Source organism: Pelecanus crispus, chromosome 28, assembly GCF_030463565.1.
Source record: "Pelecanus crispus isolate bPelCri1 chromosome 28, bPelCri1.pri, whole genome shotgun sequence".
Lineage (NCBI taxonomy): Eukaryota > Metazoa > Chordata > Aves > Pelecaniformes > Pelecanidae > Pelecanus > Pelecanus crispus.
This window is the reverse complement of record NC_134670.1, coordinates 2225575-2296865: the sequence shown is the minus strand read 5'-3', so window position 1 is coordinate 2296865 and position 71291 is coordinate 2225575. Positions and strand designations below refer to the sequence as shown.

At 48.4% G+C, this 71291-nt stretch overlaps 2 protein-coding genes across 2 annotated transcripts; both read left to right on the top strand.

The window, feature by feature from the left end:
- The first annotated feature begins 28603 nt into the window (after nucleotides 1-28603).
- On the top strand, nucleotides 28604-40483 carry LOC104034920 (atypical kinase COQ8A, mitochondrial-like). Its single transcript, XM_075725273.1, is given in 5 exon segments — nucleotides 28604-29077; nucleotides 29429-29610; nucleotides 30313-30542; nucleotides 39517-39630; nucleotides 39633-40483. Coding segments are annotated over 5 exon segments (1851 nt in total).
- Nucleotides 40484-60045: 19562 nt separating this feature from the next.
- On the top strand, nucleotides 60046-65462 carry LOC142596206 (kelch-like protein 15). Its single transcript, XM_075725282.1, is given in 3 exon segments — nucleotides 60046-60372; nucleotides 60375-60752; nucleotides 64356-65462. Coding segments are annotated over 3 exon segments (1812 nt in total).
- The last annotated feature ends 5829 nt before the right edge of the window (nucleotides 65463-71291 follow it).

The window sequence follows — 71291 nt, the reverse complement described above, 5'->3', positions numbered from 1 at the left end:
TAGGATGAGAGGAAATGGGCTCAAGCTGCGCCAGGGGAGGTTTAGGTTGGAAATTAGGAAAAATTTCTTCACGGAAAGGGTGGTCAAGCATTGGAACAGGCTGCCCAGAGAGGTGGTGGAGTCCCCATCCCTGGAAGTGTTCAAAAAACAGGGAGAGGTGGCACCTGGGGGCATGGTTCAGTCTAGTCTACCCTTGATTGGCTTAGTGTGGACTTGGTAGTGTAGGTTAACAGTTGGACTGGATGCTCTTAAAGGTCTTTTCCAACCTAAACGATTCTAGGATTCTAGGATTCTATAAGGGTTGTGCTCCAGCCCCCCCCCCAGTTTCTGCACCACCCCTGGTGTCATTTGGGCTGGAATGTCCCTTCGGGAGGGTTGGGTCTGTCCCGGCTGTGCCCCCTCCCAGCTTCTCTGCCCCTGGCAGAGCAAGGGAAGGTGATAAAGGCCTTGATGGGTGCAAACACTACTGAGTGACTCCACCATCACGCCTCATCAACTCCCTTCTCATGCTCAATGCGAAACCCAGCGCCGTGCCAGCTCTGGGGCAAAACAATTAACTCTGTCCCAGCCGAAAGCAGGGCCCTGGGGTGGGGCCTGATGTGCTGCGGGCTCAGGCGATGGCCCCCTGTTCCTGCGGGGCTCCAGCTGTGGGTGGGGCTGGAGCAGCCCCGGGGGTGGGCTGATGGACCCCTATAAAAGGGGGGGCTGCCGGGGGAGGGGCTGGTATTGCTGGTGCTGCCTTGCCCCGGGGGCTGTGGAGGGGCTGGGGGGAGCACAGGGAGGAGCGGAGCGGTCGCTGGGCTGTGGCTGCAGGGAGAGAGAAGGTGAGCGGGGGCCGGGCGGGGGGGCAGGCGGGGCTGCAGGGCTGCAGCGCTGTGTCATAGAATGGTTTAGGTTGGAAAAGCCCTTTAAGATCACCCAGTCCAACCATTAACCTACACTACCAAGCCCACTCTAAAGCAATCAAGGGTAGACTGGACTGAACCCTGTCCCCAAGTGCCACCTCTCCCTGTTTTTTGAACACTTCCCGGGATGGGGACTCCACCACCTCTCTGGGCAGCCTGTTCCAACACTTGACCACCCTTTCCGTAAAGAAATTTTTCCTAATTTCCAACCTACCCCTCCGGCGCAGCTTGAGCACATTAATGTGTTGTGCCATGCCCGAGGCAGCGGCGAGGGGAGCCCGGGCGTGGGGGGGTCCGTGCCGTGCCGGAGCCGGACGGGGGGGGGCTCCTGGGGGGGCCGGTGGGCGGGGGGAACGGTGGCATCCCCGCAAGGGAGAAAGCGGGGCCGGCTTTGCTGGGGGAGGGCCGGGAGCAGCGGGGATGGGGTGGGAGTGAGCCCCTTCGCCAGGGGCAGGGGGGGGCTGTTCGCGCCCCCTGCGCCAGGCTCGGGCAAAAAGCGGGGCCGAGTGTGCCCGAGCCGTGGGGGCAGAGGCGGGCGTTTTCGGTGGTGTTCGTTTTCGGTGGTGTATTTTTTTAATTTTTTTTTATGTTATTATTAAGCCGCAGGGCCTGGGCTGGGTGTGGGCAGGCTATCCTTTTAGGTAGTATTTCAGCACATGCCTTTCCCTTGGGTTTGCAGGTGCCCCCAGCATGCTCCAAGGGGCGATGCTGCAGGCTGACAAGATGGCCGAGGAGTGCGCCTGTCGTGGCGTGTAACAGCAAAGCCTCGGGCGGCAGCTGGGCTGAAGGATTTCTCTGTTGGTTTTGCAGGTTCAATGGGGGCTGTTCAATGGGAACTGGAGGAGCATTTGAGGGGAGGTGGGGAGCAGAGAGGAAGAGCACGGGGCCGGTGATTTTTCTCACAAGCGGAAAGGTAATTTTGTGTCTCTTGGTATCCTAGGCACCTCAAGTGATCACTGCAACAGCGTGAGAGTCGGGAATTGGCATGGAGCACATGAGCGTGACCATCCCGGCATGTCCGAGGTGGGAGATGTTGTGGGAAGGTTCGTATTAGCTGAGGCAATGCTGACTGCTGGTGGTGTTGTCTGTGGCTGGGGTTTGGGTTTGGTAGGTGTCGTGGTTTAGTCCCAGCCAGCAACTCAGTACCACGCAGCCGCTCGCTCACTCCCCCTACCCTGATGGGATGGGGGAGAGAATCGGAGGAGTAAGAGTGAGAAACACTCCTGGGTTGAGATAAGAACAGTTTAATAATTGAAATAAAGTAAAATAATAATAATAACAATATAATAATAATAGTAATAATAATATACAAAGCAAGTGATGCACAATGCAATTGCTCACCATCTGACGACCGATACCCAGACAGTTCCCGAGCAGCGGTCGCTGCTCCCCGGCCAACCCCCCCAGTTTATATACTGAGCATGACGTCATATGGTATGGAATAGCCCTTTGGTCAGTTTGGATCAACTATTCTGGCTGTGCCCCCTCCCAGTTTCTTGTGCGCCTGGCAGAGCATGGGAAGCTGAAAAAGTCCTTGACTAGCATAAGCAGTACTCAGCAACAACTAAAAACATCAGCATGTTATCAACATTCTTCTCCTACTAAATCCAAAACACAGCACTATGCCTGCTGCTAGGAAGAAAATTAACTCTATCCCAGCCAAAACCAGGACAGTATCCACCCCTTATTCTATACCATCTACGTCATGCACAGGCCCTCCCCTTTCCAATGTGTTCCAATTAATCACCACCGCTTTCCCTATCTTGATATACACACAGATATCATTCCCTTCGTCTATGGCCCATCCCTCTAAAATGTCCATTGAGTTCATTTAGCCCATGACTTTGGGTTCCATCTGTCATCACAGTCTTTCAGAGCAGGAGAGGTGGTGTGCAGTGTTGGACTGTTGCATGCTGAAGTCAGTTCTCATTCCAACATGGTTTCATCAAAGTTCATTTTCATTAAGCTGGGCAATTCTTACTGCAATACCATTGATGTGGCATATAGCAATCATAATATACAGTATTATATACTTAATATTAACCTACTATATTATTATATTAACATGCAGTTAAGAGATAACATACAGTTAAGAGATAACATACAGTATTATAAAGCAATTAATATCATACAATTCAGTTCATTAGCTATTTTCACCCAAAATCAAATTCCCTTGAGGTACACATTGGACTTCCCCATCCTTTCGCATCACCCACCAAGTGCACCCAGGTCCTTGAGCAAAAGCAATCCCACGAATGGGTTTGCCTTTGCCAGAGGGGGAAGTAACCCAGACTGTCTTCCCCAGCATATTTTTCATGTGCACTACAGGAACTTTATCTCCTTCTACAGTACGTAAAAGTTTTGATTGGGCAGGGCCAGCTCGATTGGCAGATCCCCTGGTGTTGACTAACCAGGTGGCTTTTGCCAAATGCGTATCCCAATGTTTAAACGTCCCACCACCCATTGCTCTCAGGGTAGTCTTTAACAATCCATTGTATCGCTCAATTTTCCCGGAGGCTGGTGCATGGTAAGGGATGTGATACACCCACTCAATGCCGTGCTCTTTGGCCCAGGTGTCTATGAGGTTGTTTCGGAAATGAGTCCCGTTGTCTGACTCAATTCTTTCTGGGGTGCCATGTCGCCACAGGACTTGCTTTTCAAGGCCCAGGATGGTGTTCCGGGCGGTGGCATGGGGCACGGGATATGTTTCCAACCATCCAGTGGTTGCTTCCACCATGGTGAGCACATAGCGCTTGCCTTGGCGGGTCTGTGGGAGCGTGATGTAATCAATCTGCCAGGCCTCCCCATATTTATATTTCAGCCATCGTTCACTATACCCGAGGGGCTTGAACTGCTTGGCTTGCTTGATTGCAGCGCATGTTTCACACTCATGAATAACCTGTGCAATACTGTCCATAGTTAAGTCCACCCCTCGATCACGAGCCCATTTATACGTTGCATCCCTTCCTTGATGGCCTGAGGCGTCATGGGCCCACCGAGCTATAAATAATTCACCCTTATGTTGCCAGTCCAAATCCACCTGAGCTACTTCAATCTTAGCAGCCTGATCTACTTGCTGGTTGTTTTGATGTTCTTCAGTGGCCCGACTCTTAGGTACATGAGCATCTACATGACGAACTTTTACAACCAGGTTCTCTACCCGGGCAGCAATATCTTGCCACAATGCGGCAGCCCAGATTGGTTTGCCTCTGCGCTGCCAGTTGCTCTGCTTCCATTGCTGCAGCCACCCCCACAGGGCATTTGCCACCATCCATGAGTCAGTATAGCGATAAAGGACTGGCCACTTTTCTCTTTCAGCAATATCTAAAGCCAGCTGGATGGCTTTCACCTCTGCAAACTGACTCGACTCCCCTTCTCCTTCAGCAGTTTCTGCGACTTGTCGTATAGGACTCCATACAGCAGCTTTCCACCTCCGATGCTTTCCCACAAGACGACAGGACCCATCAGTGAACAGGGCATATTGCTTTTCATTTTCTGGCAATTTATTATACAGTGGGGCCTCTTCAGCACGTGTCACCTCCTCCTCTGGTGATATTCTAAGGTTTTTTCCTTCTGGCCAGTCCATGATCACTTCCAAGATTCCTGGGCGACTGGGGTTTCCTATTCGAGCCCGTTGTGTGATCAATGCAACCCACTTACTCCATGTAGCATCAGTTGCATGATGTGTAGAGGGGACCCTCCCTTTGAACATCCAGCCCAACACCAGCAGTCGGGGTGCCAGCAGGAGCTGTGCTTCAGTACCAACCACTTCTGAAGCAGCTCGAACCCCTTCATATGCTGCCAGTATCTCTTTCTCAGTTGGAGTATAGCGGGCTTCGGATCCTCTGTATCCCCGTCTCCAAAACCCTAGGGGTCGACCTCGAGTCTCCCCTGGTGCTTTCTGCCAGAGGCTCCAGGTAGGGCCATTCTCCCCGGCTGCAGTGTAGAGCACATTTTTAATATCCTGCCCTGCCCGGACTGGCCCAAGGGCTACTGCATGAACTATCTCACGTTTAATTTGTTCAAAGGCTTGTTGTTGCTCAGGGCCCCATTTGAATTCGTTCTTCTTCCGGGTCACTTGATAGAGAGGGCTTACGATCTGGCTGTAATTTGGAATATGCATTCTCCAAAACCCCACAACGCCTAAGAAAGCTTGTGTTTCCTTTTTACTAGTTGGTGGGGACATAGCTGTTATTTTGTTGATCACATCCATTGGGATCTGACGACGTCCATCTTGCCATTTTATTCCTAAAAACTGGATCTCTTGTGCAGGCCCCTTGACCTTACTCTGTTTTATGGCAAAACCAGCCTTCAGAAGGATTTGGACTATTTTCTTTCCCTTCTCAAAAACTTCTTCTGCTGTGTTGCCCCACACAATGATGTCATCAATGTACTGCAGATGTTCTGGAGCTTCACCCTGTTCCAGTGCTGTCTGGATCAGTCCATGGCAAGTGGTGGGGCTGTGCTTCCACCCCTGGGGCAGTCGGTTCCAGGTGTACTGAACACCCCTCCAGGTAAAAGCAAACTGGGGTCTGCACTCTGCTGCCAAAGGGATGGAGAAAAATGCATTAGCAATATCAATTGTGGCATACCACTTAGCTGCCTTTGACTCCAGTTCATATTGAAGTTCTAGCATGTCTGGCACGGCAGCACTCAGCGGCGGTGTAACTTCGTTCAGGCCACGATAGTCCACTGTTAGTCTCCGCTCCCCATTAGACTTTCGCACTGGCCATATGGGACTGTTAAAGGGTGAGCGAGTCTTGCTGATCACTCCCTGGCTCTCCAGTCGACGAATCAGGTTATGGATGGGAATCAGGGAGTCTCGGTTGGTGCGATATTGCCGCCTGTGCACAGTTGTGGTAGCAATCGGCACCTGTTGTTCCTCAACCTTCAGCAACCCTACAATCGAAGGGTCCTCTGAGAGACCGGGCAAGGTGGACAGCTGTTTAATTTCCTCTGTCTCCAAAGCAGCTATACCAAAAGCCCACCGGTACCCTTTTGGGTCCTTGAAATACCCTCTCCTGAGGTAGTCTATGCCAAGGATGCACGGAGCGTCTGGGCCAGTCACAATGGGGTGCTTTTGCCACTCATTCCCAGTTAGGCTCACTTCAGCTTCCAGTACAGTTAGCTGTTGGGATCCCCCTGTCACTCCAGAAATACAAATGGGTTCTGCCCCTCTATAGTTTGATGGCATTAGCGTGCACTGTGCACCAGTGTCCACTAGAGCCTTATACTCCTGTGGGTCTGACGTTCCAGGCCATCGAATCCACACAGTCCAGTAAACCCGGTTGTCCCTTTCCTCCACCTGGCTGGAGGCAGGGCCCCTCTAACACTGGTCACAGTATTCGCTGTTCACTTCCTGTAAATGTGAATCAAAAGTCCCCTGATCAAGGTCGGAAGTAAAATTAGCCCTCTTACTCTGTCTCGGGAACTGCTCACTGGAAACTGGAGCTGCAATTTTCCTGGGAGAACCGCCTTTTCTAATAGTTTTTCCTTGCAACTCACGCACCCGTGCCTCTAAGGTTGAGGTGGGTTTTCCATCCCACTTTCTCATGTCGTCTCCATAATCACGCAGGTAAAACCACAGGGTGCCCCGTGGTGTGTATCCTCTATATCCTCTCTCTTGAGCATAGGGACGTTGACTCCTAATGGCTGAGACACTGGTCCGTGCAGGTGGGGAGTAGGACAGATCCTCTCTGAGTTGTTGGAACTCTTGGCATATTTTTTCAGACAGTTTTTCCACAGCCGAGACACAGGCCCGTAGGGAGGAAGAGAGCTTTTCTTCGTAGTCCCGGAGTTGTCTAGCCACTTCATCCACCGTTGGTGCCTCGTCGTCTTTCCAGGCTAGTATTGCCAACGAGTTGGAATACGATGCTGGTGCGCTCCGTACCACCTTCCGCCACATGGATTGTGTGCACCTGACTTCATCTGGGTCTTTGGTTAACCGCTCATCATTCAGGTCACTGTAAATCACCTCCAGCACGCCTAATTCCCTCAGGTACTGGATACCTTTCTCTACGGTGGTCCATTTGCTTGGGCGGTATAAAACATCCTCCTTGAAGGGATACCTTTCCTTCACGCTTGACAGAAGTCGCCTCCAGAGGCTGAGCGGTTTTGCCCCTTTTCCAATTGCTTTGTCAATGCCCCCTTCCCTGGAAAGGGATCCCAGCTGCTTGGCTTCCCTACCCTCTAAATCCAGGCTACTGGCCCCGTTATCCCAGCATCGGAGCAGCCAGGTGATGATGTGCTCGCCTGGATGACGACCGAAATCTTTTCGCATATCTCGCAGCTCACTCAGGGATAGGGATCGGGTGGTCACCATCTCATTTATGGGTTCTTCCTCCTCTGGTTCTTGTGATGGCCCTGGTTCATCTTCATCCCTTACTAAACGAACTGATTTCCTCGTGTATTTTTTCTTCTGTATAGGGGCAACTGATACCGGCGCAGGTTGGTTCTCTGGTTTAGCCGCAGTGCCTGCCATTGGGGTTGGAGTGGCTGCAGTACCTGTGGTGGGTGTTGGAGTAGCCGCAGTGCCTGTGGTGGGTGTTGGAGTAGCTGCAGTGCTTGTGGCTGTGGTTGGAGTAGCCACAGTGCTCATGGCTGTGGTTGGAGTAGCCACAGTGCCTGTTGTTTTGTCATCAGATCCAGAGACCCTCTCTTTCCCTTGAGGGTACTGAATAGTGTTGAACAGGGCTCTATAAGCATGGGCCAGTCCCCAGCATGTTGCAATGAGTTGTGTCTCTTTGGAGTTGCCAGGGTGAGAACATACTTCTTCCAAATACTTTACTAGTTCTTCAGGATTCTGCACTTGTTCAGGGGTGAAGTTCCAAAACACTGGAGGTCCCCACTGCCCTAGGTATTTGTGCAAACGATCCCACACACCCTGCCACTCATAACTCTCCAGCCTTGGGGCAGATCTCTGGATGATATTCTTAAATTGCTTACTAACCTTTGTCAAAACCAAAACAATATTCCCAAGAAGTATCAATAGAAGTATCTTAACTGCCCAGGGATGTTCAAAATACTGAAAACTTTCTGTAATGAAGGAGGAAGCATTATAGAATAAGGTAATGAAGGTGCCATTCTGTAGTTCCTCCACAACAAACGTCTCCGAGGGAAAGGTATAATTGCTAACTCTCTCCATGAGGTGGTACCCGAAGTACAGTAATGACTTGTGTATAAAACCCAGATACAAAACCATGCTCAAGGTCAGGATTTTGATAAGGAACCTCCCAATCAAAACATCCTTAATCACTACAGAGCATAGCGCAATGCACAGACCAACACCAAGCTTTAATATGCACAGCCAAGAAAAGAACATGGTACAGATCAGATGAACTAATATCATGACCGGCAACTGTTAACAGATTCCTTAATACACTCTAGTTAATCTGTTCTTATCTCAAACCCTTCGTGCCCCACGTTGGGCGCAAAAAAGGACTGTCGTGGTTTAGTCCCAGCCAGCAACTCAGTACCACGCAGCCGCTCGCTCACTCCCCCTACCCTGATGGGATGGGGGAGAGAATCGGAGGAGTAAGAGTGAGAAACACTCCTGGGTTGAGATAAGAACAGTTTAATAATTGAAATAAAGTAAAATAATAATAATAACAATATAACAATAATAGTAATAATAATATACAAAGCAAGTGATGCACAATGCAATTGCTCACCACCCGACGACCGATACCCAGACAGTTCCCGAGCAGCGGTCGCTGCTCCCCGGCCAACCCCCCCAGTTTATATACTGAGCATGACGTCATATGGTATGGAATAGCCCTTTGGTCAGTTTGGATCAACTATTCTGGCTGTGCCCCCTCCCAGTTTCTTGTGCGCCTGGCAGAGCATGGGAAGCTGAAAAAGTCCTTGACTAGCATAAGCAGTACTCAGCAACAACTAAAAACATCAGCATGTTATCAACATTCTTCTCCTACTAAATCCAAAACACAGCACTATGCCTGCTGCTAGGAAGAAAATTAACTCTATCCCAGCCAAAACCAGGACAGTAGGTTTTGGGGTTTTCTTTTGCAGATGATGAAGAGGACCCTGGCGAGTGCAGGATGAGTCCTGTGAGCTGAGTGTGGCTTTTCTTCTCAAGGACGGCTTCAGAGTCCAGGCCCCCTGAAAGCTAAGTTGAAGACTGGGTGCTGGAGAAGGGTCTGTGGAGGGAGGAGGGCAAGAGTGGCAGCTGCAGGAAGGGGCTTTAAAGACAGTGTAGGGGAGGGGGCTGTCCAGGAAGGGAACCCTTTGGGCAGGTAAGGGGAGCAAGTTACACAATAGTGTGACACTACCAGCCCGTGGCAGGCAGGGCGGCTCCATCCTGTGTCTGTTGTGTTGTTTGGTTGGTTTGTCTTCTGCGTATCAGATTTCTCTTGGCTCTTGATGTCATGTTTGCTGTCAAGGAGCGTGGCGTGTGCCTCGGGCACCATCCCTAGGGTTTTGAATGTCTGGACTCATCGGCTCAGTGCCAGTTGGGTGCTTCTTGTCTTGCGTTACCAGCTTGCAGCGTGGATCGGTGTTCCATCTCAGAAGTTTCCGCATGGCCTTCTCTTGTAGTGTTGTTCCTTGCTTTGAGCGGCTCTGATCTCTAGCTGTCCCTTTTTGCGGACTGGGATTTCTTCCCTACGTCCTTACCTTCATAGGTCTTGAAGCCAGGCTTCTTGAGCGTTCATCTTCTCAGTTTTGCAAGAAACTTCTCGTCATGGGCTGTGAGTGAGGTTGTGTTTTCCTTCGGACTTGCTGTAGATCCTCCTCCCATCACGGTCCCGCAGGTCTTCTTGCCCAACGGTGTTTTCTGTCAGGGTGTCGTCGTTCTCGCTGAGAGTTTTCGCTCGCCTTTGAGGTGTATCGTTCACGCAGTTGCATGTGGTGTCTGTCTGCGTGTGTGTGCACACATTGGAGCTGCCCTGCCCCCGGGGGTGTGCAGCTCGGGTGATGTGGCATAGCGTTAGTAGTCTATAGTGCATGTGTTGATGTGCCTATTAAAGGGAATATGTGGTATTAAAGGGACTATCTGGTTGGTGGCTATCTAGCTACACTCCAGATGTTACTTAGTTGGTGGTAGCTTGGTTTTTTTATTTGAAGGTAGGCATATATATACGTGTGATTCGTATACAATCTCCTTATGCATATAAACCGTTGACCAAGTCTGAGACTAGGACTTGACCTAGCCGCACCTAGGCTCCTCTCTGACAAGCAGTTTAGAAAGCAAGGAGGTCTATTCTGAACCTCGTGACTCAACAGCAGGGTTTCCCTATGCCCTACATACAGTTTCTCTTTCCCTCCCATAGAATCCAATTCCCTTTCTATATTTTTCCTATGTGCTAGATATACCTGTATGCATATAACTACATTCTCCTTATCCATATAAAGTGTTGACCAAGTCTGAGACTAGGACTAGACCTAGCCGCACCTAGGCTCCTCTCTGAGAAGCAGTTTAGAAAGCAAGGGGGCCTATTCTGAACCTCGTGACTCAACGACAGGGGTTCCCTATCCCCTACATACAGTTTCTCTTTCTCTCCCATAGAATCCAATTTCCCTTCTATATTTTTCCTATGGACTAGATATACCTGTATGCATATATCTACATTCTCTGTACCACATAAGCCGTTGACCTCTTCTGAGACTAGGACTAGACCTAGCCGCACCTAGGCTCCTCTCTGAGAAGGAGTTCAGAAAGCAAGGGGCTCTATTCTGAACCTCGTGACTCAACGGCAGGGTTTCCCTATCCCCTACATACCGTTTCTCTCCCATAGAATCCAATTTCCTTTCTATATTTTTCGTATGGACTAGATATACCTATATGCATATATCTACATGGTCCTTAGCCATATAAACCATTGACCAAGTCTGAGACTAGGACTAGACCTAGCCGCACCTAGGCTCCTCTCTGAGAAGCAGTTTAGAAAGCAAGGGGGTCTATTCTGAACCTCGTGACTCAACGGCAGGGTTTCCCTATCCCCTACATACAGTTTCTCTTTCTCTCTCATAGAATCCAATTCCCTTTCTATATTTTTCCTATGTGCTAGATATACCTGTATGCATGTCTATACATGATCCTTATCCATATAAACCGCTGACCAAGTCTGAGACTAGGACTTGACCTAGCCGCACCTAGGCTCCTCTCTGACAAGCAGTTTAGAAAGCAAGGAGGTCTATTCTGAACCTCGTGACTCAACAGCAGGGTTTCCCTATCCCCTACATATAGTTTCTCTCTCATAGAATCCAATTTCCTGTTTATATTTTTCCTATGGACTAGATATACCTATATGCATATATCTACATGGTCCTTAGCCATATAAATCGTTGACCTCTTCTGAGACTAGGACTTGACCTAGCCGCACCTAGGCTCCTCTCTGAGAAGCAGTTTAGAAAGCAAGGGGGTCTATTCTGAAACTCGTGACTCAACGGGAGGGCCCTCCTTATTCCCTGTATACGCAATCCCTTTGAGAATCAGTTTAACTCAGTGTGATTTAATTTTCGTTTATTTGTATATCTACGAAAAAGCTTGCAAACGTCCAGGGATTTCTGCCACGCCAAAGGTGCCGGCCCCCAAAGCTCTGGCCAGCCCTCGCCCTCCCCTGCCGCCGCTTCCACACCATCAGAGAGACTGGGTCTGCGCACTCGCCTTGCCTGCCTACGGCCCCGATGTCTCGTGCGTGCTCGGCCCCTGTTTTTGCCTGAGCCCGGCGTGGAGCTTGCGAACGTCCGGGGATTTCTCCCACGCCAAAGGGGCCAGCCCCCAAAGCTGGGGCCAGCCATCGGCCTCCACTGCCACTGCTTCCACGGCACCACAGAGAGTGGGGCTGCAGGCTGCAGGAAGAGGGAATGCCCTCTAAATCAGAATCGAAACCCCTTCCAGAAAGTGACTTCTCTGGTCGAGGAATTGCTTCCTTTAGGTCAAGATTCTGACTGCAGGGGACCAGGGGATGACTCGAAAGTACCCCCAACAGAACCCCTGGTTACCCTGAAGTTGGGGAATGATAAAATAAATTTCTTAGGTGACACGGGGACAACATACTCAGTGTTAAACACCTGCCAAGGTAAAATAAGTAAGCAAAGTATGCCTTATTATTGGGGCAACAGGAAAAAGGGAAGTAAGGCCTTTCTTTGAACCAATTAAGTGTGGAATTGGTAATGGAATTTTTACTCACAAATTCTTGTCTATTCCCGATTGCCCGATGCCTTCTTTGCTGGGACGAGACATACTTAGTAAATTGGATGCCCAGATTGTGTTTAAGGGGATAATAGACAAGGACAAATACCTGAAGAAAAAGCCTTGGGGGGGCGCAAGTTCTGTTCCAGGAAGAAATACCAGAGAACTCAGAACCCGAAACTGTTCTGGAAGAAGTACTGAATGCAGTAACCCCCTTGGTACGGGCTTCCGGGGTACAAGGACAATCCCATGCTGCAGAACCAGTGAACGTCACATGAAAGGCAGGGGCACGACCAGTAAGGCGAAAACAGTATCCTATAAAATTGGAAAGTAGAAAAGGTTTGGAACTTCTAACAGAGACATTTGTTAACCCATGGTTTATGCCAGGAATGTCAGTCGGAATATAATACCCCAGTTTTACCAGTGAAAAAGCCACATGCAGGTGAGTACGGGTTAGTAGAGGATTTGAGGGCAATGAATGAAATAGCACAAGATGTCCACCCGGTGGCAGCAAATCCATATACCTTACTGACTGCCATTAAAGAGACGGATCAGTGGTTCACAGTACTGGATTTAAAAGATGCCTTCTTTGGTACACCCTTGGAATTGGAGAGCCAAAAATTATTTGCCGTTGAGTGGGAAAACCCTAAAAGGGGTCAAAAAGGTCAATTATGCTGGACTGTTCTCCCTCAAGGGTTCAAGACTAGCCTGACAATCTTTGGGAATCAATTGGCTAAGGAATTGGAAAGCTGGCCGAAGGACAATAAAGGAGTGACTTGACTGCAATACATAGATGACATCCTTCTGGGAACTCAAACACGGGAGGAATCTGTACGATACACTATTGATCTTTTTGAACTTCTTAGGAACAATGGGAGACAGAGTGTTAAAACGGAAGGCACCAATTGCCCAACACACGGTCACCTGTGTGGGTTTTACCATTACCAAAGGACAACAGAGTTTGGGGACTGAGAGGGAAGCGGCGATTTGTCAGATACCAGAACCCAGATCAAAACGAGAACTGACGGCCTTTCTTGGAACGGCGGGGGGGGTGGGAGGAGTGGGGGGGGGGTGGTGTGGGGGGATTAGAGGGGGTGGAGGGAGAGGGGGGGTTTGTTGATTATGGATTATGAATTTTGGACTGACCGTTAAACCTTTCTATGAAGCAGCGAAAGGAACGGGAGAAATCCTGGAACGGACAGCCGAGTGCCGCAAAGCCTTCCGTCAAGTAAAATGAGATTTGATGTCAGCACCGGCCTTGGGACTTCCAAACTGGGAGAAGCCATTCGAGCTGTTTGTAGGTGAGAGGCAGCGTGTCACGTTGGGTGTTTTGGTTCAAAAAGCTGGATCCTGGAAACACCCTGTGGGATATTTTTCTAAACGACTGGATCGAGCGAGTAAGGGGCGGCCTTCCTGTCTACGAGCTGTTGCTGCGATGGTGCTACTTATTCAAGAGGCTAGGAAACTGACGTTGGGACAAGAGATAACAGTACAGGTACCGCATGCAGTTACGACCATTTTGGAACAAAAGGGGGGACACTGGCTGTCCCCTAGCCGGATGATAAAATATCAGGCCGTGCTGCTAGAACGAGACAATGTGGAGCTAAAAGGGACTACAACTCTGAATGCAGCCACCCTGATTCCGCTGCCTGGAGAAACAGAATTAGAACACGATTGCCTACAAACAGTCGAACGGGTCTATTCCAGCAGGGCGGACTTGAAAGATATCCCCTGGAACAGGCCAAACTAAATCTGTTCATAGATGGAAGCAGTCAAGCTATTGATGGAGTTTGGAGAGCAGGATCTGCTGTCGTGATTGGAGGAAAGGAAATACAAGCATTAGAAGCTAAAGCTCTCCCGGCTAATACATCAGCCCAGAAGGCGGAGCTAGTAACCCTAATAAGAGCACTAGAAGTTGCAGAGGGGAAGATTGTGACTCTATGGACAGACTCTACGTATGCATTTGGGGTTGTTCCTGCACATGGGGCCATATGGAAAGAGAGAGATCTCCTTTCATCACAAGGTTCACACATTAATTATGATAACTTGCAACGATTTTCCTATTAAGTATCCAAACTGCCCGAGCGAGTGGCAGTTGTGCATTGTAAAGCTCATGCGTTTGGGAATGCTCCCGAAGGAGCTGGAAATGGAGAAGCGGATTTGGCGGCTAAGAGAGCAGCAGCAGCAGCAGCAGAACAGGTCCTTGGAATATGGCCTGGAAAATTGGAAAACCTGAAGGGAGCACCGAACTCTAATAAGGAGGACACACGGGCACCAGAGCCATTTTGGTAGGCTGCAGTAGTGGCTCTTTCTGAGGGGTTGTATTGCTGGTTGAAGTTACAATCCTCCCTTGTTGTTTGGGCCTTACAGGTGGTGCGCAAGCAGGAATGCGGCACCCTGAGAACAGCAGAGGGAGCGCAGTCAAACGGCAAAGGTGAAGCGGCGTGGGGTGGGAATAGGTGCGGGCAGGCTCTCATTTTGGGCATTACCTGAGCGTGTGCTTCTTTGCTTGGGCTTTTGCAGGTGCCACGCACAGGCTGGGAGGGGCGATGCCGCAGGCAGCCAAGCGGTTTGCGCAGGTGAGCCTGGCTCGGCATTTAAGAAGAGCAAAGCATTATGTCGCAAGTCAGTTGATGAAGCGTTTGTGTCTGAATTTGCAGCTTGTGTGGGAGCTGCGTTTGGAACTCGATGAGTATTTGAGGTGAGCTGGATAGCAGAGAGGAAGAGCACGGGGCCGGTGATTTTTCTCACAAGGGGAACTGTAATTTTGTCTCTTGGTATTCTAGGTGTCTCAAGTGACGACAGCAACAGCGTCCGAGTGGAATCATATCGGCGCAAAGCAGGCGAGTGGGACCGTCCCGATGTGTCAGAGGTGTGTGGGGGATGTTGTGGGCAAGGTCGGTTACTGATGTATGCAATGCTGACTGCCGGTGGCATTGTCTGTGGGTGGGTTTTTGGTTTGGGTTTGTTCGTTCTTTTTTGTGTGTTTTTTTTTCTTTGCAGATGATGAAGAGGACCCTGGCGAGTGCAGGATGAGTCCTGTGAGCTGAGTGTGGCTTTTCTTCTCAAGGACGGCTTCAGAGTCCAGGCCCCCTGAAAGCTAAGTTGAAGACTGGGTGCTGGAGAAGGGTCTGTGGAGGGAGGAGGGCAAGGGTGGCAGCTGCAGGAAGGGGCTTTAAAGACAGTGTAGGGGAGGGGGCTGTCCAGGAAGGGAACCCTTTGGGCAGGTAAGGGGAGCAAGTTACACAATAGTGTGACACTAGCCTGTGGCAGGCAGGGTGGTTCCATCCTGTGTCTGTTGTTGTGTTGTTTGGTTGGTTTGTCTTCTGCGTATTGGGCTTCTCCTGGCCCTTGATGTCATGTTTGCTGTGAAGGAGCGGGGCAAAAAGGGGGGCTGAGCGTGCCTGTGAGTTCGGGGCCGTAGGCAGGCAAGGCGAGCCCACAGGCCCGGTCTCTGTCTTGCCGTGGAAGCTGCGGCAGGGGAGGGTGATGGCCGGCCAGAGCTTTGGGGGGTGGCACCTTTGGTGTTTGAGAAATCCCTGGAGATTGGAAAGGTCTGCGCTGTGGTCAGGCAAAAAGCGGGGCTGAGCGTGCCCGAGACATGGAGGGTGTAGGTAGGCAAGGCGAGGCCGCAGCCCCGCTCTCTGTGTTGCCATGGACGCGGCGGCAGGGGAGGGCCAGGGCTGGCCAGAGCTTTGGGGGGTGGCACCTTTGCCGTGTTAGAAATCCCTGGACGTTTGCAAGGTTTGCGCTGTGTTCAGGCAAAAACTGCGGCAGAGACATCGGGGCCGCAGCTATTGAAGGCGATCGCACAGCCCCGGTCTCTGTGTTGCCGTGGAAGCGGCGGCAGGGGAGGTGGAGGGCCAGCCAGAGCTATGGGGGGTGGCACCTTTGGCTTACATGGATACAGGTATATCTAGTCCATAGGAAAAATATAGAAAGGAAATTGGATTCTATGAGAGAGAAAGAGAAACTGTACGTAGGGGATAGAGAAACACTGCCGTTGAGTCACGAGGTTCAGCATGGACCCCCTGGCTTTCTAAACTGCTTGTCAGAGAGGAGCCTAGGTGCGGCTAGGTCAAGTCCTAGTCTCAGACTGGGTCAATGGTGTATATGGATAAGGAGAATGTAGTTATATGCATACAGGTATATCTAGTCCATAGGAAAAATACAGAAAGGAAATTGGATTCTGTGGGATAGAAAGAGAAACGGTATGTAGGGGATAGGGAAACCTTGCTGTTGAGTCACGAGGTTCAGAATAGACCCCCTTGCTTTCTAAACTGCTTCTCAGAGAGGAGCCTAGGTGCGGCTAGGTCTAGTCCCATTCTCAGACTTGGTCAACACTTTATATGCATAAGCAGAATGTAGATATATGCATACAGGTATATCTAGCACATAGGAAAAATATAGAAAGGGAATTGGATTCTATGGGAGAGAAAGAGAAACTGTATGTAGGGGATAGGGAAACCCTGCCGTTGGGTGACAAGGTTCAGCATGGACCCCCTTGCTTTCTAAACTGCTTCTCAGAGAGGAGCCTAGGTGCGGCTAGGTCAAGTCCTAGTCTCAGACTTGGTCAACAGTGTATATGGATAAGGAGAATGTAGATATATGCATACAGGTATATCTAGTCCATAGGAAAAATATAGAAAGGAAATTGGATTCTATGAGAGGGAAAGAGAAACGGTATGTAGGGGATAGGGAAACCCTGCCGTTGGGTGACGAGGTTCAGCATGGACCCCCTTGCTTTCTAAACTGCTTCTCAGAGAGGAGCCTAGGTGCGGCTAGGTGTAGTCCTAGTCTCAGACTAGGTCAACGGTCTATATGAATAAGGAGAATGTAGTTATATGCATACAGGTATATCTAGCACATAGCAAATATATAGAAAGGAAATTGGATTCTATGGGAGAGAAAGAGAAACGGTATGTAGGGGATAGGGAAACCCTGCCGTTGGGTGACGATGTTCAGCATGGACCCCCTTGCTTTCTAAACTGCTTCTCAGAGAGGAGCCTAGGTGCGGCTAGGTCTAGTCCTAGTCTCAGACTTGGTCAACGGTCTATATGGATAAGGAGAATGTGGTAATATGCATACAGGTATATCTACTCCATAGGAAAAATATAGAAAGGAAATTGTATTCTATGAGAGAGAAAGAGAAACTGTATGTAGGGGATAGGGAAACCCTGCCGTTGAATCATGAGGTTCAGAATAGGCCCCCCTTGCTTTCTAAACTGCTTCTCAGAGAGGAGCCTAGGTGCGGCTAGGTCTAGTCCTAGTCTCAGACTGGGTCAATGGTGTATATGGATAAGGAGAATGTAGTTATATGCATACAGGTATATCTAGTCCATAGGAAAAATACAGAAAGGAAATTGGATTCTGTGGGATAGAAAGAGAAACGGTATGTAGGGGATAGGGAAACCCTGCCGTTGGGTGACAAGGTTCAGCATGGACCCCCTTGCTTTCTAAACTGCTTCTCAGAGAGGAGCCTAGGTGCGGCTAGGTCTAGTCCTAGTCTCAGACTTGGTCAACAGTGTATATGGATAAGGAGAATGTAGTTATATGCATGCAGGTATATCTAGTCCATAGGAAAAATATAGAAAGGAAATTGGATTCTATGAGAGGGAAAGAGAAACTGTATGTAGGGGATAGGGAAACCCTGCTGTTGGGTGACGATGTTCAGCATGGACCCCCTTGCTTTCTAAACTGCTTCTCAGAGAGGAACCTAGGTGCGGCTAGGTCTAGTCCTAGTCTCAGACTTGGTCAACACTTTATATGGATAAGGAGAATGTAGTTATATGCATACGGGTATATCTAGTCCATAGGAAAAATACAGAAAGGAAGTTGGATTCTATGGGATAGAAAGAGAAACGGTATGTAGTGGATAGGGAAACCTTGCTGTTGAGTCACGAGGTTCAGAATAGACCCCCTTGCTTTCTAAACTGCTTCTCAGAGAGGAGCCTAGGTGCGGCTAGGTCTAGTCCTAGTCTCAGACTTGGTCAACACTTTATATGCATAAGCAGAATGTAGATATATGCATACAGGTATATCTAGCACATAGGAAAAATATAGAAAGGAAATTGGATTCTATGGGAGAGAAAGAGAAACGGTATGTAGGGGATAGGGAAACCCTGCCGTTGGGTGACGATGATCAGCATGGACCCCCTTGCTTTCTAAACTGCTTCTCAGAGAGGAGCCTAGGTGCGGCTACGTCTAGTCCTACTCTCAGACTTGGTCAACACTTTATATGGATAAGGAGAATGTAGATATATGCATACAGGTATATCGAGCACATAGGAAAAATATGGAAAGGAAATTGGATTCTATGGGAGAGAAAGAGAAACTGTATGTAGGGGATAGGGAAACCGTGCTGTTGAGTCACGAGGTTCAGAATAGACCCCCTTATTTTCTAAACTCTTCAGAGAGGAGCCTAGGTGCGGCTAGGTCTAGTCCTAGTCTCAGAAGAGGTCAACGGTGTATATGGATAAGGAGAATGTATAGACATGCATACAGGTATATCTAGCTCATAGGAAAAATATAGAAAGGGAAATGGATTCTATGAGAGAGAAAGAGAAACGGTATGTAGGGGATAGGGAAACCCTGCCATTGAGTCATGAGGTTCAGAATAGGCCCCCTTGCTTTCTAAACTCCTTCTCAGAGAGGAGCCTACGTGCGGCTAGGTCAAGTCCTAGTCTCAGAAGAGGTCAACGGTGTATATGGATAAGGAGAATGTAGTTATATGCATGCAGGTATATCTAGTCCATAGGAAAAATATAGAAAGGGAATTGGATTCTATGAGAGAGAAAGAGAAACTGTATGTAGGGGATAGGGAAACCCTGCCGTTGGGTGCTGAGGTTCAGCATGGACCCCCTTGCTTTCTAAACTGCTTCTCAGAGAGGAGCCTAGGTTCGGCTAGGTCTAGTCCTAGTCTCAGACTAGGTCAACGGTCTATATGGATAAGGAGAATGTGGTTATATGCATACAGGTATATCTAGCACATAGGAAAAATATAGAAAGGAAATTGGATTCTATGGGAGAGAAAGAGAAACGGTATTTAGGGGATAGGGAAACCCTGCCGTTGAGTCACGAGGTTCAGAATAGGCCCCCTTGCTTTCTAAACTGCTTCTCAGAGAGGAGCCTAGGTGCGGCTAGGTCTAGTCCTAGTCTCAGAAGAGGTCAACGGTGTATATCGATAAGGAGAATGTAGTTATATGCATGCAGGTATATCTAGTCCATAGGAAAAATATAGAAAGGAAATTGGATTCTATGGGAGAGAAAGAGAAACGGTATGTAGGGGATAGGGAACCTCTGCCGTTGAGTCACGAGTTTCAGCATGGACCCCCTTGCTTTCTAAACTCCTTCTCAGAGAGGAGCCTAGGTGCGGCTAGGTCTAGTCCTAGTCTCAGACTAGGTCAACGGTATATATGGATAAGGGGAATGTAGTTATATGCATGCAGGTATATCTAGTCCATAGCAAAAATATAGAAAGGAAATTGGATTCTATGGGAGAGAAAGAGAAACGGTATGTAGGGGATAGGGAAACCCTGCCGTTGAGTCACAAGGTTCAGCATGGACCCCCTTGCTTTCTAAACTCCTTGTCAGAGAGGAACCTAGGTGCGGCTAGGTCTAGTCCTAGTCTCAGAAGAGGTCAACGGTGTATATGGATAAGGATCATGTATAGACATGCATACAGGTATATCTAGTCCATAGGAAAAATACAGAAAGGAAATTGGATTCTGTTGGATAGAAAGAGAAACAGTATGTAGGGGATAGGGAAACCCTGCCGTTGAGTGACAAGGTTCAGAATAGACCCCCCTTGCTTTCTAAACTCCTTGTCAGAGAGGAGCCTAGGTGCGGCTAGGTCTAGTCCTGGTCTCAGACTAGGTAAACACTTTATATGGATAAGGAGAATGTAGTTATATGCATGCAGGTATATCTAGTCCATAGGAAAAATATAGAAAGGAAATTGGACTCTATGAGAGGGAAAGAGAAACTGTATGTAGGGGATAGGGAAACCCTGCCGTTGGGTGACGAGGTTCAGCATGGACCCCCTTGCTTTCTAAACTGCTTCTCAGAGAGGAGCCTAGTTGCGGCTAGGTCTAGTCCTAGTCTCAGAAGAGGTCAACGGTGTATATCGATAAGGAGAATGTAGTTATATGCATGCAGGTATATCTAGTCCATAGGAAATATATAGAAAGGAAATTGGATTCTATGGGAGAGAAAGAGAAACGGTATGTAGGGCATAGGGAAACCCTGCCGTTGAGTCACGAGGTTCAGAATAGGCCCCCTTGCTTTCTAAACTGCTTCTCAGAGAGGAGCCTAGGTGCGGCTAGGTCAAGTCCTAGTCTCAGACTTGGTCAACGGTGTATATGGATAAGGAGAATGTAGTTATATGCATACAGGTATATCTAGTCCATAGGAAAAATATAGAAAGGAAATTGGATTCTATGGGAGAGAAAGAGAAATGGTATGTAGGGGATAGGGAAACCCTGCCGTTGGGTCACGAGGTTCAGCATGGACCCCCTTGCTTTCTAAACTGCTTGTCAGAGAGGAGCCTAGGTGCGGCTAGGTCTAGTCCTAGTCTCAGACTTGGTCAACACTTTATATGCATAAGCAGAATGTAGATATATGCATACAGGTATATCTAGATCATAGGAAAAATATAGAAAGGGAATTGGATTCTATGAGAGAGAAAGAGAAACTGTATGTAGGGCATAGGGAAACCCTGCCGTTGGGTGACGAGGTTCAGCATGGACCCCCCTGCTTTCTAAACTGCTTCTCAGAGAGGAGCCTAGGTGCGGCTAGGTCTAGTCCTATTCTCAGACTTGGTCAACACTTTATATGGATAAGGAGAATGTAGATATATGCATACAGGTATATCGAGCACATAGGAAAAATATAGAAAGGAATTTGGATTCTATGAGAGAGAAAGAGAAACTGTATGTAGGGAATAGGGAAACCCTGCTGTTGAGTCATGAGGTTCAGAATAGACCCCCTTATTTTCTAAACTCTTCAGAGAGGAGCCTAGGTGCGGCTAGGTCTAGTCCTAGTCTCAGAAGAGGTCAACGGTGTATATGGATAAGGCTCATGTATAGACATGCATACAGGTATATCTAGTCCATAGGAAAAATACAGAAAGGAAATTGGATTCTGTTGGATAGAAAGAGAAACGGTATGTAGGGCATAGGGAAACCCTGCCGTTGAGTCACGAGGTTCAGAATAGGCCCCCTTGCTTTCTAAACTGCTTCTCAGAGAGGAGCCTAGGTGCGGCTAGGTCAAGTCCTAGTCTCAGACTTGGTCAACACTTTATATGGATAAGGAAAATGTAGATATATGCATACAGGTATATCGAGCACATAGGAAAAATATAGAAAGGAAATTGGATTCTATGAGAGAGAAAGAGAAACGGTATGTAGGGGATAGGGAAACCCTGCCGTTGGGTGACAAGGTTCAGCATGGACCCCCTTGCTTTCTAAACTGCTTCTCAGAGAGGAGCCTAGGTGCGGCTAGGTCTAGTCCTAGTCTCAGAAGACGTCAACGGTCTATATGGATAAGGAGAATGTAGTTATATGCATGCAGGTATATCTATTCCATAGCAAAAATATAGAAAGGAAATTGGATTCTATGAGAGGGAAAGAGAAACTGTATGTAGGGGATAGGGAAACCCTGCCGTTGGGTGACGAGGTTCAGCATGGACCCCCTTGCTTTCTAAACTCCTTGTCAGAGAGGAGCCTAGGTGCGGCTAGGTCTAGTCCTAGTCTCAGAAGAGGTCAACGGTGTATATGGATAAGGAGAATGTAGTTATATGCATGCAGGTATATCTAGTCCATAGGAAAAATATAGAAAGGAAATTGGATTCTATGAGAGGGAAAGAGAAACTGTACGTAGGGGATAGGGAAACCCTGCCGTTGGGTGACAACGTTCAGCATGGACCCCCTTGCTTTCTAAACTGCTTCTCAGAGAGGAGCCTACGTGCGGCTAGGTCTAGTCCTAGTCTCAGACTAGGTCAACGGTGTATATGGATAAGGAGATTGTAGTTATATGCATGCAGGTATATCTAGTCCATAGGAAAATATAGAAAGGAAATTGGATTCTATGGGAGAGAAAGAGAAACGGTATGTAGGGGATAGGGAAACCTTGCTGTTGAGTCAGGAGGTTCAGAATAGACCCCCTTGCTTTCTAAACTCCTCAGAGAGGAGCCTAGGTGCGGCTAGGTCTAGTCCTATTCTCAGACTTGGTCAACACTTTATATGGATAAGGAGAATGTAGTTATATGCATACAGGTATATCTAGTCCATAGCAAAAATATAGAAAGGAAATTGGATTCTATGAGAGATTAAGAGAAACGGTATGTAGGGAATAGGGAAACCCTGCTGTTGTGTCAGGAGGTTCAGAATAGACCCCCTTGCTTTCTAAACTGCTTCTCAGAGAGGAGCCTAGGTGCGGCTAGGTCTAGTCCTAGTCTCAGACTAGGTCAACGGTCTATATGGATAAGGAGAATGTAGTTATATGCATGCAGGTATATCTAGTCCATAGGAAAAATATAGAAAGGAAATTAGATTCTATGGGAGAGAAAGAGAAACGGTATGTAGGGGATAGGGAAACCCTGCTGTTGAGTCACGAGGTTCAGAATAGACCCCCCTTGCTTTCTAAACTGCTTCTCAGAGAGGAGCCTAGGTGCGGCTAGTTCTAGTCCTGGTCTTGGACTTGATAAATAGTTTCTATGGATAAGGAGAATGTAGTTATATGCATGCAGGTATATCTAGTCCATAGGAAAAATATAGAAAGGAAATTGGATTCTATGGGAGAGAAAGAGAAACGGTATGTAGGGGATAGGGAAACCCTGCCGTTGAGTCAGGAGGTTCAGAATGCACCCCCTTGCTTTCTAAACTGCTTCTCAGAGAGGAGCCTGGGTGTGGGTAGGTCTAGTCCTAGTCTCAGACTTGGTCAACGGTGTACATGGATAAGGAGAATGTAGTTATATGCATGCAGGTATATCTAGTCCATAGGAAAAATATAGAAAGGAAATTGGATTCTATGGGAGAGAAAGAGAAACGGTATGTAGGGGATAGGGAAACCCTGCCGTTGAGTCACGAGGTTCAGAATAGGCCCCCCTTGCCTTCTGAACTCCTTCTCAGAGAGGAGCCTACGTGCGGCTACGTCTAGTCCTAGTCTCAGACTAGGTCAACACTTTATATGGATAAGGAGAATGTAGTTATATGCATACAGGTATATCTAGTCCATAGCAAAAATATAGAAAGGAAATTGGATTCTATGAGAGATTAAGAGAAACGGTATGTAGGGAATAGGGAAACCCTGCTGTTGTGTCAGGAGGTTCAGAATAGACCCCCTTGCTTTCTAAACTGCTTCTCAGAGAGGAGCCTAGGTGCGGCTAGGTCTAGTCCTAGTCTCAGACTAGGTCAACGGTCTATATGGATAAGGAGAATGTAGTTATATGCATGCAGGTATATCTAGTCCATAGGAAAAATATAGAAAGGAAATTAGATTCTATGGGAGAGAAAGAGAAACGGTATGTAGGGGATAGGGAAACCCTGCTGTTGAGTCACGAGGTTCAGAATAGACCCCCCTTGCTTTCTAAACTGCTTCTCAGAGAGGAGCCTAGGTGCGGCTAGTTCTAGTCCTGGTCTTGGACTTGATAAATAGTTTCTATGGATAAGGAGAATGTAGTTATATGCATGCAGGTATATCTAGTCCATAGGAAAAATATAGAAAGGAAATTGGATTCTATGGGAGAGAAAGAGAAACGGTATGTAGGGGATAGGGAAACCCTGCCGTTGAGTCACGAGGTTCAGTATGGTCCCCCTTGCTTTCTAAACTCCTTCTCAGACAGGAGCCTAGGTGCGGCTAGGTCTAGTCCTAGTCTCAGACTAGGTCAACGGTATATATGGATAAGGAGAATGTAGTTATATGCATGCAGGTATATCTAGTCCATAGGAAAAATATAGAAAGGAAATTGGATTCTATGGGAGGGAAAGAGAAACTGTATGTAGGGGATAGGGAAACCCTGCCGTTGAGTGACAAGGTTCAGCATGGACCCCCTTGCTTTCTAAACTGCTTCTCAGAGAGGAGCCTAGGTGCGGCTAGGTCTAGTCCTAGTCTCAGACTTGGTCAACGGTCTATATGAATAAGGAGAATGTAGTTATATGCATACAGGTATATCTAGTCCATAGGAAAAATATAGAAAGGGAATTGGATTCTATGAGAGAGAAAGAGAAACTGTACGTAGGGGATAGGGAAACCCTGCCGTTGAGTCAGGAGGTTCAGAATGCACCCCCTTGCTTTCTAAACTGCTTCTCAGAGAGGAGCCTGGGTGTGGGTAGGTCTAGTCCTAGTCTCAGACTTGGTCAACGGTGTACATGGATAAGGAGAATGTAGTTATATGCATGCAGGTATATCTAGTCCATAGGAAAAATATAGAAAGGAAATTGGATTCTATGGGAGAGAAAGAGAAACGGTATGTAGGGGATAGGGAAACCCTGCCGTTGAGTCACGAGGTTCAGAATAGGCCCCCCTTGCCTTCTGAACTCCTTCTCAGAGAGGAGCCTAGGTGCGGCTACGTCTAGTCCTAGTCTCAGACTAGGTCAACGGTGTATATGAATAAGGAGAATGCAGTTATATGCATACAGGTATATGTAGCACATAGGAAAAATGTAGAAAGGGAAATGGCTTCTATGAGAGAGAAAGAGAAACGGTATGTAGGGGATAGGGAAACCTTGACATTGGGTGACGAGGTTCAGCATGGACCCCCTTGCTTTCTAAACTGCTTGTCAGAGAGGAGCCTAGGTGCGGCTAGGTCTAGTCCTAGTCTCAGAAGAGGTCAACGGTGTATATGGATAAGGAGAATGTATAGACATGCATACAGGTATATCTAGCTCATAGGAAAAATATAGAAAGGGAAATGGATTCTATGAGAGAGAAAGAGAAACTGTATGTAGGGGATAGGGAAACCCTGCTGTTGAGTCACGAGGTTCAGAATAGGCCCCCTTGCTTTCTAGACTCCTTCTCAGAGAGGAGCCTAGGTGCGGCTAGGTCAAGTCCTAGTCTCAGACTAGGTCAACGGTGTATATGGATAAGGAGAATGTAGTTATATGCATGCAGGTATATCTAGTCCATAGGAAAAATACAGAAAGGAAATTGGATTCTATGAGAGATTAAGAGAAACGGTATGTAGGGGATAGGGAAACCCTGCTGTTGAGTCACGAGATTCAGTATGGACCCCCTTGCTTTCTAAACTGCTTCTCAGAGAGGAGCCTAGGTGCGGCTAGGTCTAGTCCTAGTCTCAGACTATTTGCTTGGTGAGGGAATTATACAAAGCTTCAGTTCCCCAATATGATTTGTCATGTTTTGTGTTTACCAATTTCCATACTATTCTAAAGGGAACTATTATTCTGTTATGTTTCAACATTGCCCACCCTGATGGGCAAATTTTAGCCCGCTACGTAACCCTTTCCTTGAGTGTTTATCTCAGCATGGGGGTCCTGAGTCTGTGTTACCAGTGTTTTACACAGGAAGCCTAACGAGCTTGCTCAGGGTCTGTTTTCAATCATGCCAGACAAGGAGTCACATTCTTCGAAATATCTGTCTCGGCAGATAACTAAAACTGTCTGAGTCAGGTATTGTCAGAGGTTTAGCCCTTTCAGAAGTCCCTTCAGCATTAGCAGGGATGAATTGGGAATAAATAGAAGCTTCTGTTTGACTAACAGGCAGGGCGGTATAAATAAACACACTGCTTTAGATTCCCATCACTTGCATGTCTATGCTGTGTGGTTTGGGAAGCCTAATTAAATAAAAATAAAAGTTTGATAAGGATATTTGGCTCTTCATAATCATAAGAAGTGCTTGAAGGTTGTCATTGGCTTGAAAGTCAAGCCAAAAGTTTTCTGAAAATCATAGATTTTACAGTTTAGATGTTGCTATAGTAATTTCCCTGATTACATTGTTATATTAAAATAAAAAAAATTCTTCTGTTTTTGAACTCTTATGCTGTTTTTTTTTTTTACGGTTCTTGGACTATTTTGACTGGTTTCTCTGGTTTGTTGCTGGCTTTGAAGTATGCTGTACTGCTAGCCCATTTCTGACAAAGTAGAACAAAACAGAATTTTACAGTATGAAGAGCAGGCTACATTGGACCATTTCCTTCATCACAGGAGGTTTCTTTCTGGGAACTATAAAACTCTTTTTTTTCTTACCCTGAAAGACTTTGCAGTGTCAGAAAAAAAATACAGAACCAACTGTCCTGTCAGGCTGTAGAATATTGCTGGAGATGGTAAGCTAAATAGTTGTCGAGTTTTGCTTTTCTTTCCTGGCTTTGGTTTGGCCGCGCTCTGCTTCAGGGGAAATCTCTGGCTCAAAACAAATTTGCGTGTTAGTCGTACTGCGTACTCTCTTGTGCGAACAGCTCTCCTGACCCTATGGTGGGATTTTAATAACGGTTTCAGCAATTTGTATTTTAGCTATAAAACATTTTTTAAATTAATTGAGGTGTCTTAATAGAGTTCTAATAAGTTTAACGTGCTGCACGTCCTGCTCTTGGCACCGAAATAATAATAAAATCTCAGTTTTTGATCCAGAATGCAGAGAAGAGCTAGCACTTTGAGTAGGAATATATTATTCTGGGCGTAGTTTTTATAAAATATGTAAATGCAATGTGTTGTTTGTTGGGTTAAAAAAACCCCAAAAACCCAAGCACCACCTTTTTTTCCTCTGCCTCTTGCATTAGTTCCTGACAGCTGCCTGTGTGCTCCCGTGGCCGTGCTGCAGTGGAACCCCCTCCGAAGCTGGGGAGCTGGCGCTGCTGCGCAGGAGCCTTCGTTCCAACGCAGAACGTGGTGCTGTGCGCTTTGGGGTCACTCATCGGCTCTGACCTGAAGTGTGGCGTGTGCGATTCGAGAGTGGAGCCGCTCTTCAGCGGGGTCGCTGCCAAACCTTGCAGTCTGTCTGCTGTGGGCAGGTAGGAGCAGAAAAATCATCTGGGGGGAAGGGAAGGTTGGTGGAGGAAAAGGAGCAAAGGCAGGAAGCAGCAGTTTCCCTCTCCTGAAGGGAAGAGGCTGAAAAGAAGTGAAGCAGTTTTCACCTGTTCGGTTCTTTCAAATGGCAGCACCATCAAACTGAGGGTTGGGGTGTTTGAAGCAGCTGTTGTTTTGTCTGCAGGATGGAGAAAGCCAAGGGCATCATGTCTGAGGTGCTTGTGCTGGCATTTTAATACAAATCACTCAGGACTTGGCTGCTTTAGGTGATCTTAAAGGTCTTTTCCAACCTAAAGGATTCTATGATAAGGACATAATAGAGATAAGGAGATCACTCAGCAATTCCCTCACAGGCAAAACAGACTTGACTTGGGGACAATCAGTTCAATTTATTACCAGTCAAAACTGAGTAGGAGAGAGGAGTGAGAACACGTGTAGGGTATCAGAAATAAATCTTAAAACCTCTTCCCCCCACCCCTCCCTTCTTCCCAGGCTCAACTTCACTCCCAGTTTCTCTGCTCCTTCCCCCAAGTGGCGCGGGGGGACAGGGAATGGGGGTTGGGGTCAGTTCATCCCTCATCGTCTCTGCCGCTCCTTCCTCCGCAGGGGAGGACTCCTCACGCTCTGACCCTGCTCCAGCGTGGGGTCCCTCCCACGGGAGACAGCCCTCCACAAACTTCTCCAGCATGGGGTCATTCCCACAGCAGACAGTCCTGCATGAACTTCTCCAATGTGGGTCCTCTCCATGAGCTGCAGTTCTCCACGAAATGCTCCAGTGTGGGTCCTGTCCATGGGCTGCAGTTCTCCATGAACTGCTCCAGCGTGGGTCCTTCCCACGGGCTGCAGTTCTCCACAAAATGCTCCAGCAGGGGTCCTCTCCACAGGGTGCAGTTCTCCACAAAATGCTCCAGCATGGGTCCTTCCCACAGGCTGCAGTTCTCCACAAACTTCTCCAGTGTGGGGTCCTTCCCATGGGCTACAGTCCTGCATGAACTGCTCCAGCGTGGGTCCTCTCCATGAGCTGCAGTTCTCCATGAAATGCTCCAGCGTGGGTCCTTCCCACGGGCTGCAGTTCTCCACAAAATGCTCCAGCAGGGGTCCTCTCCACAGGGTGCAGTTCTCCACGAAATGCTCCAGCATGGGTCCTTCCCATGGGCTGCAGTTCTCCACGAAATGCTCTAGCGTGGGTCCTTCCCATGGGCTGCAGTTCTCCACGAAATGCTCCAGCGTGCGTTCTCTCCACGGGGTGCAGTTCTCCACAAACTTCTCCTGCGTGGTTCCCTCCCACGGGGTGCAGCCCTTCAGGAGCAGCCTGCTCCAGCATGGGTCCCCCAGGGGCTCCCCAGCCCTGCCAGCAAACCTGCTTCAGCCTGGGCTCTTCTCATAGCAGGAGAGGGCAAGAGATGCAGATGCTGGCACCGTGCTGGGCAGACGTCTCGTCTCCAGGTGGCTGCCAGGAGAGGGAGCCAACCCCGGGCAGTGGTGATTGGCCCTTCTTGGCTCCGCTGGGAAGCAAGGGACACATGGAGCCATGTCCTGCCCCAAGCCGCACCGGGCTGCAGTGGAGGATGGAGCACGGCCCCGCGTTCGACGTGTGGAGGGACTACCTGGGGCTGGCTGGCGTGCTGGCCGAGCTGCTGCAGGAGCGCAGAGACGCCAGCGAGGGCAAAGCGGCGTTGGCGGCATCACCCGACACGCTGAAGCCAGTGGCGTCGGTGGCATCACCCGGCACACCAGAGCCAGTGTTGTCATCGTCCCCCGGCGAGCCTGTCTGCACCTTCTGCAAGCACAACGGGCAGGCGAAGCACGTCTACACTGGGCACAGCCTGCGGGACGCTGTGGGCCGGCTGCAGTGCCCCATCCTGCGCAGCTACGTCTGCCCGCAGTGCAGGGCCACGCAGGACCAGGCGCTTCTGCCCGCTCACCCACCGCGGCCACACCTCCGTCTACAGCCGCTCGCCGCGCAACTCCGCCGGCACATGGGTCGCCACCGGGAGCTGCTGCGAAGTAGCCGGGCACAGATGGAGCCCTCAGCCCCGCAGGTACCGGCTTGTTTTTACACTCATTGCCAACCTCATGGCCCCCAAAATGGGCTGTGGGGGGTTTCTTTTGCTTCCCAGCACACAGCGAGGACGGGCCGCGAGGAAACGCGGCTCTGGCGGTGCCACACTTTTGCTGCGTAGGCACCGCGCCGGCAGCTTCGTCGGAGGATGCTGTGGAAAGCCACTTCCTTGGCAAAGCCTCGCTCCGAAGCCGCAATCCGAGCCTGAATTCAGCCAGGAACGGGATTCTGGCGAGGGAATTAAAGCTCGTTAAGGAAGGGGAGCAGCCAGCATGCAGTGCCCGCCCTGGTGCTCACAGTGCTCTCCCCTCTCTCCTGGTTTCTCTTCCAGGGCGTCACTCCACTTTGCCTGGCTCTGGCTGCCATGTCAGCCCTGGGAAGGGCCCGGCTCCGCTCTCCTGTGAGAATGAAACACCGGAGAAGCGCCGAGACAGCGTTTTCTGCTGAGACCGGTCTCCCCAGTTCTTCTCCCCAGCAGGTGAAGCCAGGCACCATCGTCCCGGCAGCAGTTTGGTGGGCGCCGCTGGCAGAAGCTGTGTCAAGACACCAGTGAAAACCCTGCAAAGGGGCGGTTTTACCAGCAGCCCCGTGCCGGGGCCGTTCGTGGTTTGGTTCAGTTCTGGGGTTTGGGTTCGTTTGTTGGTTTTTTATTAATCCTGGCCGGTGCCCGAGGGCAGCGCCAGCTCCAGGCTGACTCTCCGGGCCAGTCCCGTGGCAGGAAGGGTGCTGGTACTCTGGCTGCCGCCAGGCGCTCTCACAGTCCAAGCGAGCCGGGCTGGTGTTAGCAGCTCGCCCACGGTGGCTCCCGCGCTCGCCAGACATGCCGGTTTGTTCTTTAAATGTTATTTCACGTGTTAACACGTGGAAGGTGTTTGTTTATACCCCGTTCTCTCTTGAAACGCTGCTTTACCTCAGTAAAGAGTTTTAAGCCATGCTGGGGGCTGGATCTGGCTCCAACCCGGCTCTGCATCTCCTTCCACCTCCTCCCGGCGCACGGTGGGGCTGTCCCCAGCCCCGGCCGCCTGCTCCGCCCACAGCTTCTGCCTCCTCAGCGCCTCCGGGCCCCACTGGGCCCTCATGGCCGGGTGGCTGCAGGGGGCGGCAAGCGGGCGCCCACGTTGCCCACAGAAAACCTCGCCCTGCACCGGGGCCAGAACGCCGCCCGCGGTTTATGAACCCTGCGTTCTCGGCGTGGCCCTCGCTCTCCCTCCGCAGGGCTGGAACCCCCCCCAATCCCCAGGAAAAGGATCCAGATTTCGCCACCGGCGCGCGCTTGAGGTCGGAGAGCTTCGGGATCGGGCTGCAGACGACGTCGGTCGCATCCTCCCGGCAGGCAGGCGGGCGCAGCCCCTCGCTCCTGACCGCCACGGCAAGGAGGGAAAATGAGGCTGTGTCTATGCACCGAATCGGGATGTTTTTACTCAAAATAAAGGGTTTTATCACTGGTGAGAGGGTCTGTCGCCATCCCACCTCTCTAAGATGGCAGCAGCGGGCAATCCCCCTACCTGGGCCGCGGCTGGGCTGGGCCGTTCCCCTCGGCGAGCGGTGGCACCTCTTTGGCATGGCTCCGTCCCACCGGGGCACCGCAGAGAGATCGCCGGAGCGAGCGGGGGGCTGTGCGTCCATCCTCAGCACGCTTGCTGCGTGCTCTGCGCCACATCCCGCCTCCGTGCCACGTTCCTCCGCCAAATCTTCGCCTTCCCACTGGCCTGCAGGATTCCCCCCAGCCGGGATGGCAGGATCCAGTGCCGAGCTGGGCCTGGGAGAGGGCGTTCCTCCCCTCCAGACTCTTCCCGGCCCGTGTCGGTGACTCGCCGCCTCCACTGGTGCCCGTGTCACAGAAGTCCCAATCTCAGGGATATTTTTCCTCCGTTTGGTATAAATACCGAAGGCCAAGCCAACAGAGGAAAAGCAGTGCTGCAGAGGAGGCTCCAGCCTCCTCCCTGTGGTGAGGGGCTGGGGCCACGCTCCCCCGCCCGGCTTTGCTGCGTTGCAGCCGCCTCCCCGTCGCCGTTCGGGCTGTTCAAAGCCATAAAACACATTCAGTGAACAGGGTACGTCACCGTGCAGAGCCCACTTCGCCCCCGTCCTGCCCATTCCTCGCCCCGTTACCTCCTGGGTGCGTTTGTCATGGTGCTGCTGCCGGTCGTCTCTCCCTGATCCTCTGCCCCTCCTGTGGCCGGCTTCGGTTTTCCATTGGCATCACCAGGCTGAGCCGATCTGGTCACGTCTAAGCCGTCACCTCCGAATCCTCCCAAAGACTTCGTTTAGTTTTGGGAACATGGCATTTGCCGTCTCCTCCTTTAAGGGGAAAACCAGAACCCTCAGGAATTGCCTTTGGGGCAGGAGGGGCTCGGTGTCATGTCCAATGGGGAGAAAAACTTGGCAGAGGTTTTGTGTCACTTCTTACTAAAGTGTGGGGGGCAAAAGATCCCCCCACCTTTAACGCTGGCACCGAGGGAACAAGTGTTGCTTTTAGGGCTTTTTGCGGGGCACTGGCTCCGCTCCACCCACCCCTTCTCCCCCGAAATGGCGAGAAAAGGGGCGTGTGTCACAAGGGGCTCGGCTGCGGCTCCGCGGGCGCCGCTCCCTCCCTCGCCCACCGGGAAGTCGCTTGGTTTTGTGTTTTACTCCCCGTAATAACCCGTGTTTTCCACATGCTTGCAGCAGGCCGAGGGGACATTTGGGGAAGCCAAACTACCAAACTTGGTAGTGAGCAGCCTGGCACGGTCCGAGGGGATTCGGTGAAAGAGGCACAGAAAAGGTGAGTGCCGGGGCCGGTGGGGTATGGGGGTATGGCCCGGCATGGGGGGAGCCCCCAAATTCGCCCCCCGCCCCGGCACTCAGCAGATGGAGAGGGTCCGGCCCTCGGCCACGTCCGAGGGGGGCTGCCCCCGCCGCTTCTGGGGCATGGACCCCCTGCAATGGGGGGGGGGGGTTGGATGGCACCACGGGGGCCCCCCCATTTTGGGGAAGCCCCCCCAAGCCCCAATGAAGCCTCCCCAGGCCCCATGAAAGCCCCACCACCACCACAATGAAGCCCCCCCAAACCCCCAGGAACTCCCCAGACCCCAAGGAAGCCCCCCAAGACCTCAGGAAAGCCCCCCCACACCCCACCAAAGACCCCCCGACCCCAACAAAGCCCCCCCAGATCCCAGGGAAACCCCCCCAAGACCCCAATAAAGCCCCCAAGACCCCAGGGAAACCCCCCCCCCCAAAACCTCAGAGAAGCCCCCAAGACCCCGGGTAAGCCCCCCCAGGCCCCAAAGAGGCCCCCCCAGATCCCAGGGAAGTCCCCCTGGACCCCAATGAAGCCCCCCTGGACCCTAGAAAAGCCCCCCCCCCACCCAGGACCCAGGGAAACCCCCTGATCCCAGGAAAGCGCCCCCCACCAACCCAGGGAAACCCCCCAGACCCTAAGAACCACCCCCCCCCCCCAAACCTTAGGGAAGCCCCCCCAGACCCCAAGGAAGCCCCCCACAGCCCAGAAAAGCCCCCCAAGACCCCACAGAAGCCCCCTGTCCACCAGCCTCACCCCCACAGAGCAGAACAAACCTTATACAATAGAATCATAGAATGTTTTGGGTTGGAAGGGACCTTTAGAGGCCATCTAGCCCAACCTCCCTGCAGTGAGCAGGGACAGCTTTAAACAGATCAGGTTGCTCAGAGCCCCATCCAACCTGACCTTGAATGTTGCCAGGGATGGGGCCTCTACCACCTCTCTGGGCAACCTGTTCCAGTGCTTCACCACCCTCATTGGAAAAAACTTCTTTCTAATGTCTAGTCTAAATCTAGTCTTCTTTAGTTTAAATCCGTTATTCCTTGTCCTGTCACAACAGGCCTCGTTAAAAAGATTCTCCCCATCTTTCCTGTAGGCCCCCTTTAAGTATTGGAAGGTCGCAATAAGGTCTCCTCGCAGCCTTCTCTTCTCTAGGCTGAACAATCCCAGCTCCCTCAGCCTGGCCTCATAGGAGAGGTGCTCCGGCCCTCAGATCATTTTGGTGGCCCTCCTCTGGACCCGCTCCAGCAGGTCCATGTCCTTCTTGTGCTGAGGGCTCCAGAGCTGGACGCAGTACTCCAGATGAGGTCTCACCAGAGCAGAGTAGAGGGGCAGAATCACCTCCCTCGACCTGCTGGCCACGCTGCTTTTGATGCAGCCCAGGATACGCTTGGCTTTCTAGGCTGCAAGCGCACATTGCCGGCTCATGTCCAGCTTTTCATCCCCCCGCACCCTCAAGTCCTCCTCTGCAGGGCTGCTCTCAATCTCTTCATCCCCCAACCTGTACTGATACCGGGGGTTGCCCCGTCCCAGGTGCAGGACCTTGCACTTGGCCTTGTTGAACCTCATGAGGTTCACACAGGCCCACCTCTCCAGCCTGTCCAGGTCCCTCTGGATGACACCTCATCCTCCTGGTGTGTCAACCGCACCACTCAGCTTGGTGGCATCTGCAAACTTGCTGAGGGCGCACTCGATCCCACTGTCTATGTCATTGATGAAGATGTTAAATAGCACCGGTCCCAGTACGGACCCCTGAGGGACTCCCTTTGTCACCGGTCTCCATGTGGACATCGAGCCGTTGACCATGACCCTCTGGATGCGACCATCCAGCCAATTCCTTATCCATCGAACAGTCCACCCATCAAACCCCTATCTCTCCAATTTAGAGAGAAGGATGTTGGGGGGCACTGTGTCGAACACTTTACAGAAATCCAAGTAGATGACATCCATTGCTTTTCCCTTGTCCACTGATACAGTCACTCCTTCATGGAAAGCCACTGGGTTGGTCAGGCAGGACTTGCCCTTGGTGAAGCCATGCTGGCTGTCTTGAATCACCTCCCTCTCCTCCATGTGCTTGAGCATAGCTTCTAGGAGGATCTGCTCCATGATCTTGCCAGGCACAGAGGTGAGGCTGACAGGTCGATAGTTCCCAGGGTCCCCCTTTTTTCCCTTTTTAAAAATGGGCACAACATTCCCCTTTATCCAGTCAGCAGGGACTTCACCTGACTGCCATGACTTTTCAAATATCATGGAGAGTGGCTTGGCAGCTACATCAGCCAATTCCCTCAGGACTCTGGGATGCATCTCATCAGGTCCCATAGACTTGTGTACATTGAGGTTCTTTAGGTGGTCTCGAACCTGATCTTCCCGTACAGTGGGAGGGGCTTTAACCCCCTGGTCCCCATCTTGTGGTCCATCGATTCCGGAAGGGTGAGGAGAAAGGTTGCCAGTGAAGACCGAGGCAAAGATGTTGTTGAGTACCTCAGCCTTCTCCTCGACCGTTGATACAAGGTCACCTTTCTTGTTCATCAGGGAGTGTATGCTTTCTTTAACCTTCCTGTTCTGGTTGATATACCTGTAGAAGCCCTTCTTGTTATTCTTTACGTCCCTTGCCAAATTCACCTCCATCCTCGCCTTGGCCTTCCTGACCTCCTCCCTACACAACCAGGCCATTTCCATGTATTCCCCTCAGGACACCTGTCCCTGCTTCCACTGCCTGTGCAGTTCCCTCTTACACTTTAGTTTGACCAGCAGGTCTCGACTCAGACATGCCGGTCTCTTCCCTTCCTTGGCTGTTTTTTTACACTTGGGGACTGAGAGCTCTTGTGCTCTGTGGAAGGTGTCCTTAAAGATCTGCCAGCTCTGTTCCGTTCCCCTGTCCCTGAGGACCGTCTCCCAGGGGGTCCTTCTGACTAACTCCTTGAAGAGCTGGAAGTTTGCTTTCCTAAAATTTAGGGTCCTGACTGCACTCCTCACTTTTCCCATGTCCCTCCGGAGCGTGAACTCCACCAATGCGTGATCACTGCAGCCCAAGCTGCCTCCACTCTTGACATCACCGATGAGCTCAGTTGCATTGGTGACCATCAGATCCAGTATCGCGTCCCCTCGGGTAGGTGTTTCTATTACCTGGCTTAGGAAGTTGTCGTCTATGCATTCCAGGAATCTCCTGGATTGCCTACAGCTCGCTGTGTTGCTTTTCCAGCAAATGTCGGGGTGGTTGAAGTCCCCCAGCAGGACAAGAGTCTGCAAGCGCGAAGCCTCCCGGAGCTGGAGGAAGAAGGCTTCGCCAGCAGGCTCCCCTTGATCAGGCGGCCTGTAGTAGACACCAGCCACCAGGTTCCCTTTGTTGCCTCTGTCTCCCACTCTTACCCATAAGCTTTCGATCTGCTCGTGGCTGTTCTTCAGGGACAGCTCTTCACACTGTATTGATTTCTTTAGGTAGAGGGCAATGCCTCCGCCCCTCCTTCCTCGCCTGTCCCTTCTGAAGAGCCTGTAGCCATCGAGAGCCACATTCCAGTCGTGGGATTCGTCCCACCAGCTTTCGGTTATGGCAATCAGGTCGTAGCTGTCTAGTAGCGCAGCAGCTTCCAGCTCCTCCTATTTGTTCCCCATGCTGCGTGCGTTCGTGTAGAGGCATTTCATCTGGGCTGTTGGCCGTGTCACCTTCTTAGTGGAACATCCCTCGTTTCCCTCGGGGTGTTTCACGAAGGTTTCCTCGTGAGCTCTAACTATCTCAGGAGCCCCCGGCTCATCTCTGCCAGACTTCAACTGTGCTGCAGTGTCCCCATCATGCCTCTGGGCAACAGGTTGAGGGCTCTCAGTAGCACCCCGTCCCTCTAACCATTGCGTACCATCCCACAGCTTGTCACAGGCAAGCCTGATGCGTTCCCCTTCCCATCTAGTTTAAAGCCCTGTCAATGAGCCCCGCAAGCTCCCGTGTACGCAGCGCACACAGCAGTAGCACCCCATAGCCGAGCTTGCGGCGGGGCCGTGGACAGGCAAGGTGAGCCCGCAGCCCCAGGCTCCCGCAGCCCCAAGCTTGCCAACGCCCAGGGCTTTCTCCCACACCAGCGGTGCCAGCACCCAAAGCTCTGGCCGGCCCTCACCCTCCCCTGCTGCCGCTTTCAGAGCTCCCCTCGTTTTGTATGAGGCAGTCTCCTCTGCTTGCTTTCTTGGGGGAATACCATTCCCCCTCACAGCCACCCCCACACTGGGTAGCACAACAGAACCCCCGGTGCACCCCCACATTCCCCAGGCCACGCAGGTTCCTGCTCACCCCCCTCCTACCCCCCAGCCGCTCCGTGTCTCCCACACGGACCCCGCCTGCCCCTCCGCTCCATCGCCCGGCCCCCACTCACCTTCTCTCTCCCTGCAGCCACAGCCCAGCAACACCACTCCACTCCTCCCTGTGCTCCCCCCAGCCCCTCCACAGCCCCCAGGGCAGGGCAGCACCAGCCCCTCCCCCGGCAGCCCCCCCTTTATAGGGGTCCATCAGCCTCACTGCCCGCACCTGGGGCTGCTCCAGCCCCACCCGCAGCTGGAGCCCCGCAGGAACAGGGGGCCATCGCCTGAGCCCGCAGCACATCACCCCCCACCCCAGGGCCCTGCTTTCGGCTGGGACAGAGTTAATTGTTTTGCCCCAGAGCTGGCACGGCGCTGGGTTTCGCATTGAGCATGAGAACGGGGTTGCTGACACGCTGCTGGTGGAGTTGTTGCTCAGTAGTGCTTGCACCCCTCAGAGCTTTGGGGGCTGGCCTGAGCCGGCGGAGCCGTGGGCAGGCATTAGTCCCAACCCTTAAAGGGTGTAAATTAATGAGCAAGTAAACAAACACTTCAGTAAAGCCCATGCATTTATTTTTCCTGCAAAAGCAAGTCTATTGCTAATACATGTTTTATGTATAAATTAAATATCTGGAATGCATTTTCCTCTGACTTTTTTTTTAATAGGACAATGACTTGATTAGAGTATTGTTCCATTATTTTTCTGCAAGTAAATAAAGGTTTAATCCTGAAAATGACTGACTTCTCAAACTGCTGAACATACATATTCCCATTGATTATTATATCCTTAAATAGAACAATGTAAACAACAGGTGCTTGAAGTTAACTGGAAGCTAAAGGATTTTTAATTTTCAGTAACCTAAGAACTTTGAAAAACAATTGTCTCAGTCTGAAATCAGTGATTTCATTTGAATGTTCTTTTTTTAGTATTATTAGGAAATACAACCCTTGGACATTCCTAAAACAAAACAAAACAAAAAATTAACTGAGAAACACTTCATATAACTTCCATCCTGAGAAATAATCAGGGAGAAAAAAAATTAACTTACAAAGCATTGTGGCATCATTTTCCACAGAAAAAAAAAAAATGCGTTTAGAAATTTTGCAGAACTATAGGACCAGGAGTCCTATACTTACTGATTGTAACTTACTGATTGTAACTTCAGGAGTTGTAGGATTGAGTACTCGGGTTAGTTACACGTGAGAAAAACAAAACAAGCCTTTTGCACTCATCTGTAGGTAGATCTGAATATGCATGCAAAACTATTCTCCAAATGTTGGAAAAAAAATGAAAAGCCAATCATGCATGTACTGAAAATACAAGGAATAAACTGTGTCAGCATGGCCAAATAAAAGAAAAAAAAAATTCTTCAATGTTTTGCTCTCTATAGTTAAGCTGGCCATCTGATACACTGAAATAAAAACTCTTGCATGCAAATATTACTAGACTGACTCCCCAGTGCAGTAGAACTTACCCGTTGTTTGAATATAGGACTTGATGCTACACAACGAAAAATTGCAGTTACTGGAACTCAGCATTTCCTGTCGTTACAGTAGAATGAGAAACAAATTCTTAGCAGTCTTGTGCCCTTCCAAGATTTTGAACTCCTGGGACAACAGCTCAGCTCATCTATTTGACTTCTGATAGGGAAATGACAAAGTTGGTGTATCTAAACTCTTAACAGACATAACAGAATTGGATCTTCATGGGAATTTCATCTGCCTCCAGAGAGCAGGGCTGTACTATACCTTGTTACTGACATACAGCATATATAGGTCACTATTATAATTGCTTTAGCCAGAAAATAACAATTTCAAAAAATGCCAAAACCCCAAAAAAGTATTTTTACCTATCCAAAATGTCTTAAATGACAGCCAGTGCCTTTACAGTAGGAGAGTTGGACTGTGTTCAGGTAAGAAGACTAGCATACAAATTATCGTTTTGGTCAGTTGAAGAAAGCATCACTGTCACAGCTAATGAATTTACTGACAGGTAGCCATATTAATGGAGTACGATACGAACCTCAGCACCGCATGTGATCCTGGTACTAAAAGAGTTAAGACAGCATAATAAAAAAACCCAACCAACCAACTCATCAGGACTAGGTTTGTTCTTGTACTAGCAGACAAGCACTAGCTACCAAAGTAGCACTAACTCCAAAGGAAAAGGAGAGCCACCAGTACTTCAGCTCATAGCAACAGCCAGGAAGAATATGCCTCACTACTTCACAATCGTCATCTGAAGGCAAGGCGGCTTTCTGAGCACATGCACCAATGCCAGGGACTGCTGCTTAGAATCAAGAACACTTCATCTAGAGCATGCCTTGAAAATGCTTAGAGAACTGAGAACAGTTGATGAGAATATAGTAAACTGAGGGAAATTTTATTTATTTCTGTCCATTGTGACGCTGGGCTAAAAATAAGAGAGCAGCTTAGCCTAAAACTGCAGTGAAATCATGCTTTGTGTTCCTAAAGACATACAATCAATAGAATAGAATATTTCAGGTGGAGGATTGAGCCATATTTGCATCCATACAGCAGACAGGCAACAGAAAAGTACCGCACTTCAGCCGCCAGGTGGCAGCACAGACCGTGGGAAAAGAGCCACCCTGCGCATGCGCGGGGCCGCAGCGCCCGGCGCCCGCAGCACCTTCAAAATTCTTTTCTGATTCTTCTCAGAATGAGAAATGACTGCTACCTCAGCGCCGTTTAGACCACCCAAAGGCGGCAACTACTGACTGCGGGGGGCCCAAGAGCAGGGCTTATATTGCTCTGCCCTCTTACCACTCGCAGCCCACGCGGCGCGGTGTGCGTTGCTGCTGTTGCCAGAAGCATCCCAGCAGCTCGAATGTGGCAGCTCCGAGCAGCATTCGGCTGCTTCGAAAGCCTGGGCACTCTTTCTGTCCGTGTCCCCATCCCCATTACCTTGGAAGCAGAAGCAGCACAAGGAACTGCTAACGGGTTTTCTTTTTTCCCTTTGCAGTAAGCCCCCGGCACCGCTGTATTGGTCTGCACGTACGTAACAGCGCGCAGCTGTGCTCGCAAGATTCATTTCACCTACGCCACGTGTTCCTGGTTTCAGTGAAGGTAGATGCTGAAGCTTGAAACTGAAAACCGCATCTTGACACTTCACCACAGAACAAGTGATCCGTAACTGGAACCCTACCAAAATGCAGTAACACAAATTGCAAACCCCCAGCAGCAACAGCTTCAGAAAAATTGAGACCAGCAACAAGGGCGAAAAAGAAAACAGCTTCATCTCACGCACAGGAAAGCGGCAGACAAAGGGTGGGCATTTAGAGCCTTTACAGAAAACAGGCATTCTCCTTCCGTTCCTAAACCCATCTCTTAGGTCTGAGTATTGCAACGCTACTACGGCAATACTGATGCTTCAATTGGTCAGGTTCACCTGGCACACTTGAAAAACAGGAAAGAAGTTGCCATGCAAATCCAGTACCCCGGCGTCACCCAGAGCACAACACTGATGTTAACAACCTGATGACTGTCCTGAGCGTGAGCAATATTGTCCCTGAAGGGTTGTTCCCTGAGCATTTGATTGAAGTCCTTAGCAGAGAGCTGGCCCTGGAGTGTGACTACCAGAGACAGGCTGCCTGCACAAGGAAGTTCCAGGAGCTGCTGAAAGACCACCCCTTCTTTTATGTCCCGAGAGTAGTGGATGAGCTGTGCAGCAAGCATGTTCTGACCACAGAGCTGGTGCCTGGCTTCCCCTTGGATCAAGCTGTAGGGCTGAGCCAGGAGATTCGAAATGAGATCTGTCACAATGTCCTGGTCCTGTGCCTGCAGGAGCTGTTTGAGTTCAGGTACATGCAGACTGACCCAAACTGGTCAAACTTCTTCTATGACCCACAGTTGCACAAGGTGGCCCTGCTGGACTTTGGAGCAACACGAGGCTTTGGTGAGAAGTTCACAGACGTCTACATAGAGGTAATCAAGGCAGCTGCTGACACAGAGAGAGAGAGAGTACTGAGCAAGTCCACTGAAATGAAATTCCTCACTGGCTACGAAGCCAAGGAAATGAAAGATGCACACTTAAATGCTGTCCTCATCCTGGGACAGGCTTTTGCGTCTGAGGAACCTTTCAATTTTGGCAACCAAAGCACCATTGAAAAGATCCACACTTTAATCCCAGTCACACTGAAGCATCAGCTTGTCCCTCCACCACAGGAGACCTACTCTCTTCATCGGAAGATGGGGGGTTCTTTCCTTATCTGCACCAAACTGAAGGCCAAAATTCCCTGCAAAAACATGTTCCAAGAGGCGTAGAGCAAATATTGGAGCAGTAGGGGCAAGAAGCCAGAGGAGTAGTAAGAATGAAAATTATACTTTTAAATAAAAAAATTAAAAATAAAAAACCCACAAGGTCAGGTTGGATGGGGCTCTGAGCAACCTGATCTGGTTAAAGCTGTCCCTGCTCACTGCAGGGGGGTTGGGCTAGATGGCCTCTAAAGGTCCCTTCCAACTCAAAGCATTCTATGATTCTATGATTCTATGAGAGCAGGGAACAACGGCCCCGCCACTGCACAGCCTATCCTCCCATGCTATTTACGTAGCAGGACGCACAGACCTATTTTTCCACACATGACCTTGGCTTCCCCAAAGAATTTACGCTTACCAAAAATAGCCATTTGGAACACATTGCCAAACAACATTGTGCCAGGTATGTCAGGCTCGTAGGCAGGCCAGGTGAAGCCAGAGCCATGTTCTTTCTGGTGCTGTGGATGCACTGCCAAGGGAGGGTGAGGGCCGGCAAGAGCTTTGGGTGCTGGCACCTTTGGTGTGGGAGGAATCCCCGGACGTTCGCAGTGTCGGAGGTGGGCTTGGGCAAAAAATGTGTCCGAGTGTGCCAGCTATGTCGGGGCCTTACACAGGCCAGGTGAAGCTGGAGCCCCAGTCTTTGTGGTGCTGTGGATGCACTGCCAAGGGAGGGTGAGGGCCGGCAAGAGCTTTGGGTGCTGGCACCTTTGACGTGGGAGGAATCCCCAGACGTTCACAGTGTCAGAGATGGGCTCCAGCAAAAAACAGGACTGAGTGTGCCAGCTATGCTGGGGCCTTACACAGGCAAGGCAAAGGCAGAGCCCCAGTCTTTGTGGTGCTGTGGATGCACCGCCAAGGGAAGGTGAGGGCCGGCAAGAGCTTTGGGTGCTGGCACCTTTGGCGTGGGAGAAATCCCTGGATGTTTGCAAGGTCGGAGGTGGGCTCAGGTAAAAATGGGACCGAGCGTGTGAATTATGTCGGGGACTTACGCTGGCCAGGTGAAGCCAGAGCCCCGGTGTTTGTGGTGCTGTGGATGCACTGATAAGGGAGGGTGAGGGCCAGCAAGAGCTTTGGGTGCTGGCACCGTTGGCATGGGAGGTCTCCCTGGACGTTCGCAGTGTCGGATGTGGGCTTGGGCAAAAAACGTGTCCGAGTGTGTCAGCTATGTCAGGGCCTTACGCAGGCCAGGTGAAGCTGGAGCCCCAGTCTTTGTGGTGCTGTGGAAGCGTCACCAAGGCAGGGTGAGGGCTGGCAAGAGCTTTGGGTGCTGGCACCTTTGGTGTGGGAGGAATCCCCGGACGTTCACAGTGTCAGAGATGGGCTCCAGCAAAAAACGGGACTGAGTGTGCCAGCTATGCTGGGGCCTTACACAGGCAAGGCGAAGGCAGAGCCCCAGTCTTTGTGGTGCTGTGGATGCACCGCCAAGGGAAGGTGAGGGCCGGCAAGAGCTTTGCCTGCTTGCGCCTTTGGCATGGGAGAAATCCCTGGATGTTTGCAAGGTCGGAGGTGGGCTCGGGCAAAATAGACTACCAAATGTGCTAGTGATGTCAGGGTGTACGCAGGCCAGGTGAAGCCACAGCCCCAGTCTTTGTGGTGCTGTGGATGCAGCGCCAAGGGAGGGTGAGGGCAGGCAAGAGCTTTGGGTGCTGGCACCGTTGGCATGGGAGGACTCCCCAGACATTCGCAGTGTCGGAGGTGGGCTCGGGCAAAAAGCACTACCGAGCGTGTGAGCGATGTCAGGGCCGTATGCCGGCCAGGTGAAGCTGGAGCCCCGGTCTTTGTGGTGCTGTGGATGCAGCGCCAAGGGAGGGTGAGGGCCGGCTAGAGCTTTGGGTGCTGGCACCTTTGGCGTGGGAGGAATCCCCGGACGTTCGCAGTGTCGGAGGTGTGCTCGGGGAAAAAAGAGGACCGTGCATGCAAGAGACATCGGGGCCTTACGCAGGCCAGGTGAAGCCGGAGCCCCGGTCTTTGTGGTGCTGTGGATGCACTGCCAAGGGAGGGTGAGGGCCAGCCAGAGCTTTGGGTCCTTGCGCCTTTGGCGTGAGAGAAATCCCCAGACGTTCACAGTGTCGGAGGTGGGCATGCGCAAAATAAACTACCAAATGTGCTAGTGATGTCGGGGCGTACGCAGGCTGGAGTACTCCTCCTCCCCTTGGAAGTGTCATATCTAAGTGGAAATGTAGTAATTGGGGCATGTAAAACATTTCACTACAGCTCAGCTGACTGAGAAATGCAGCTTGCTCTCTGCTGCATTTGACTTGCTTGCTTCATTTAAAGTCTCTTTTAAAAAAAAAAGAACTTTTGTTTCTGAAGGGATGAGCCAAGATGAAACCTACGATTATTATAGCTGCAAGAGAAGAGTCATAACTGAATGACCTGCCCCTATATCAAATGGAGCTGTGTGTGGCTTTGCCCTGTATAAAGCCAGATACCGTGGGTGGAGGAGGGATAAGTCTGACTCACTGGTAAAACATTAGTCCAGTTGGCTCTCGCAGCTGCAGGAGCAGAATAGATGGCTCTTTGTTGCAGACATCTGCTTTGTTGGTCTGTGCATAGGTGATGCTGATGACAAATCAGTGGGGTGTAGGCGGTGTAGCACAGGATTGCAAACCAGCCATTGCTGTGCTCTAATCCCAGTTCTGTTCCCTCCTTGCAAGTCACTTTGCTTTTCCGTCTTCTTGTCTGTAAATGGCATTGTTTGGGGTACTGCAAAACCAGCCATCAGTAAAACGCAAGGGATGCAGGTGCTGCGTATCCTTGTCTGCTTTGTTTCCAATTTCCTATCCTTTCTAATTTCAGGATGGCAAAGTGAATGGTGTGGCGAATTCCACGAGAATCTTGGGGTACACCTTCCTTCACCCAAGTGTTGTGCCACGTCCTCACATCCAGCCAATTGAGGGGGTGTTCACCAACGGCAGCCGCGTGGAAGTGAAGATGGACATCCACTGCAGCCGAGCGAAGGAGAAGCAGCTTCTCCAGGTGCCAGTGGAAGCCAGTGACGAAGATATCGTCATCAGTGCCAATGAAGACAAGCCTGGCCTTCCCAGGAAAGCTGAATATTCCGCCACGGGCACAATAGGGCGCCGGTGGGGCAACGGTTCTGTGGCACCACAAGAGAGGAGCCATAACTTAATTGAAGTTGCAACGGATGCACCACTCAGAAAAACGGGGGTGGGGGGTGGGGCTACTTTGCTGCTCCAGCACAACCCGACCCTGACAACCAGTTCATCATCCCACCAGAGCTTGAAGAAGAAGTCAAGGAGATTATGAAGCAGCACCAGGAACAACAGCAGCAGCAGCAGCACAGCAGCAGCAGCACAGCGGCAGCAGCAGCAGCAGCGGCAGTATCCCATGAACCACCTGGCAGACTATTATGATACACCACTATGACCCACTCTATTTACTGCTCAGAAATAAGCTAACAAACAAGGAGACTTGAGTGCGGGAGCCAGCGGGCTTGCATTACAGCAGGGGTTTTCCTTATCCTTTTCCTTCGTATACGTCCTTTTCCTTATCCTGCCACTACAGATAACTGCAGCTTTTCAGTTTGTTAGGTTTAATATTCATTGACTTTCTTCTAGAGACACTTGACCGGTAAAGTTTAAAATAGTTAACCTCCCCTTAACATACCAAGTTTGCGGTGCTCTGGCTCTATCCCGCTGGGACTCAGTAACTGAAGATAGAAACGATGAGAGGATAATGTGGGCTAAGAAAAGAGAGAAAGAAAACATTGGATGTGGAGAGGAGAGGGAAAATAGAAAGAGAAGGTGGAAAAGTGAACTCAAAGCTACCTATGGGAACTCAGATTTGCTCAGATGTGTTGAGTGAACATGAGTTCAATGCCAGTTTTACTTTGGTAGCAAAAGGGCATTTTTTTGTGATTCCCGTGGGAAAGGAGCAACACCCTTTTCAATGTTGCCTCCAACCAACTGCTCCATTTTACTTGTCACTCTTTAAATAAAGCTGAATTAAGTGTGTGATCATGACAGTGTCTGCTTGACATTTGGTCTGTATTTTGGGAGAGAACGGTGGTAACAGGCTGTTGTCCTTATTCTGTTCTAGGGTGAAGTAGCCAAGTTAGGACAGGATTGCTGTTAGCAAGAGATTTTTAGTTTCTTTTCCTTGAACAATAACAGCAGAGGAGCAAACATGAAAATACTGCTTTGGTAAATGTTTATAGCACTGTCTACTGTAGATCTAGAAGATTGTACTTTATTGTAATTTGAGCTTCAGAATATCTCTTTCTTAAAAAAACTGATTACATAATGTATTTAAACAAAAAAAAGTTTATGGTTTATTGGCTAGTAACTCATAAGTGTTCTTTGGTAAACAGTTTGTATATTTCAAATTGTGTTGAATGATTCATTTTCCTTGGTGTCCTTGGACAGTGGATTTTTTCTTCTGTTCAGATGTTGCTTGAGGCTGAAGGGGATAACTAGCAAGAACGCTACAATGGCCTAGGCAAGTGATTACAAGTTTAGGGTTTCCTGAGCAAGCTGGAAAATTCTCTGTACCTTAAAAAAAAAAAAAGGGAATTCTCATCCGTGTGGCACCCACTGCTAGTGGAAGAGTAATCTTGCTGCCGCCATCTGTGGTCTCCATTCACGATAAGGTGCCTCTGGTATGCTGTGCGTGTGGTACTCCGGAGAGAGGAGCAGAGGTCAGAGTAGGGGTGGAAAGGGGAACCATTTCATGTGAGCTAAACTTTGGCCCAGCGCTGAGAATTGACGCTCCCTGCTGTGCCCTTTTCTTGTGTGAATAGGAGTATATGTACGCAGGCTTCCTAAAGACTTGCCCTTCCCTGCATTTGAAGGCCAAACTCCAAGAACTTACCAGCCCCTGTGGCATTAGCAGCTTACAGGCCACAATGTGGTTCCTCTCCTTATGCCCTTAGCTTGAAGCATCGATGGTCGAAAGGGACAGCCCACCAAAGCCTGCCACTTTCAGCATGGTACCTTCTATAGTTAACAGCAGCATTCTGGAGTCAGGGCTTCTGTAGCACCAAAGTGACAGGATTTTGGCTGAGGAGCCAAAAAAAAACCCAAACCTTTGGGTTTCTGGTCTGCCTGAAGAAGACATTTGTGGTAGTAGCCCGTCTTAAGAAGTCATAATGCAAAGGACTGATGCATTCATAAGGGCAACTTCATCTCTCTGCTGGGCTTTCCATAACATGCTCAACTAGATCAGTAGGTTGGATGGCTGGGAGCATCTTTGGAAAGTTTAGCATTTATTTTTAAACAAGGGCAAAGGGTATTTTGTTCTGGCTTTAAACTGGGGCTTGGAAAACAAGGTACAGTTTTTGCAACTCATGACATTTTCTGGACATCGCTGTCCTCTTTCACAAAAGGGGGTTAGTATGTTCTTATCTCATGAGGACTGAAGCTGAAGTCATTGATTTCATCTAGGTGCATTGCTATTGTATGTGATTTTATGATTATATGCACGGTATATTTTACACCATTCTGACCTGCCGGGAACTATCTGACTCGGAGAAGTGGATTTGTTTGCAGAACTTGACAGCTGTAGCGGGGGCAAAGGTTGGGGACTAAAAAGAAAGGAAGGCTTTCAGCTGGGGAAAATGTAGAGCCGTGTTACCTTTATAATCAAACCTTTCGTGTCTTTTGAAATTTGCTGATAGCCATATCTGAGACAAGCAGAAATGCGTGGACAGGTGCTGGTGGCAAAAAGGCACATATTTACATTATTTCCTGGAAGATAACTTTAAATAGGAAGCTATGATGGTATTGAGAAGTAACCGTGTTGCTTATGTGCTTGTACACGTGAGCCTTTTTTGTGGCATAAAAGCTTTTTTCTTTCTTTCTGCCCTAGTGCTCGTAACATAATGTGTTTTGTTGTACATCAATAACCTGTTGGCGTTCTGCTTGTGCATTCAGTGTGTGGCATCACCAACCTTCTTGTTGGTAACCAGTGCCGTGGCGGCGTGGCGTTGCCTTCCTCTGGCTTCCCACTCTTGGAGCGCACCATGTCCATGTAGGTTGTCTCCCTCGCTACCGGAGAATGTGCTGCTACTGCAGTGCCCGTACGTTACCCTTCAAGTAGTCTCTTCATAGTGATCACAGCTTGATCACTAGCCATCGTGCTTGCAGCTCGTACGCGTCATTTTCTAGCAAATTGTAGGTATTTAATTTTTTGAGTATAACTTTGCTACTTTGGAAGCACACCCACATGGGGGTGGGTGTCAATGAAGTCTCACGCACACCTTCGGAGGTGATTTCTGCATCTCTGCCCTAGTCACGGATGATGTCTTTTGGGTTCGACCTTGCAGGTCTGGGCTTGCAAATGTTCACTTGAGTGGGTTGGTTGGGGTAACCTAGTGAGCAGTTTACCGATCTGGGGTGCAGAAGGGCTTGAATTGATTCCAGCAGAGCAGGAGGATTCAAAGGAGTAAACAGAACAGTAACTTTAGCCTGGTCAGCCTGACTTTCCTAGGCACTGCCTGCTGTCAGTGAAGAGATGCGCTTTTCTAAGAGGAGAAGGCATTCAAGTCTTAAGCTGAGCAGTTCTTGCCAGTGCTGTAGGGTCAGGCTCGGCTGGAAGCAGGATGTCTCGGTGTCTATTAAATGACTCTACGTTTACTTTTTTCTGTTAACCTGCTTTGCTGTCCTGCTTTGTTAATTCATTTGACTTGCTTCAGGGCCAACTTACTGCACTATTGTTGGATTAACTGATTCATTTCTTACCAATTTAACTGTTACCTGCACGCTTGCAGTGAGGATTTCATGGAGTGCCCCATGAGCAAATCTGTTCCTCTTGATTGCTTGCATTTTGGTGAGGGGTACGCTGCGTCCTCTGCTGACGGTGTAAGTGTTCAAATGTCCTACGTAACAAAGCTGCTGCTTCTATGGAAAGATGAAAGTTAAAATTCATCTGCGGCCTGAGAACAAGTAAAACCCTTCGCAGCCATTTCAATCAAAAGGTGGGGGTGGAAAACCCCTAGATATTTCATCGATTAACAGCAGCCCCAGGGCAGAATCAGTATACCATTTCTCTAGGACATCAGCGGGGGAAAAAAAGTTCCTTGTTTGCTCCCAGTCCCTGGTTTAAATGATTGGTCCTTACTTTTCCCTAGACTTTTTTACTTATATTTCCATTCCTGTTGAGTTCAACAGTTCATCCTTTAGATGATCCTTTCTCAGACTGACAAGTTGGGATTCACCTGTGGTTGCTTTGGATACCTCGTCCTACCTTTTATCTCCCGCAATGAGCTACGCTTGCCCTCTAGGTTATGACTGAGGCAAGATCTCAACGGGGCAGACACAATCTCATCTTCTTCCATATTTTCTTCCTATTGTAAGCTGAAGGGAGACGCTTAATCTGCAAGAGCTCGTCAGGTGTGTGACAGCACCGCAGTGGCGAGGAAGCTGTCATATAACACCTGCAACGTGCCAGAGACCTGGGACAGGCAGGGCTGGTCTGCTCCACTCCCTGGCAAGGAGACCCAGGAGCAGACGAGCCCCGGAGGCTTTCTGCTGTAGGAGAACCAGAGAGCCTGGTTTCCTGCACCTCGGGCTATGGGGAGAGGATGAAGTCAGCAGTACCAAGGCTGGGGGGTAGTGCCTGCTGGGGGATGAGGTTTAGCTGGCTCTTACTGCCCCATCCCCCATTAGGGTCTCAATTCCAGGGTCCTGTTGCTTGTCCGGCACCTGTTTCATGTTCTCATCTGAGCTGCTTGTTCTGTGTCACTTTTCAAAACTTAAGCAAACAACCAAAAAAGGAATCTTTCACCAGTGGTTCTGTGGAATTGCCTTTGGAGGCCTGTGTTTAGGGTATGGAGGTGACTTAGGGGTCCCAGGGGCCAGCAGTGGCCGGGGTGGGGCTGTGAAGGCCTTGGGGAGTCCCTAGCGTCAGCGGGACTGCAGCCCTGCAATGGGAGCCTGGGACCTAGGTGTGATGCTCTGAGCACAGCCGGCTCTTCTCCCCTGGTGGATTAAGCACAGCTGCCACAAGAGAAATATGTGTATTTTAACAGTAAAGTTGCCAGTATTGACTCACAGAACAGATGGAATTGTTTTGCTAATTAAATGTATGCTGTTGAATGCTTTAAAGAAAACTCTGAAGGAAGGCTGGTGTAGCAGAAGTATGCAACTCGGTGACTTGTGAATAAGGTGCTTTTTCATTGTAATCCCTCCTAGGGAGAGAGACACCAGCAGTTTGTTAAAAAAACAAACAAACAAACCAACCACCACTGACTCCCCAGTGCAGTAAACTTACCCGTTGTTTGAATATAGGACTTGATGCTACACAACGAAAAATTGCAGTTACTGGAACTCAGCATTTCCTGTCGTTACAGTAGAATGAGAAACAAATTCTTAGCAGTCTTGTGCCCTTCCAAGATTCTGAACTCCTGGGACAACAGCTCAGCTCAGCTATTTGACTTCTGATAGGGAAATGACAAAGTTGGTGTATCTAAACTCTTAACAGACATGACAGAATTGGATCTTCATGGGAATTTCATCCGCCTCCAGAGAGCAGGGCTGTACTATACCTTGTTACTGACATACAGCATATATAGGTCACTATTATAATTGCTTTAGCCAGAAAATAACAATTTCAAAGAATGCCAAAACCCCAAAAAAGTATTTTTACCTATCCAAAATGTCTTAAATGACAGCCAGTGCCTTTACAGTAGGAGAGTTGGAATGTGTTCAGGTAAGAAGACTAGCATACAAATTATCGTTTTGGTCAGTTGAAGAAAGCATCACTGCCACAGCTAATGAATTTACTGACAGGTAGCCATATTAACGGAGTACGATACACTGCATGGTGTGATTCTGTGTAAGTATCAGAGGCGTGTTTTCATAATTAAGATTAAAGACATAGTATTTTAAGCGATGATTAAAGTTGGCTTGCTTTTTTGCTCCTTAATTTGTAAGACAATTTTAGTTACCCAATATAGTGCACACCTTCTGCACTGGCCAAGAGCATTTCAGCTTTACCCAGCTCATCTCTTGGATCTGTAAAGGTGTCCTTAACACGCCAAGTTCCACTGCTGGTTACTCAACTGTCAAGCTGGCTTGAGTGGAAAAGGCCAACTGATGTCACTGCTGTCCAAATAATTTCCCTGGTCTGTCATTTAAAAACCAGGCATAATGCTAATTATCAGTGACCACCTACAACTATGGACTTAGCTCCTTGCACAGTCTGAAAATAGTACTTTCTACAGCTCATGGGATAATCATGGATAAGTAAAATAGCATGCAGAAGTTATTGACTCCTAATACATGACAGTTTTGTTTAAACAACTTGGATCTGGTTTACTGATGACAAACTCATCAAGTCTTTGACATAATCCCTGCCTTCAATTATACAGACAATACCCATTTTCTTCCTTTCAACATTACAAGATTGGTGACCTTGACGAAAGGTATGGCCAAAGAAATGACCTCTGTCTCCGTGACACCACTGGGGAGTTTATGGACATGGATTACTCGGGAGGGGACCCCAGCACTTCCACTATCACCTTCGGATTTCTTGCTGTCGTTTCCATTAGCTGTAAAAAGCAAGAGTTACTGCTTATTAGAGTGGGTTTGAAAGAATATGCACACACTTACCACTTTTGACATACAGTTTGTGCTCCCCATCCAGTTATTACTCTATTACAGAGAAATTCCACAGTCTAATTTAACTAGAGCCTGAAGACACATGGTTTTTCTGTCTTTTTTTTTTTTTTTCCAAGTTACATGATGCAAGTGACATAGCTGAAGGCCACCGCAATGGAATCAACTCTCCAGTGGCCATTTTACAGCTTGTTTACAGTACACACCCACCCCCATTTCTACTTTGCATAGGTCTGAGCCACTAATCCTAGATTGCTGCTTTGTTCCTTTTCACTTTGACTGATATTCTTCACAATGAAGCAGTTCGAAGGGGACATCTTATATTAAAACAAATACAAACCAAAATGTAACTTTAGGTCAGCTGGATTATACGTATGGTAAAGACTGTCGGCAGCACAACACCAAAGACAGGAGCTGATGCAGCCTGGCAGGGAGGCCACAGGCAGGACATGAAGGGACTCAAAAGACAATGGTAGTTCCAAGGAAGACAATTCAAGGCACTGGCAAGCACAGAGGGCAAAATTCTGGACTGAGCACCCAAGGATACTGTCCTGAGTGAAATTACTAAGCTGTGGACGGTGTAAGACTCCCAAATAGCAGCAAACTACTACATACAGCCAAAATAATCCTACATGAAATTCAATTGTGCTTTAACAGTTTACAGCAAAACCTGCATGTTCTAATTCTGTAAAATCGTTTTAGCAGTTGTCCTGCAACAATTTCATTCAATCCGCTAACCTTTTAAGTGTACAGGACAGAAGTTGTTATTATTCAGCACTGTCCTACAAAAGGCCTAGTAAGTACTAAAAATTAGGGTATTTTAAAATTAAGTGGGGGGAAAAAAACAGACCTCCTTATAGTATTTGCTATACTAATCAATTGCTATCCTTTTCTATAGGCAACATTACCTTCAGAAGAGGAGTTGCTGCTCATGATAAAGGTCCGTTAGTAACACAAGTACAGAAAAGCTCATCAGATCCCCACTGGAAAAGAAAAGACGAAAGGTAAACTGACAGCATTTTTACTAAATTCTATTCAGGTACTCCTAAAGCAGAACAACTGAGAAGCTGAACAGAAACATAAGTGAAAATATACCCAGAGTGGAAATCCCCGGTCGTGGGTGCAAGCCGCAGAAGCTGACAACTGAGGGTACCCTGAGAGCGCGACGCCATTTTGTCCGCCTGAGCCGGGGCGAGTGGCGAGCGCGACGCCATTTTGTCCGCCTGAGCCGGGGCGAGTGGCGAGCGCGACGCCATTTTGTCCGCCTGAGCCGGGGCGGCCGTGGCGAGCGCGACGCCATTTTGTCCGCCTGAGCCGGGGCGGCCGTGGCGAGCGCGAGCGGCAGAGAACGAGCGTGCGCGCGCGCGAGCGAGCGAGGTTCCCCGCCCACGGAGCCGCAGCTGCCGCTGCCGCCTGCGCTTCCTGAGGCGGCGCCGGGCGAACCCGCGCTTCAGCAGCCGCCTGCTCGCTGCGGGGGGATCCGTGAGCGCAGACAGGGCCGGGCCGCGCTCCCGCCCCCTCCCCCCCGCCTCCTCGCCGCGCCCCTCCCGCTCCCTGCGCCGCCGCCCGGCCCCGGCCGGAGCCGCCATGGACCCCCCCGTCTCCTCGCTCTTCTCACGCCTCTTCGGCGAGAAGCGGATGCACATCGTCATGGGTAGGGCGATGGCGGCACGGTGCCGCTGGCGGTGGGCGAGGGGAGTCCGGCGGGAGGGGGCCGCGGGCTCAAGGCGCGGGGGGGGGGGGGGGACCCTGGCCCCGTCCCGGGGCGGGGGACACGGGGCACATCTCTGTGAATAGTAACATACCGAAAAGAATGAAGAGGCATTGGAGTGTAACTCTCTTTAGAGAACAGCAGAGCAAGGCAGCGGAGGGACAGGGAAGAGGTAAGGAATTGAAGGGCAGAGCGAGGTTGCACAAATCATCCACAACGAGGAAGGGCAGAGTCCCCACAGGAAATGGCGAAGTTGGTTGATGGATGATGAAGTTTTCAAGATGGTCAGTATTGAAGGGCAGGTTGGTTTCCGAAGAGCAGGGTTGGGTGTGGTTTTTTTTTTTGGGGGGAAGGGGAATGTTTTTATTTTTTGTTTCAAGCAACAACAGGAAGCAGAAGTACTGTGCAGTCAGTTGGCAAAGAAATTCCGGATCAGGGGAAGAAAAAAATTGAGGGATGGGGAGAAAAGAAAAAAGTAGCAAAGAACACAGGTCAGTAAATACGTAAGGAAATGTGTAGCATTCCATCAGTCAGATTTATAGAATTCTACATGCAATAACTTGTTTACAGAAACAGTTAATAGGTTTTACCTAGTGGAACACAATGATAAAGAAAAGGCATTTTTACTTAAGTTATGCAAAGAAGTAAGAGACAGTATCACAACAGAGTGACTTCTACAGGCTTTCATACTAAATTACATTGCAATGCTACTCCCTAAAATTTGACTCAAACTATTTTCTCCGGTTATAAGAATTTCTAAGAAATGACTTCATGGATCAAGTAAAAAAATACAGCTGCATTTGCTGCTTTAGGCCCAGTGACTACAGGAAGCAATCCATACTGCAGTACTTGGCTGTAACAAAACAAGGCAAGTTCACTTTAGATACCAACCACTGCCTTTACAGCAAAATATTAACTGGGTGAGCAGCTGTACTGCTACAAAACCCCTCAAGGTCTGCTAGAAGTGCTTGCTCTAAAGGAGCGGGTACCTCATGTGCAGCAGAAGTCTATTCCCTTCCAGCTCCATGGCTTGAGCTCCCCGTGCGGAAACCCCAAAATGCCGTTCCTCAGCCAGGAAGGCAGGAAAAGCATCTCTGCTCCCAGTGACGACCCTTTCCTGCTTCAGCCCGGCTTTCTGTTCCCCAGAGGCCCCCCTCTGCGCCGCTCCAGCGGGAGGAGCCGCGTCTTTAGCGCCGCCGCTGCCCAGAGGTAGGGGAAGCCACCGCCGGGGTCTCCCGGGCCCTCCCGCCGCTGCCCGCCCCACCGAGGGCGGCCCGGGCCCCTTCCCGGCTTTCAGGGACCCTCCTTCCCCGGCCCCGCCGGCCGAGGCGGGGGCGGCGGGCCGGGTGCCCGCGGGCGCCGGGGTGGGGGAGGCAGGCTGTGGCGGGGCAGCAGGCATGGCCGGGCCGGGCCGTGCCGTGCCGGGCGGGCGCCGTGAAAGCCTTGCGCGCCCGCGGGGCGGGGGATGGCGGGGCGGCCCCTGAGGGACGGCCCCGGCCCCGAGCCGGGCGCGGCGGGCGGTGGCAGGTCTGGAACTCCAAGCCCGCCTGCCCCGTTCGTTGGTGAGCTTGGCCCAGGAGCTTTCGCTGCCAGCAGAGGGATGCTCACAGTGTCAGGCAGGCGAGCTGAAGGAGGCCAGCTGAGTTCCTGGCCCGAACAGGGCTCTTTGGCGAGCAGCGGTGTTGAGGGACAAAAACAGTACCTGTGAGCAGAACGAGCACCGCTCGGGAGCGGCACTGCAGCTCGGACTGCTTTGGTAAACACCTCAGTGTCACTGGAAAAGGTAAAGTTCTTGGGGTTTTTTGTCCTTTGGGTTTTTTTTGAATCATTACAGAAGCCACAAATATCTATGCATAAGGAGTGTTGGCACTTGGGATAGAGCAGTCCTGTCCGCTTTGAGAGCACTGGCAAATCTCTAGTTTTTAACGTGACCACCATTTAACTCTTAAGTATTAGTGATACAAGTTTTTCTAGTTCAAGGCAATTCTCCTGGATGTATTAAAAATATTTCATAGTGGCCACCCGGTATCAGTAAATGTAATTGGGAGAGCATTGAGCTGAGCTTGCTCTGCTTTTGGGAGCCTATTTTTCTACAGGTGTAGTGATGCCATGATCTGCTATAGACCACCCAACCAGGAGGTAGAGGTAGATGAGGCATTCTATAAGCGGCTGGCAGAAGTGTCGCAATCGCTAGCCCTTGTTCTCATGGGGGACTTCAACTTGCCAGACATCTGCTGGAAATACCACACAGCAGAGAGGCAGCAGTCTTGGAAGTTCCTAGAGCATGTGGGGGATAACTTTCTAATGCAGCTGGTAAGCGAGCCTACCAGGGGAGGTGCCCCGCTTGACCTGCTGTTTACCAACAGAGAAGGGCTTGTGGGAAATGTCGAGGTCGGAGGCCGTCTCGGGCTTAGCGACCACGACATGATAAAGTTCTCAATTTTGGGTGATGCTAAGCGGAGGGGCACCAAAACTATTACTATGGACTTCTGGAGGGCAGACTTTGCCCTCTTCAGGACCCTGGTTGGGAAAGTCCCTTGGGAGGCGGTCCTGAAGGGCAAAGGGGTCCAGGAAGGCTGGGCCCTCTTCAAGAAGGAAGTCTTAAAGGCGCAGGAGCGGGCTGTCCCCGTGTGTCGTAAGACCAACCGGAGGGGAAATCGACCGGCCTGGCTGAATAGGGAGCTTTTGCGGGGACTCAGGGAAAAAAGGAGAGTCTACCGCTTGACATGTTTGTCAAGCGTGTACTTTCATCAGAATCCTTTTGATAGTCATCCTAAAGCTTGGTTTAAGGGAGCATATTGGGGATATATTGGGGAGCATATTCTCTGGTGGCTAGTGTTGTTAAAATGGGAAGTTTCTGACATAATCGATTAGTATTAATCTAAATTCAGCATATGTGTAAACTATACCCTTCAACAGTATTTAAAACAAAATGGTTGTGATCTGTTGTGTGTGTGCACGTGCTTGTAACATTTGGATCCTTCTGTGCAGAAAGACTAAATTGGGTTATAGTAAAAGTTTTTAAGAAGAGAGTAGTATGAGCCAAGAAACCTATCCATTATGCATACATGCATATGAGAGCACCAACACACCTGGTTGAGTTGGAGGTTTCTCAAAAAGAAAATGGAACAAAACACTCTCTCCTAGTACTGTACTCTAGAAAGATAGCTAAAGACTACTCAGCAGGCTTCTAGCATACTTACAGAGTGACGTATAAACCATACTGAGCTGAGACACACTCCCTGCTGAGTTTTAGTATGTTTGGTTATAACTAGTTCTGATAATGCTTCTAGAATAACCATAATGAGCTCGGAGACAACTGATGTGAACTGATGTGGTTCTAGTGTGAAACCATAGAAACACAAGTTTAATTTGGGGGACAAACTATTTATGCTGTGTAGACGTATATTTATACACTCACTGCATTCTCATCATTGCAGTACCGTGCATTCAGAGGCCCAGTTTTTAGTGATGAATGTGTGCAGTTGTGAATGTTTTTCTTGTATGTGCAAATGCCTGTGTGTATTGTATTTTCATACATGCGTGTAACATTTGACTTTGTGCAGGAAAGTGTTTGTTTTAACAAAATTAGGGTCAGAGATTTCTGCTCAAAGCAGTCTTTGCTGTGCACCTCACTGAATAAAGCATGCGTAATGGCTTTTAAATGCGTGTGTTTGATGGATGAAAGGAATGGGGTAGATGGAGTAGATTATTGGATTTTAAGCTCTATTTTAGGACTTTGTGTCAACCAAAGCACGGTTCGGTACGTCCAGTATGTCTTTTTGTGTCACACAGTAGACACAGTGTTTTATTATGGGAAAATTTGTTGTTCAGCTATGTTGACATAGGTGCTTTCTCAGAATTTCTATGAGGTAGGTAGAATGGAATGAACAAGAACTTAAAAATTTGTAAACACGGGGACTTGCTAGTTCTGTCTCAGCATCTCAAGTGAGTTATTAAGGAACAGCAGTAAAACAAAGCAGAAATCTGCCTTCCAGCTGGTGTGCTAGAGTTGGTATTGTCAATACTTTCCTAGAACAACACATTTCTCTCCCTAGAAAGTGCAGATAAGCTTGCATATTATATAAATGCACTTATTTAAAGGTCGTTTTTTCAGGAAGTACTGCTTTTGGATAGATTTGTTTTAAATGAAGCAGGGCATGAGCCAGGTATTCCGTAACTTCCTTCTCTGTAGCCTGTGCATTTAGACTCCATTTCTTCTGCTTGTGACTAAGAGCCTCAGACACCCTGAGGAAAGAAGGTTCTCCTTGTTTAGCAAGAAAAAGCAGTCTGGAAGAGGGTTTTCAGACTCTTATTACAGCTGCGGAATAAAGATGCGAAATCGGTCTTCCAAGTGCGTGCTTTTACAGTCACGGCAGAGTAGACTCGGTAATGCATTATGTGCTAAAAGAGGAAGAAATGTCAGGAAAAGCTAATGAGGTTAAGCATATTTCTCTTTTGGCTTTTCAGCAGAGAATCTTGCTTCCTGTGCTGCGTTACACTGATCAGCTCTAGTATGCGCAGAACAACGCAGAACGTCAACTTAGATTCTGCCCCCCCCCCCCCCCCTTATTGTTTATACATTGGAATGTTTTGCTCCAGTTTTCTTATAGAGCACTTTAGGCTACATGTCTTCCTTAGGATTAAGTGTGCTGTTGTGATTTGCATGGGTGAAGGAAATCTAACTCTGAATTTTGCATTTTTATTGAAAATATGAAAGAAACCCCATTACGTTATTGTCCTCTGGGAAATAAGCTGCAGCATTTGACTAGTGCATAGAATTACATCTAAGATTGCAAGTCTGTGTGTGGGAGGAATGGCATAGCTCTGCTTTAGAAAAATGACTTCCTTTGAGAATATTTCATATTGCGTTTTTAATATTTGAAGTGCTACATTGCTATTTGCTTTTGACTGAGGATATTAGCTATAGAAATGAAGATTTTTACCAGTTGATCGTAATAGGCATTTAGCTATCTAGTTTCCCAGTCTCTGTGCTATTTCCCCCCACACACACACCTTGTGTATTTGCACTGGCCAATACATTTTTCTGTTGTAAAGAAAAATATATCTGCTGGTACTGTGTATGGCTTTATGCCAAAACAAAAGGGTATTTACTCCTTTTATTTAATGCAGGAAGACAAGTAGTCTTTTTGCTTTTCACTTGTAGGATTCTGAAGCTTCTTTAGATGGTGTTACGAAGAAGTCTTACTGCTTTGGTCTCTACTTAAATAATCCAATTGAATGCTGTCTGATGTTTGGGAGGAAAAATATTTTGAGATTGAAAACTGTAGATTTACTAAAAATAATGTAAGCAGGGATGTGAAAAGAAGGATTAAGGGACTTAAACCTCTGTACTTTTAAAACACTCTGAAATAATAATTTCAGAGTGCTGACCACTTTGTTACCATTGTAGAGTTTTGTGTCTGACTTCTGGTTTTAATATATTTTTACAGAATAGGCAGTTTTATGGAGATGTGAAAATTAGAACCCTAAAAGCTGTTCCCTAAATGCAGGGGTTGGGGGGGTGTTAATGTATTTGCAGAGTGCCTATAATGTAATTATCTTTCTCAAGTTAGGGGGAAAGACCCTAGTATGTGTTTGGAGCTTACTGGTATGGTTCTTCTATGTTGTTCACATAAACAGTAATGTATTGTACTGTTTGGAAGAAATCCTTGCCGCAAGATTGCTGCCTGCATGAGCTTGTGTGATGAGAGATCCCATTATTTTTAAATTAATCTATGTTGCTTCAGTCACCTGGGGAATGTTGCTTCATTTCCGACAAACGCCCCCCCAATATATAGTTGTGTTATTCTGTTCATGTCTCACATTTGTAAATTCCAACTGTCCTGTCCAGTCTTTTCCATTGATCTTGGAATTGAAGCTGAGCCATATGTCTTAGTTGGTCTCCTAAAGAAATGTAACTTACCTGGTTGTACTGTCTGAGAATCTTAGTAACCTATGAAACTCTTGGCCAATTTCAAACCAAGTTGAGACATAGTTGTTTCAAGTTGCTGTATATTTCATGAAAACGGGTGGCCCGTTTAGAGGCAAAGGACCTTAAATCTCTTCAACAGGGAAGACTGAAGTATGAGCTCAACTGTTATTAAACATCAGAGAACTGGGGACAGGGGGGGAAGGTCTTACAACTGTTCTAGTGAAAGCAAGAAGCTCATATTAGTGTTTACCTTTTACCTGATATCAGAAATCCCATCAGAAAGCAAAATGCTGAAGAGTCAGGCTTTGCGCTTGCTCTTCAGTTTGTTGCTTCTTTTGAGGTGCTACGAGTTAGTAAAGTAATTCTTCCCTTGTCTGCTTTTATGCAACAATTAGCAACAGCCAGGAAAACTATTTGGTGGTAATTTTTCTTTCTGGTGGGCATGTGCTGTGTTCAGGAATAAGGGACTTGCAATACGAAGCTCCAAAGCAGTTTGCATTTTCTCTCTGTCTTCAGTGACATTGAGGGGAGTGTGCTGTCATGGATACTGGTGAGCAAGTGATTGGATTGTCAGCTTTGTTCTCTTGCTGCTGCTCTTACTTTCAGGAATGTGAATTTTGTCCTAAGGCCTTAATTTTCATGAACGCTCCCGGCATTAACTCTGTTGTGCACAGAACCTGTCAGCAGGCTTCAGCAGTGTGGGAGCGGTGCTAATTCCATAAGGTGTGGCTACAAACACCCACTCGCCTTTTTGGTTTTGCACAGACGAAGAGTATCTCCAGTTTTGTTTTCCAGGATGCGTGCTGATGAATTAAGGAGAGGAGGTGATTATCTGTTGATGGAGTCTAATCAAATACATTCCAGTTAAAATGGCAGCAGTCAGGATGTGGGAGTAACATGATAACTGCTTGCAATTGTTATACTAAATTCAGAGTTAAATGCACAAATACTGGAGTGAATGTTGCAGTGTAATTTAAGGTGGGATAAAGTGCAACAAAAATGGCTGAACCAGTTGTAGTTGCTGATTGATGCCAAAAAGGGAAGGTGTTACTCGTCTTCCCTGTTCCTGGTTGCGCGTGATGCCCTGCCCTCTGCAGCAGCTTGGTTCTCGTGCTGTGTCGAGTCAGAAGTCAGCTCGCTGCTACGCAGAAAGCTCTCTGGTTTTGAGGTGTTCTGCGTGCTGGGGAGTGGTGGTGTTTGTCTTGTTCTCCCCAGTTCCAGCTTAGTTTTCTGTCAGGTTTAGGAGTGGAATTGGCTTTCTAGAGCAGTGCAGGGAGCCCCAGAAATGGCTCAAAGTCGGCAGCAGGAGCTCAGACCCCCGAATGAGGACAGAGAGGGAGAATGGAGTGCGACGTTGCCCTTTGACTAGTGAGAAATTTTTAGATTGGCTCAAGCTTCCTTGTGCAACTTCGCTCTACCTAAACCCAAGGAAGTTGAGCGAGATTTTGAGAAATTCCTGGATTTTGAACAGTTTTTGATACAGATTTTTATTGACTATTTATCTTCCTGAACGTTACCAGGGTAGGATCCTGAGAGTCTTTGATTTCTTTTTGGCTTATTTACAGTTTGACTGTAGCTTGCATGTAAGTAACACTGCATCTGCAAATGTTCAAATGCTTAATAAGCAATTCACTACAGCCAGTATACAGAGTATTATTTATTGTGACCTAATCTTGTCGGTGCTTCCTGTTGCCTTAGTATTTTGCGCTTTATAAATCTCATCACCTAATTAATCCCTGTAGTAAGAAATGGGGCGGGGGGGACGGACGGGGCTATGTTGTTACGGGAGAGGTGAAACACACACACTTAAATAGTGTCTCTGAAAGTGCTCAGTTTCCTAGAAATAACTTTTGAGTAAATGGAGATATATTTTTAAAGAGACTAAAATGTTTTTAGGTTATACCTTATACAGATCTAGTGGAGCTTGTTTCTGAAGTTAAGGAATTTCTGCTTCCTTTCTGAAACCTTTGATATTCAAGAGTGGGTGTTTTATTGCTCCCCTGAGATAAGTTCTTTCGAAAGATTGTGGGGGGGAGGAAAGAAAACCATGACCACCTTTTTAGCATTGCATATTCATTATCTGACCATGAAGTAGCTTGGAGTGAGGAATCACTCTGGCAGTATCGCATAGTTATTCTTGTTCATTACCCTTTCTTTGAAATGAGAATATTTTGGGGGGAGAAATATTTAGTGATTGTGTTTTAGGTTGGTTCTTAAGTTGATTTTTCAGCTGATGAGAAAGCACAAAGGATGGTGAAGGCTCTACACCTTCATGAAAGGAATCTCAGTCAGCATTTATCTGATCAGGAAGGGCTTGTGATATGTTATTAGAAATAAGAATTTATTTTTTGTTTTATTTATTTATTTTTTTCTTCCCCCCAGGTGATTCATGGCAGGGGACATGGAAGGGTTTAGCTCCTCCATCCATGACGCCAGTGTCTCTGCTGGATTCAGAGCGCTGTATGAGGAGGGATTGCTTCTTGATGTCACACTTGTCATTGAAGACCGCCAATTTCAGGCCCATAAAGCACTGCTTGCCACCCAGAGCGATTACTTCAGGATTATGTTCACAGCTGACATGCAAGAACGAGATCAGGACAAAATCCATTTGAAAGGTCTGACAGCTACAGGCTTCAGTCATGTCCTCCAATTCATGTACTATGGAACTATTGAACTGAGTATGAACACTGTTTGTGAAATCCTTCAGGCTTCCCTGAGCTTGTCCAGCTTCTAGAGGTGGTAAAATTTTGCCACTCTTTTCTCTTAGCCAAAATCTGCGTAGAAAACTGTGCAGAAATTATGAGACTTCTGGACGATTTTGGTGTCAGCATCGAAGGAGTCGGGGAAAAACTGGACTCCTTTCTGCTAGAGAATTTTGTGCCACTCCTGTCCAGAGCTGACTTCCTTTCCTATCTGAGCTTTGAGAAGCTCCTGTCTGTCTTGGATAATGATCGTCTGAGCAGGTTTCCCGAGATAGAGCTGTATGAAGCTGTCCAGGCCTGGCTGCGCCATGACAGAAGACGCTGGAGGCATACGGACACCATCGTGCAGAACATCAGGTTTTGTTTGATGACACCATCCAGTGTTCTTGAGAAGGTTGGTGCATTTGAAAAGCACTAGACAGGATTCATCATTTAGCTAGGGCATCATGCCATTAAATAGGGAAGATTCCCAAACCTATTAGGAGGAACAAAAAGGACTGTCGTGGTTTAGCCCCAGCCAGCAACTAAGCACCACGCAGCCGCTCGCTCACTGCCCCTGCCCCGGTGGGATGGGGGGAGAGAATCGGAGGGGTAAGAGTGAGAAACACTCCTGGGTTGAGATAAGAACAGTTTAATAATTGAAATAAAGTAAAATAGTCATGATAATAGTAACAATATAATAATAATATCCAAAGCAAGTGATGCACAATGCAATTGCTCACCACCTGCCAACCGATACCCAGCCAGTTCCCGAGCAGCGATTGCTGCTCCCTGGCCACCCCCCCCAGTTTCTATACTGCCCATGACGTCCCATGGTGTGGAATAGCCGTTGGGGCAGTTTGCATCAACTGTTCTGGCTGTGCCCCCTCCCAGTTTCTTGTGTACCTGGCAGAGCAGGGGAAGCTGAAAAGTCCTTGACTTGCATGAGCAGTACTTAGCAACAACTAAAACATCAGGGTGTTATCAGCGTTCTTCTCATTCTAATCCAAAGCACAGCACTATGCCTGCTACTAGGAAGAAAATTAACTCTATCCCAGCTGAAACCAGGACATAGGGTAAGACTCATCTGAAAGAGTCTGCTTCAAGCTCTTTGAGTTTTTTGGGATACAAGTTCAAGCATCAAGCTGTCTTCAGTTAAATTTCTGTAAGCGCATGTGAAAAGTATATATAAAAGTTAGAGGGCATTTCTCCTAGGTCATTGAGTTCCTTTCTGTGTTACTGGAGGCAACCATGTCATGATTTCCCTTCATACACTGATTAAGCTCCATTTAGTTTCTCTGTACTGCTTGGATTGAAATGTTTCAAAACCTCTGTCCTTAAAATTGAAAGGTTTTTGGTTTTTGCTGTCCAGTCTGTAGGGTTTGCTATGCCTAGCCCATGCTGATTTATAAATTCCCAGCTGAAATGGGAAATGTACTAATCTCTAGGTGCATCAGCTTCTGCTTTAGAGGTAGGATGAATAGCACATTATCTTTGAGTATGTGCTTTTCTGTGCCTAGAAAATAGTAACTTTTGAGATGTTATTGTAATTTTATGTCCTTGTGACTTTAGCTTTGATAAATGTGTTGAATTTATCTTTTTTTCTTTTTTCCTTCCTCACTTACCTCCATGTCTAGTAATTCGTATGTATCTACTTCTACAACTTCATATGCTGAAGCTTAGCCTAAGAGTCTAGTGGATGAGGGTAGTGGGCCACTCTTAATAAGTAGGTGCTGTACTTTATATTTTTATGTCTAAAGGCTATTGCTGACTTGGATAGATTTGCTAGCAGTATTTATTATGTGCTGAGCATCTCAATTGTGACATATAGATTGTTGGCTCCACTTTGAGAGATTAGCTTTGAGTTAGATTGCAGCTTAATTGTGATAATTTCTCTTGCCAGTTCCTAAAAAGGAACAGCAGAATACTTAATTTGAGGGCATTGTCCTTGCTGCACAGAGGCTATGTGCTCTTGTGTTTCTGTGGTTAGGCTGCAGAACAGTGAGTGAGTTGTAGCACTTGCAGAATAGCCCTTCAAAGCCCCGTGCTGGCACTGACCAGTTTTTGTCCTGGCCATGGGATGTAACTAAGTAATGACCCATGCTAGAAATAGGGAAAGTTAAGCACAGCAGCTTGTCCAATGCTATGGATACTGATGTTTGGTTCCAAAGTAATTTTGGTTGCTGCTGGTTTACACACACGTGTGACTTTTTCTATTTGACCGAATTTTAATTTGGAATAAGTGCATTAACATTTTGATAATGCTTGTTGACAGGCTTATAATTGTGCTTAGAATACGGCCAGAGTTACGTAGATGTGAAAATAATAAGGATCCTAGTTAGTAGGATTGATGGATCTTTAGTTTGATTCAGCTTAATTGGTAGTAAAGTATCACTTTTTTTGCAAGTTAAAGGAAGAATTTGCTCTCTGGAAGTCTGATACAGATGGCATCATTATTAATTGAAAAGGTGTAGCATAGCTTCTGTATTCCTAGTAGTTGAGTTTGAGTTGCATCACTTAACATTTAGAAGTGGCAGTTTTAGAAACTTAAGTAAGCACAAGTTTATAACCTTTGAAATAGTTCTCTGCTTACGTGGCTAGCAATGATAGTCACCTTATGAGCCATCCAGATTTTCCTGGATTTTTTTACCAGTTCTACAGAAGGAACGAAGCGAATATCTACCGCATATAATACCATGTTAAGATTTAGTTACCCAGTGTACAAGTAATAGATGTTTAGTTTGGGCACTTTAAAAGTAGCCTTTCCTTATGGTTTTGAAAGCTTTTTCCTAAAAGCCCAAGTAACAAAAATACAAATAGAGCAACAGCTGTAAATGGTTGTACTGGGGGGGGGGGGGGAAGGACAGCTATATGCTGAAGTCAAACTTGTGTTACAGAACATTTACCTTGCATTTCCTTACTCTTCCTGCACCTTATTAATTGGGCAATATCTAGCGTTTTTCAGCATTTTATTTGTTTTAGAAGTGTAATTCAGAATGCTGCATTAGACCAGCCTGTACCAGGCTTACAGGAAGAGTGAAGCCTCTTTGAAGAGAATCACACGGTGACCCAAGGGCTGCCTGGAGCTAGATTTATTAACATGTTCAAGACAGGGCTGTGTTTTGGAAGTGTCTCGGGAACTTAAATTGCCTTAGATAGTAGGAAAGGTAAATTGTTACCGTCTTCCCCCTCTCTCCCCAACTGCAGTAAAACTGAGCAGGGATAGCTCTTCAAACTGAGATGGCACCAAGAAGGAGCACTGCACTGCTATGGGGTAATTCAAAGGTTGTAACTCTCACCTGGGAAGTGGAAGTTTAAACCTGCCTCTCCAATCTCCCAAATAAATGCGCACCCAAAGGATTTTAGGTTGAGCTGTTTTCCCCTTCTGTCAAAGGCGTGTGTTAACACATGGAGACTCACAGAGGGGAAAACCATAAGGTAGCCATCATGAGGAGTGGTTAGTGCAATCAGGTGTGCTGAAGGAAGGGGTTTGGGTAGCTTCCCTTCCCACCCTGCCCCAGTTCAATAGCCCTGTGAGCAGAGCCTAGCATTTGGGAATACCTGCTTGGGCTTGGTTCTGAGAATTGAGCAGAAATGAGACTAGGGCAGACGCTGGTAAACACAAAATGGCTGTGTAGAATGTTTTTCAAAATCAGGAAAATAGTGCATTTTTAATGTAGGTGTTTCAGGGATTAAGCAGAAGGTGAACAGAGGCTTTTTTGGGGGAGAAGCAATAACCATTTTTAGATGTGGGGATTTCAGTTGTGCTGAATTCCGGCTTAAGTTCTGCATGTGAGTATTGTGCTGAAAACGTTAGTCACTGCTGTCAATCACTAAATTGCCTTCTGGATTTTGGATAACAGTACATTAGCTTAACCCTCCGGGCACAAATGCAATTGCTCTCAAGATTACCTGAATGAGACTAAGTAAAATAATCTTCTACTGACACATAGTCATTTAGGTTTTCTGGATTGTTTGTCTTGGTCAGAATTTTAATACCTTTTAAATGTATTCATAGGTAAAAGCATCAGAGTTTTATCAGTACTCCCGGCAGCTGCGACATGAGGTTAACCAAGCCATGAATTACTTTCATAACGTTCACCAACAGCCTTTGATGGAAATGAAATCGAACAAAATTCGTTCTGCCAATCCCCAGACTGCAGTATTTAGAGGAATGATAGGACGCAGTACGGTAAACAGTAAAATTCTTCTTTTGCACAAACCAAGGGTCTGGTGGGAACTAGAGGGCCCTCAAGTGCCTTTACGACCACACTGCCTTGCCGTTGTGAATAACTTTGTGTTCCTGTTAGGTGGGGAAGAACTGGGGCCAGGTGGTGAATGTCATGTTTCACCCAAAGTGTTTAGATATGACCCAAGACAGAACACTTGGTTACGAATGACGGACATGTCTGTTCCACGTTCTGACTTTGCTGTTGGAGTTATTGGGAAGTATGTTTATGCAGTGGCTGGGAGAACCAGGGATGAAACGTTTTGCTCAACTGAACGGTATGATATTACTGAAGATAAATGGGAATGTGTGGATCCCTATCCAGTCCATAAATACGGACACGAAGGGACTGTGCTTGGTAACAAGTTGTATATCACTGGTGGAGTTACATCAGATTCAGCTTCTAAGGAAGTGTATGTGTTTGATCCCAGTAAAGAAGGGACAGTAGAGCAGCGAACAAGGAGAACTCAAGTGGTCACTAACTGTTGGGAGAAGAAATGCAAAATGAATTACGCAAGATGCTTTCACAAAATGATTTCTTATAACGGTAAGCTTTATGTCTTTGGTGGTGCCTCTGTGATCCTAAGTCCCTCCTTTGAATCTCAGGGATGTCCTACAGAGGTTTATGACCCAGATACTGATCAATGGACTGTATTGGCTTCTATGCCAATTGGTAGGACTGGTCATGGTGTAGCTGTTCTGGACAAACAGATAATGGTTCTTGGAGGCCTTTGTTACAATGGTCACTACAGTGATTCGATTCTCACCTTTGATCCAGAGGAAAACAAATGGAAAGAAGATGAATATCCGAGAATGCCGTGCAAGCTGTATGGCTTCCAAGTCTGCAGCTTGCACTTTCCTGCATATGTTTTGGAGCATGTTAGACATTGCAGCTAAAACAGAATGGACAACTCGGTGGAACACAAAAAGCTATACCTAGTTTGTCAAAAGATACAACCCAGTTGAATTCCTTCAGAGACATTACCTTGTGTATAAGAACAGCTGCTAAATGCTTAAGAGAAGCAGGATGTACAGGGATTAGAAAAGGCAATAGTTGGTCTGATATTGTAAAAGCTTTGTTTTTATTAACAAACATAATTGTAAGTAGGGGAAGAAAGATACATTTTTGAGTGTGGTTATTTTTTGGTAACATTTTATGTCCGTAATACTTTTTTTATCTTTTTTTTTTTTTTTTTTATGGCCATTATACCAGTATACTTCTGATATTGGTTGAGTTGAACAAAATATTTGTGGCAGGAAGAAAGACTTTATTTTCATTTTTTCTTGCGCACCAAAATAAAGCTCATCATCTGTATTAGGGTACAACCAGGTTTAAAAGAACAAAAGTAAACGATTTCTGTATTTGATGTTGTCTTTTGCATGCTTTTGCCATTAACTGCAAAGTATTCTCAAACCTGCTAGGTGTTTTTGTTTTCCCTTGTATATGTTGAAGGATAATCTTAACCCCTTTGCATGACCTTTTTCCTGGTTTTGTATAGTACTAGCAGTAAGTCTGCCCAAATGCAAATGACACATTTTCTACTAGATTGAAAATAAAACATTTTTATATTCAAACCCACTATTTCTATGCTGCCTTCTATTGTCTGCATTGTGTTTGTTGGTGAGCAAAGAATACATACACACACACGCATACACTGTAAAAACTATCTATAAATACATCTTTTTATGTGCAGTTACAATATTATATTTTAACTGGTGCACAGATTCAGCCATATCTGTTGAATTTAAGGTATAGTACTATCCTTTAATGAGCTAAATAATTCAAAGTTCTTAAGGAACTGGAGGCCTCGTTTGGTATCAAAGGATCTTATCTTTAGTATATACTGATTGATTCAGTAACTTTAAACTCTTTATATTGCTGCTACATAATGAACTGTTGATAACTTGTTATTTTATAAATTATTTTTTAAAAAGTAAACGCATCTTACCTGAGTTTCTGTTCTGTTTGAATGTGCTGCCTGAATGGTCTTTTTTATGAAAAAGGAAAATGTCAACAAGCAAATGCTCAGCACTGCTTTGACCCACAGGTGTTTTGGGAACTGGATAAACTACAGTTTATTCTCAGTACTTTGCCTGTACTTGTACTTCAATACGAGTGTTTTGTTTGTACTCGTATTGAAGTGGTATAATCTTTTTTTATTATTATTTTAATTATCAACTGCTATGAACTACTGTGTTTTGAAAATGTGGAGTTAGGTGGTTGGATGGTTAGTACCATTTCTGTTTCTTTTACAAAAAAACCCTGCACAGCTATAGCTGCTGACCTCGGAGTACCTGCATCGAGATGTGTGGTCCAAGAGGGCTTGGAATAACTCCAACATAACAGATATGGGGCTCTGGAAGTTGAGGGCCAGGCAAGTGGGGAGGGAGGTGAAGGCGAAGGTCCAGCCAGGGGGTTGCCGAGGGCCAGTCAGTCAACCCCACGGATTATGACTGCCCCTGTTAAGAAGAAAAGGAGGGTAATTGTGGTGAGTGATTCCTTCCTGCGGGGAACTGAGGGCCCGATCTGCCACCCGGACCCATCCCACAGGGAAGTCTGCTGCCTCCCTGGGGCCCGGGTTAGGGACGTTACTAGGAAACTGCCTGACCTCGTGAGGCCCTCTGATTATTACCCGTTGCTGGTTGTACAGGTGGGCAGTGATGAGATTACACATAGAAGTCCTAAAGCAATGAAGAGAGACTTCAGGGCACTGGGGCGATTAGTTGCAGGATCAGGAGCGCAGGTAGTGTTTTCCTCAATCCCATCAGTGGCAGTTAAGAGTGCTGAAAGGACTGGGAAAACTCACCTGATTAACAGGTGGCTCAGAGGCTGGTGCCATCAGTGGAATTTTGGGGTTTTCGATCACTGGGAGGTTTACATGGCACCGGGCCTGCTGGCAGCTGATGGAGATTGGCTGTCTCCAAAGGGGAAAAGGATCCTCGACTTGGCGGGACTCATTGAGAGGGCTTTAAACTAGGTTTGAAGTGGGGAAGGGGATATAATGGGCCCGCTAGTGAGGAGCCCAGGGGCGGCATGGCAACGTTGGGGGCGAAATCGATAGCCCGTCTCAAGTGCCTCTACACCAATGCACGTAGCATGGGCAACAAACAGGAGGAGCTGGAAGCCCTTGTGCAGCAGGATGGCTATGACATAGTTGCCATCAAAGAAAGGTGGTGGGACGACTCATGACTGGAGTGCTGCACTGGATGGCTATAAGCTCTTCAGAAGGGATAGGCAGGGAAGGAGAGGTGGTGGGGTGGCTCTGTATGTTAGGGAGTGTTTTGACTGCATAGAGCTCGACAGTGGTGATGACAAGGTCGAGTGCTTATGGGTAAAGATGAGGGGGAAGGCCAGCAAGGCCGATGTCCTGTTGGGAGTCTGCTATAGACCACCCAACCAGGATGTAGAGGTAGATGAAGCGTTCTATAAATGGCTGGCAGAAGTCTCACAATTGCGAGCCCTTGTTCTCATGGGGGACTTCAATTTGCCGGACATTTGCTGGAAATACAACACAGCAGAGAGGCAGCAGTCTTGGAAGTTCCTACAGTGTGTGGAGGATAACTTTGTGACGCAGCTGGTAAGCGAGCCTACCAGGGTAGGTGCCTCGCTTGACCTGCTGTTTACTAACAGAGGAGGGCTTGTGGGAGATGTCGTGGTGGGAGGCCGTCTTGGGCTTAGTGACCACGATATGATAGAGTTCTCGATTCTGGGCGATGCCAAGCAGAGGGGCAGCAAAGCTGTTACGATGGTCCTGAAGAGGGCAGACTTTGGCCTCTTCAGGACGCTGGTAGGGAAACTCCCTTGGGAGGCAGTCCTGAAAGGCAAAGGGGTCCAGGAAGGCTGGGCCTTCTTCAAGAAGGAAGTCTTAAGGGCGCAGGAGCGGGCTGTCCCCGCGTGCCATAAGACCAACCGGTGGGGAAAACGACCGGCCTGGCTGAATAGGGAGCTTTTGCGGGGACTCAGGGGAAAAAAGGAGAGTCTACCGCCTTTGGAAGAAGGGGCGGGCAACTCAGGAGGAGTACAGGGATCTTGTTAGGTCCTGCAGGGAGGAAACTAGAAAGGCAAAAGTCCAGCTAGAACTCAATCTGGCCAATGCTGTAAAAGATGATAATAAATGCTTTTACAAGTACATTAGCAATAAAAGGAGAGCCAAGGAGGATCCCCATCCTTTGCTGGATGTGGGGGGGAATATTGTCACTGAGGACAAGGAAAAGGCTGAGGTACTTAACGCCTTCTTTGCCTCTGTGTTTAACAGCCAGACCAGTCATCCCCAGGGTACTCAGGCCCCTGAGCTAGAGGATAGGGATGGGGACCAGAATGGAGCCCTCATAGTCCAGGAGGAAGCAGTTAACGACCTGCTATGCCACCTGGATGCTCACAAGTCTATGGGGCCAGATGGGATCCACCCGAGAGTACTGAGGGAGCTGGCAGAGGAGCTCACCAAGTCACTTTCCATCATCTATCAGCAGTCCTGGTTAACAGGGGAGGTCCCTGATGACTGGAGGCTTGCCAATGTGATGCCCATCTACAAGAAAGGCCGCAAGGAGGACCTGGGGAACTACAGGCCTGTCAGCCTGACCTCAGTGCCGGGAAAGATTATGGAGAGGTTCATCTTGAGTGAACTCAACAGGCAAGTGCAGGTCAACCAGGGGATCAGGCCCAGCCAACATGGGTTCATGAAAGGCAGGTGCTGCTTGACCAAGCTGATCTCCTTTGATGACCTGGTGACCCACCTGGTAGATGATGGAAAGGCTGTGGATGTCATTTCCCTGGACTTGAGCAAAGCCTTTGGCACAGTCTCCCACAATATTCTCCTTGGGAAGCTGGCAGCTCATGGCTTGGATGGACGTAGTCTTCGCTGGGTAAAAAACTGGTTGGGTGGCCGAGCCCAGAGAGTAGTGGTGAATGGAGTTAAGTGCAGTTAGCAGCCGGTCACAAGCAGTGTTCCCCAGGGCTCTGTTTTGGGGCCAGCCTTGTTTAATCTCTTCATCAATGATCTGGGTGAGGGGATTGAGTGCACCCTCAGTAAGTTTGCAGATGACACCAAGTTGGGTGGGAGTGTCGATCTGCTGGAGGGTAGGATGGCCCAGCAGAGGGACCTGGACAGGCTGGACCGATAGGCCGAGGCCAGCTGTATGAGGTTTAACAAGGCCAAGTACCAGGTCCTGCACTTGGGTCACAAGAACCCCATGCAACGGTACAGGCTTGGGGAACAGTGGCTGGAAAGCTGCCTGGCTGAAAAGGACCTGGGGGTGTTGGTCGACAGCCGGCTGAACATGAGCCAGCAGTGTGCCCAGGTGGCCAAGAAGGCCAACAGCATCCTGGCTTGTATGAGGAATAGTGTGGCCAGCAGAAGCAGGGAGGTGATTGTGCCCCTGTACTCAGCGCTGGTGAGGCTGCACCTGGAATCCTGTGTCCAGTTTTGGGCCCCTCAATCCAAGAAAGACCTTGAGGTGCTGGAGCGTGTTCAGAGAAGGGCAACAAGGCTGGGGAAGGGTCTGGAGCACAGGCCTTATGAGGAGCGTCTGAGGGAACTGGGGTTGTTTAGCCTGGAGAAGAGGAGGCTGAGGGGAGACCTTATTGCTCTCTACAACTACCTGAAAGGAGGTTGTAGTGAGGTGGGTGTTGGTCTCTTCTCCCAAGTAGTTAGCGACAGGACGAGAGGAAATGGGCTCAAGCTGCGCCAGGGGAGGTTTAGGTTGGAAATTAGGAAAAATTTCTTCACGGAAAGGGTGGTCAAGCATTGGAACAGGCTGCCCAGAGAGGTGGTGGAGTCCCCATCCCTGGAAGTGTTCAAGAAACGGGTAGATGTGGCACTTGGGGACATGGTTCAGTCTAGTCTACCCTTGATTGGTTTAGTGTGGACTTGGTAGTGTAGGTTAATGGTTGGACTGGATGCTCTTAAAGGTCTTTTCCAACCTAAATGATTCTAGGATTCTAAAAGTTATTAAACCTGTGCTTAAGTGTTTATAGGGTTGAGGGCGTCAAAGAAAACATCCGTCCTGCTCTCCTTCCATTAATAAAAATACAGCTGGTGAAGTGACGTGAATAAGCGTGATCCATCACATGTGGCAGGGCTCACTGAAGGAGAGTGGGAATGCCCCGATGTCTCGGGCACGCTTGGCCCCGGTTTTTGCCCGAGCCCGGCACAGACCTTGCCAACATCCAGGGATTTCTCCCACGCCAAAGGTGCCAGCCCCCAAAGTTCTGGCCAGCATGTAACTAAGTATAGAAAGGAAATTGGATTCTATGAGAGAGAAAGAGAAACGGTATGTAGGGGATAGGGAAACCCTGCCGTTGAGTCACGAGGTTCAGAGTAGACCCCCTTGCTTTCTAAACTGCTTCTCAGAGAGGAAAGTTCCTTTCCCTAATTTTGGGACGTCCCTTTCTCTGATTTTGGGGCGTCCCTCCCCCCCATTTTGGGGTGTCCCTTTCCCCGGATTTTGGGGTCTTCCTCTCCTCCGATTTTGGGGCGTCATTCCCCCTAATTTTGGGGTGTCCCTTTCCCCCGATTTTGGGGCCTCCCTCTCCCTGATTTTGTGGTCTCCCTCCCCCCCCATTTTGGGGTGTCGCTTTCCCTTATTTTGGGGCATCCCTCCCCCCCGTTTTGGGGTGTCCCTTTCCCTGATTTTGGGGTGTCCCTCCTCCCCGATTTTGGGGCGTCCCTTTCCCTGATTTTAGGGTCTTCCTCCCCCTGATTTTGGGGCGTCCCTCCCCCCCCTCCC